The sequence below is a fragment of the Benincasa hispida genome, chromosome 11, assembly GCF_027475165.1.
Source record: "Benincasa hispida cultivar pf3 chromosome 11, pf3_genome.v1.1, whole genome shotgun sequence".
NCBI classification, from domain to species: domain Eukaryota; kingdom Viridiplantae; phylum Streptophyta; class Magnoliopsida; order Cucurbitales; family Cucurbitaceae; genus Benincasa; species Benincasa hispida.
This window is the reverse complement of record NC_143488.1, coordinates 19,001,344-19,073,432: the sequence shown is the minus strand read 5'-3', so window position 1 is coordinate 19,073,432 and position 72,089 is coordinate 19,001,344. Positions and strand designations below refer to the sequence as shown.

General features: G+C 32.8%; 3 protein-coding genes, 1 long non-coding RNA gene and 1 other non-coding gene across 5 annotated transcripts; 2 read left to right on the top strand and 3 right to left on the bottom strand.

Annotated features, from left to right (window-relative positions):
• Nucleotides 1-1,326: 1,326 nt before the first annotated feature.
• Nucleotides 1,327-7,118, bottom strand: LOC120092085 (Ypt/Rab-GAP domain of gyp1p superfamily protein). Its single transcript, XM_039050286.2, has 11 exons — nt 6,468-7,118; nt 5,491-5,586; nt 5,090-5,193; nt 4,247-4,521; nt 3,851-3,973; nt 3,568-3,656; nt 3,118-3,223; nt 2,723-2,820; nt 2,137-2,391; nt 1,767-1,850; nt 1,327-1,665 (listed from the first exon to the last, which is right to left on the bottom strand). The coding sequence occupies exons 1-11, from the start codon at nt 6,555-6,557 to the stop codon at nt 1,651-1,653; spliced, it is 1,335 nt and encodes a 444-aa protein (XP_038906214.1). The 5' UTR covers nt 6,558-7,118; the 3' UTR covers nt 1,327-1,650.
• A 17,790-nt stretch (nt 7,119-24,908) lies between these two features.
• LOC150032463 (uncharacterized) lies at nt 24,909-30,520 on the bottom strand. Its single transcript, XR_016524384.1, has 3 exons — nt 30,409-30,520; nt 25,894-29,837; nt 24,909-25,827 (listed from the first exon to the last, which is right to left on the bottom strand). It is a non-coding gene; the product is annotated as an uncharacterized LOC150032463 (long non-coding RNA).
• Nucleotides 30,521-30,811: 291 nt separating this feature from the next.
• On the top strand, nt 30,812-33,117 carry LOC120090042 (early nodulin-like protein 9). Its single transcript, XM_039047530.2, has 2 exons — nt 30,812-31,245; nt 32,426-33,117. The coding sequence occupies exons 1-2, from the start codon at nt 31,017-31,019 to the stop codon at nt 32,824-32,826; spliced, it is 630 nt and encodes a 209-aa protein (XP_038903458.1). The 5' UTR covers nt 30,812-31,016; the 3' UTR covers nt 32,827-33,117.
• Nucleotides 33,118-34,441: 1,324 nt separating this feature from the next.
• Nucleotides 34,442-36,423, bottom strand: LOC150032462 (uncharacterized). The gene is made up of 3 exons (XM_090306611.1): nt 36,106-36,423; nt 34,731-34,799; nt 34,442-34,619 (listed from the first exon to the last, which is right to left on the bottom strand). Exons 1-3 carry the CDS (start codon nt 36,421-36,423, stop codon nt 34,467-34,469), a joined length of 540 nt encoding a protein of 179 aa, XP_090162737.1. The 3' UTR covers nt 34,442-34,466.
• Nucleotides 36,424-48,677: 12,254 nt separating this feature from the next.
• Nucleotides 48,678-48,873, top strand: LOC150032461 (U2 spliceosomal RNA). The gene has a single exon (XR_016524948.1). It is a non-coding gene; the product is annotated as a U2 spliceosomal RNA (small nuclear RNA).
• The last annotated feature ends 23,216 nt before the right edge of the window (nt 48,874-72,089 follow it).

The window sequence follows — 72,089 nt, the reverse complement described above, 5'->3', positions numbered from 1 at the left end:
ATGAAAATTAGTGCAATCGGAATGAGATTTCATTGATGGATGAGTCGTAATATGGCTGAATCGCAAATATAATTAGATTACTTTTGATCGTGTTTACCTAGAATTATAAATCTGTCACATTTTTCAGTTATCGTTATCATTACCGTTTACCCTAACAATAATCATAACGGTAACGATAACAGTAACTGTAACAATACATGTGGCAAATTCATAATTTCCATCATGTTATAGTAACAATAACTATAACAATAACGAGGTAACGGTAAAGGTAAAGGTAGTGGGTCCTATTCTCAATCAGATTACACGATTTGATTACAAATTTCAAGGTAAACCCCACATCTCATTGCAATTAATTTTAACAACAAAAAAAGGCGTAAAAATCTTCATAAACTCAATTTCAATAAAATAAAGTTTTTCACAAATTATTTTTGACCATTGAACAATTGTAGAATAACATAGCCAAAGTTCATAAATTTTAGCAAAAACAAAAAAATAGCTCCAGTGACTCTTTTCCTCTAAAACTTTATCAATTTCATACTGCGCATATGTTTTGTAATTCAAATTCACTAAATGGATTAAAAAATGTTTTTTAAGCATATTTGGAAGGAAAACTTATTAGATTGTTGAAATTGCAAACTCTTTTAAAAGTTTAAGGTTAAAATTGTAACAATTAATTAAGGTTGAGGTGCAATTTGATGTAAATGAGTTTTTCTTATTAAAATGGATACAACTTAGGTTAAATTAATCCTTAAACTTCCGAGTTTATATTTGTTAGTTCCTAAACTTTCAAATTTATCTAGTAAATTTATAAACTTAAACATTTTTTAAAGTTCAAATACTTGATAGACACGAAATTAAAAGTTTAAGAGCTTCTTACACTTTAAACTTCATGGCCCATCTAACAAAAAAATTAAAAGAAGTTTAACCTATTTAACACTAAAGTTCGTAAACAAACTATAAAGTTTCGAAACTAAACTTATGCCAAATATTAAAAAGGAAGATCAACTTTGTGAAGCACGTGTTTTCGGAAAACATCATCGAAATTCATTCCGACTGGAGGTTCTTGGAGAGCATCAAAACCTCCCAAACTTGTCCATACAGACTTATGTAGACCCCTGAGAACCACTACACATGGCGATAACCGTTATTTTCTCTGGCCAACAACTTGACAAGTTTATTGGTTAAAATTAACTTTTTTTCCCCCTCAAAAATACAAAGTAATAGTTGATTTTAAATTAACTTCTCAAAGAGTTTGCATTATTGCAATTATGTTGGTGTTTCTTGGACATCTTCCATGAAAAGAAATTTTAAAAATAAACTCATGGATTGTGCAGTGGAACGTTTCCCGTATACAAATGATATTTACTTCTGTATGCATATAGATTGTTACAAAGAATCAGATGGTTATCACAAAATATATTCTTTCACTGTTTTTTTTTTTTTTCAGTATCAAAAAAGGGCAGGAAAAAAAGAAGAAAATGAATAAATTGTTTTTACATACAACAAATTTGATATGTGGGAATGTATAGCTGGTCAGAAAACTAGGATAGTTCCACAATTCTGGCCACGGTTTGTGCAGAAAATATACGATAATCTCTTGCCCGATCAACTCTGATCGGAAAAAATATAGTTTCAGGTTTTTCTCTATTGCTATGCCTTCTTGGCCTGCAGCAACAAAGTTCATAGAACAGTGAGTTGAGTTCATACCTCCTTTTATCTCTCACTAGAAGACCAACTTGTATTTCAAGAACAAAAAAATTTATTACCTTTTTTAGATATTTCTTGTGAAGCTTCATTGCTCCAGTGCATGCTTTTTTGGCATCCAGATTTCCAGTCATGTCATTTAATATCTATCAGAGAAGAATAAGAAACAAGAGACCAAAATGGTCAGTCGAAACCATGATTTTTATTAGATAGAAACGAGTCTACCTAATTTGCAACCTCAAAAGTTATCCAACAACCCGAACCAATAAGTGCAACCAACCTCCTGAGTTGCCTAGTATTCTTTGTCATTTCTCATGCTTGAGTTCAGTTTAATGTATTATCTTTCTAACCTTAACTTTAATGTATTATCTTTCTAACCTTAACTGGTTGAAGGTTTCCCAAGGGATCAAGAAATGAGATTGAGAAACGAACCTTCACAACATCGTCCAGACCCCGAGCTTCTGTAAGTAGCTTTGTGCTCTTATCCTTCAAGACACTAGCAACAAGGAAAACAGAGATTGGAAGAGGAGCTTGTGAGTTCTTTGCTTTCAAGTTCTCCCTCTCGTATTTCCCACATTGACGCATCGATTTTGCTTTTCCTTTCGATCCCTCGCCTTTCTCATTGCCCATATCAGGTTCTTCATACATCGCGAATAGATCAGGATCATATTCCAGGGCCCACATCATCTGTTGCAACAGCAAACATGTAAAAAAATTTATACAATTTCTGGTGTCATCTTCAGCCACTATAGCACAAATGCAGAAAAAGGATCGGCTTTTAAATGAATCCTACATGCTCGCTATACCCGATTAGTAACAACCTACTTACAAAATCTGTATGAGAGCATATGAACTTTCATATACTCGAGAAGAATCCTCGGATGTTACTTGATTTTTCATGTTTTAAACCTTTTAAAAGAAAGTTCTTTTACACATCGGGACTTCGAGCAACATATATTTAGGATATGTTTCCAAACACTCACTTATTAACCAGTAAAAAACAGAGATCGAAAAGTACCTCCCAGAGATACAAGGAATCACAAAAGGAAAACTCTCGACGGAACAAAACCATAAGCATCCTGAAAGCAAAAAGATAATCTCCACCGCCAAGTGTCTCTGTGTACATAAAAAGAACACCTTCTTTGTTACTTTCTTTCAGAAATAGAAGATAAAGATCAGAAATCATAATATGCAAATACCACAGAAGATAAAAGGTAGGTAATCCAACTCTAATCAATCATACAGAAATGTAAAGTTTAATGGAACAAAAGTATGGGAATTTTCTATAATCTGCAGATTAAAATACAGTTTAGAGACCAAACTAAAATCATCGGCTCAAATTGGAACATAAGTAAAACAGTTAAAATCATCAGCTGAATATCTTTATGTAAAATTTAAGTCTATGAGCAATACCTAAGTGCTGATGAAGTTTTGGATCAATGACTTGTGTGATAGCAGCCAAATTATTGAGTTGAGTCTCCACGCCGACAGAGCTATCAGTGCATCTGAAGTTCCCTCGCTTTAAAATTTGAAATAGAAATGCACCATGAGAATCTAAGAATGCTAATATAATTATGGAGAAGAAATAAAAATATTTAAGATCCTAAGACTAGCAGCACAGGCCTGAGTTTTTTACAGATGGTAGAAATGTATTTGGTTACGTAAAGAAACACAAAGAACTTGATTGGTTGATGAAGAGACAGAAAATCGTATAGTTAAACTCCACAGCATAATTTGTAGAATAACATCAGTGAAACCATGAGCCAGTTACTGGATATAATTGATATGCACGCGAAGGAGATAGATATCAAATACAAAGCAACATAAAAGTAAATTTACTCAAGTAGAAGAAAGGTTTAGTACCAATCTGCGCATCAGACGTTCAAAGCACCAAAATGCATCGCCTTCATCCTCAAGCAGCATTATCATGGGAGAACAAAGATCACTCATTCCTACTCAAAAAATATTCATACAGTCAGGTTCGGAACATTTAGGTTCTCCAATGTAATAGACAATTCCATGGCAGAATCCTCAAGGAGTAAAACTACGGGATAGTTTCAGTCATATATCAAAAGATAGCCACTATCAATACTCTAGAAAACTAATCTCGTTTTTCAGAAGAGAAGACTTTATCATAATTACCCACCTTGACAGTATCCAACATCTTTATCTATCCAGGCATAAACAGCAAGAATATCCCAAAGTTTTGACAAGTTTTCTTGCTTTTCATAGAATACCAATGTTCTGTCAGTCCGAACCACATCAAGACCTAGAATGAACATTTATATAATAGTGAGCTTCAAAATAAATTATAAAAAGTACAAACTGATTTATGGTACAACTGTCATATAAAAGTATATGAAATTAAATAATTAAATTACAAAAATGATAACATTGCTCTTATCCCACAGGTTAACTAAAATATCAAGATCGCTACTTCAAGTAGATGAAGCAAATAAGTAGTAGAAGTGAAGTAGTAAAGCAATCAAAATGTTGAAATTTAACTAATCTGTACATGTGCATGATTAAAGTCTCTACCAACCTATCTGATGTAAAGTAAGCATCCACTGAATTATTTTCGGATCCTTCACAGTTTCCAAATTATTAGAAGAAGTTGACCGTGAACCATCCAAATTGGCATCGGGGCCAGTATCTTGAGGTACAGCCGGACCTTTCTCCGGATTTGTTTCCAAGAGTACAAGTGGATCATGAATAGGCTGACCATCCTCTGTGATTACAGGAGCTGTGATGTATCTACCACTTCCAACAACAGGAAACATTTGGCGACAGTCTTCCTTCCAAGTGGCATACTCTATCCTGCAAGTTGAAAAGCTCACATCTCATTCATCTAATGTAGAGTAGTGCAACGATTTACAAAAAATACTTGGATCGATGTATCATATTTAAATGAAGTAACAGGAAAACAACTGGGGAAATCTTCTCATTTGCAAATAAATAATCTGTTTTCAGTTAGGATTATGGAGAGGCCCTGTTCCCTGCATTGTGCTCATGGTCCTTCCTCACTAATCCTAGAATAGGCTTTCCTCACCAAAAGGCTAACTCTTGGAGACAACGAGAGTTTTAAATTATTAAGTTTTCCACTTGGGGCTTCAGCCCAGAACCTTAGATGGGTATCTCCCAAATCATTACCATCGAGGTCATCTTTGGGAGTGCTGTTTCTTGGAAACTACAAAGAACAGTTCGAAGCTAAGTTGTTTGCCACCGATAATTGAGAAGAAAATGAAACTTAAATGAGTTTAGAATCCGTAGAAACAGTATATGGTGCATTAAGCAAATAATGTAGATTATCAAAGAGTAGCTTCTCACATTGTGCATCAAATTAGATGCAAAACAATTTAGTAATGTGAGAGAATTAAATAGTCACCTTCGACGCTGGCGAATCGCTTCTCTTTCCTCGAAGGTACTCATAGGATCATAACAACCAAGAAGAAATTCCCAAACTTCTCCTCTGATTGAAGGATGGATCCCCTGTATTATATGGAAAATTTGGAAAAAGAAAAACTTTATCATTAGATCTTTGAACATTAGTGTCCAGACATTTTATTGCTACCTCCATTGCATATTTGCTTGAATATTCCTAACTTCTCCAAAAAAACGAACTATTACATAATGGAATGATCACAGTGATCAAAAGCAAATCAGTTATTAATTAGCAGATAAAGTTGACCAACTGCTAAAGAGTGTGCTTATCCAATACTCACACAATTAAACAGTATAAGCGGAATCAAACTCCCAAAAATATTTTAACAGTGAAATTGAACTTACCCCACGATGGATGCGATTTAGAGTCTTTGATATGTCCAGTTGCCCTTCGGGATTAAAAGCTGCTTGCCATTTTCTAACACTTAAGGTTTTCCCAGCCTGCATGAAAATTGAATTATCAACTCTAAAAGTAACAAATGTGTTTCAAATTGGCAATCTTAGGTAAATAAAATATCTAAAAGCGAAATAGCAGTCTCATACAAAAATTTTATAGAAAGTGGTAATACACCACCATAGCTTCCCCTTTTTAAGCAACTAGAATGATATATGAGAAACAAATTAATCAGCAGGCAACACCATCCCCATCTTTCTGTCCTAAGGAGAACCAAAACCTTTATAACAAAAAAAAAAAAGAGCCCCAAAATCACAATATCTTCTAAATAATTTTCAAACAACTAGAATGATATATGAAAAAGAAAAACAAATTAATCAGCAGGCAACACCATTCTCATCTTTCTGTCCTAAGGAGGACCTAAACATTTATAACAAAGAGAATGAACCTCAAAATCATTATATCTTCTAAATCATTTGTCTGAAAACCTAAATACATGCAAGCATTGTTATTCAGCCAACCAGTTTTGCTACCCTAATACACACCAATGGTCAAATAGCCAACAGAAAACCCCAAGTCCTAAAAATGTGCTGTCGCCAGTTAAAGTTTAGAAAAAAAAAACATTAAAAATAAATAAATAAAAGCTCAGTATGCAAAAGTAAGAACCAAAAAGGTCACCAGGTTGACCATGGCTTGAAAGAACCACTAAGGATGAGACTTATCTAAATAAAACTATCCTGTTCTGGCCCATCAAAGCTTTCAACCATGGAAAAAGAAACCAAGATCAAGCAATTTTGAATGATGCAGCTAAGCTATGACCCATCAAAACTATGATCCTACAATTGGGACATCGTCAAATGAGGTGTAGATTCATTGAAGCTAAACAAAAGGGGTATTATGAAGAAAATAAAAGAAGAAGGAAACTGACCCTGATCTTGAAACGGGTTTTGGGAACATCGGTGCACTCAGGGCGAACCTCATAGAAAGAATCAGCAGGAGCTCCAGCGTCTCTCCACATTCCCAACAGACACCAAAAATCACTTCCGAGAGATGATCAAAGAAGAAACTAAAAATCGATAACCAAGTACAAATTAAACAAGCCCCAAATCAAGAAATCCGCTTACCCCCAAAAGATGATCAGACCCCAAGAAGAGTAAAAAAGAAAGAAAACCCAAAATCAAGAAAAGGAAGAAGAAGAAGAAGGAGAAGGAGAAACAAAAGGGGAAAAGTAATAAAATTATCAAACACCCAGAAGAGAAATTTTGAAAAGAGGGGTCCGGGGGTGTGAGGCTGGGTAAGAAGATCCAGCTCCAAATAACCAGCTAAAAAACCCAAAAATAAATATACACAAGAACAACAAAACAACAGCTAAATGGGGCGGAGAAAATTGAAAAATAATTTTTTTAAAAAAACAAAAAAAAAAGTAAAATACTAATAAATCTAGAAATTTGTTATTTTTATTGGATATTTAAAAAAAGGGGGAGTTTTTTAAGTTGTAAGAATGGTTGTGAATGGTAAGGAAGCACATGGCGCTGTTATTAGTCTGTCACAGTTTTTCTCTTACTATGTCAAAGTTCCTGTTTTTGGCCCTTTAACAATGACCGTTTAATACGTTAAATTAACCTCCTTAATCCATTACTTTACTCTTTTTTTTTTTACCCAAATTAACTGTTTTTTGGCTTTTCATATGGGGTCTTTCTTTTTTTTGCGTATTTTAGTTTTCTTTTTCTTTTCTTTTCTTTTTTTACATTTACGTATTTTTGGTAAATTATCCTCTTTTTTATCTTTCTTTTTGTAGTTATTTACTCTGCCTTTATTTGCGGGAAAAAGAACAGAAAAATAAATAAAGACAAGAGGGTAAGTAAAAATAATAATAATGTAAGGTTTGGTCACGCGCTTTTTTATGGGGTTTTAACACGCGCGTATATGTGTTTTGTGGATTTAAATATTGTAATTGAAAGACGAAGAGCGTGGTGTCCACGACATTGTTTGGCCCCCACATTCTACACGGTCGCTACTCGTTGTTGACTCTGACCAGAGTTGTTGACTTTGACTTAGGTTGGCCTAAGAACAAAACTCGTTTGATCCAAAACTACATAAGAAAAAAATTCATGTAATAATTTGATCTTTTTTGTAACGATGTACGGTCTATTCAGATTAATTAGAGAAAAAAATCTTTAATCTATTTATTTTAATAATTGACCATTTGATCTTTATATTTATAATCTATAATGATTTATAGTTGTTTTAGAATGATTAGAGAAAAAATATTTTTTTCAAAAAAGTAATGCTCTTTCGATAAAAGTTATTTAAGATACACTTCGAAAGTTTTTCAAAAACTATATTAGATGGTTGTCAAATATTTCAATTTTTTCTAAAATGACTTATTTTCAAAATTAAACACTTAAAAAGCTAAACTAAACATAGTTTTAGTCTCTATCGTTTATTCGTATATAATATTATTAAGATTTAATGAAATTTCTAACCCATGTAGGTTGATAAGTTTATTAGGCATTAAATTTGTTTATAAATTATAAAGACTAAATGTTCATGGAATAAACTAAAAAAAATCGTTATTTACACAAATTGGATAAGATATTCATGATATTCTAAATTATAATGAATTTTAAAAAATATAAAGACTAAATTACTATTTGCTAAAATTTAATAAGTTGTTTTAATTTAAAAAGTATGAGGTCTAAATTGTTACACATGGAAATTATTTGTTTTTTTTTTTCTTTTGAGAAAAACAAACTAAAATCTAAAGTGGTTAAATTGTTACTGCTAAATTGAAGGACACGAAATAGACCTAATGAAATCAATAATATTACATAGGGTATTTATGAAAATTTTCCCAACAAACTAGTCCATTTGAATCGTTTATGAGTTTTTTTAAATATATTTAAAGCAATTTATTTTCTATAAAAATATAACTTTTTATTGGGCAATAAAAAAGATATCAATGATGGATTCATAGAATTTAGGAGGTGTTTGGCTCACCAACTTGAGTTGAGTTGGTATAATATACCAACTCATTGTTTGGCCCACCAACTTTAAATGTTGGTGGAGTTGAGTTGGTATATTTTACCAACTCATCCCAAATCTCCCTTCCTCCAATGTTTTTAATGGTTTCACTCAACCATTGGCCACTATACACTTCGAGAACTAACTAAAGCTAAGCTTCGACAACCACCGTCGATGACAACTCTGGCAACCAACTCGGGGCCCCGACAACCACCTTCGATGAAAACTCCAACAACGAAATCCGGGCTCCAACAACCACCTCCGATGACAGTTCCAACGACCAACTCTGGCCTTCGACAACCTTCGCGCGACCAGCTCCGACAACCAATTCTGAGCTTCAACAACACCTCCGATGACTCAACTTCGACGACCACTTTTGCGCTACCAACTCCGATGACCAACTCCAACAACCACCTTCATAGGCTCCGACTACAACCGATGAAAAACACCTTCAATGACTACCTTTGAGCAAGCAACTTCGACGACCAACTCGGGACTTTGACAACCACCTCCGACAACAAACTTCGATAACCAACTCTAATACCATCTTCATGCGATTAACATTTGGACTCCGACAGCCACCTTCGACTACAATCTTCGACAAAAATCATCTTCGATGATCAACTTCGACGACCACTTTCGCTCGACCAACTCTGGGATTTGAAAACCACCTCCGATGAAAAACTTCGATAACCAACTCCAATACCACCTTCATGTGACCAACTTCAGGCTTCGACAATCACCTCCAACTACAAACTCCAGTGAAAGCATCTTCAATAATCAACTTCGACAATCACTTCCGATTATTATAAAACTGTTGAATGTTAAAGTATGTTGTATTGATTATATAAAAAATATATATTATTTTGTCTACATTAAGTTCAATATTTATACATAAAAATTGTAAAAAAAAAAAATATTTTTTTAAATTAAATTCACATATCAAATGAGTGTTAAGAATATTTAAATGAAAAGTAAGTACGTAATTTAGAAGTATGTAACATATAAAAAAGAAACATAAAATGAAAAAAAAAAAAAAATCTAGAATATTTTCTAGCAAGAATTAGTGAAAAATAGATACTTGTTCTCTAGTGATCCTCCAAATTTAGAAGAATTGAAAGTGAAATTATTGAAGAAATGTGATGACATTCCATTGGTTGTTAAGATGATGGGAGAGATTTAATTAAAAAAAAATCATTACATAGTAAAAATATAGAGCAATAACAGAAAGAAGAAAATGATAATGAAATTCATGGAGAAAAAATAGGAATAAAAAATTTTGAATTCTCTTTGGTTTCTCATTTTATTTAAACATATTTCTATAAGAAATGTAATGGGTTAATTGTTGTTCATTGCTTGGAGAGAAATAAATAAATAAATAAATAACAGTTTTAACAATTAAAAAAAAAATTACAATCCATATTTTATTCAAATAAAGATGGGTAGGATTATTGAATAAAAAAGTTACAAAACAAAATTAGTAAAAATATATTATTTAGAGTTCAAAAAACTACATCAGATATCCCAGACATATGAACTCAACTTTGCACCCCAAACACAGATATATGAATTCAGGTCAAATAATTCTGTACCCCAAACACAGACATATGAACTCTACAGATATATGAACTCCACAAACATATGAACTTCAGACATCATATCTCAACTCAGTACCCCAAACAACCCTTAGATTCTATCGAGGGTTGTCTCAAACAAGGCCTAAAGTTTATGAGTGGGTCTAAGGCTAAAGGATACTAGGTGGCAGCATGGGGGACCGTGCATCCTAAAAGGAAAAGTTAGACCATCATGTTCGAATAAACCTGTTGAATCAAAGGAATTATACTCATCAAAAGAACAACCAAGTCAAGCTCAATTCTAGCACTCCACAGCCTCGAGGGTCGGAACTCACTTACATTGTTAGCGTTACACGCAGCCATAGGCATGTGTCAGGAGAAGGCACTATAAATAGCCCACTCGACAACCCCAAATGGGAAAGTAAAGTAAACTCCAAAGAAAAACTCTAACCTTACTCTTTGTGCTTACCTAAACTATACACTCCCTATACTAACTTACGCATTGGAGTGTGATTGACGCACAGGTCAACTCAGAAGACGAGGTTAGGCCAGAAGAGCGGGTCGATGGACAACACATGGAGGCTCGCAACGCTTGCGAGTTTCCCACACCAACTAGGAGTGTACATGTGTTGGTTAGGTTGGCTACCCGAAAGACTCGAACAAAGTCTCCAACCCAAGTTTCCAACCACACCTAATCGTTAAAATTCAGGTTGTGTTGGATTGTCGTGTTATCGTTTTTTCTTATTAATTTAAAATACTTAAATTTATCTACAACTCATGACTAATAACTAAGATCTCATAAACCTTAAATGTTAAACACCACATATTCATGATATCGATTATAAAGTTTAAACAAAGATAAACATTATAACAATCCAAGAAAATTATAAATTTCACAAATTCATCCATTCGGAATCAATCAAACATTAAGCAAAGACAAATATCTATTTTTTTTATTAAAAAATATGTAATTCAGGTTGGGTTGGGTCAACTCAAAAAAATTATTCAACTCGAGATCCAATCCAACTTAACAAAATATAAAAAATTTAACACAACCTAACTTGAATGGACAAAACTAACTCAACTCAATCCTTAAGTAACTTGAATTATTCAAATTGTTAGGTCATTTGAACACGCTTTATGTCAACAAATTCTTTATCTAGTTGACATTAGAAGATTAAATATTTACTATGAATAGATTGTATATCATTGTAGAATCTATTGAATTTTTTATGAATTATTATCTATAGACTAGATAATATGCAAGGTGGGAGAATCCTTATAAGTATTATGTCAATTGATTTATATTCAATATATTTGAAACAAATTTATATATAATTGGATATAAACTGTGTTAAATTTCCCTTTGTTTGGGTGTCGCACTCCTCTTTAAATCTTTGATTGAAGTTGTTATTGTTTATTTGAAGGATTTTTACATCAATTATTAGTGAAATTTCTTTTAAAAAAGAAAAGGACAAGATTTAGGAATTAATTTACTACCAAATTTGATAATCGGAATATATCTGACGTGAAAAATAAAAATTATGCTTATGGATACTACTACTACCTTCAAATTTCTTCTTTTATTATTTACTTTTCATTAATGGTTTAAAAAATCAAGTCAAATTTTGAGAACTAAAAAAAGTAGCTTTCAAAAAATTGTTTTTATTTTCGAATTCTGACTAAGAATTCAACTATAAATGAAATAAAGAGAGAGAAGTCACGTCACCAATAAAAAATAATTAATATTAAACAAATTTATTAGTTTTCGTCAGTTAACTAACGGTCCCAAAGATCATTTAAAACTATTTATCAAATTTCAAAGACTAAAGTATCACTTTTGTAATTTTAAGGATTAAATAGACATCAAACTCAAACATGTAGGCCAAAATTATATTTTGTCCTTAAGAAACCAAATATCTAATAGAGAACTCACACTCCAACAAGGTTCTTTCCATTTTTTTTTAAAAAAAAAAAAGGAAAAAGAAGAATAAACCAAGATTTTCGTATAGATGACCTAAATTTTGGGAGAAAAATGAAGTTCGCTCTGCTTTTTAAAATTACCAAAATATACTCTTGCACGCGGAAAAGCCCATCTCTCTCTCTTTTTCTTTCCTCACTCATAGATCACTCTCCTCTCTCACTGGCTCTCTCTCTCTCTTCCTTTCCTCACTCAGATATCACTCTCCTCTCTCTTATAGTCAAAGTTGGTGTGTGGTTTTCGTCAAAGTTGGTCGCGTCGGAGAAAAAGAAGAAGGAAAGAGGAAAAAAAAGAGTTTCACTTAAGTTGGTCCACTAGAGAAGGAGAAGGAGAAGGAAAGAAGAAACAAAAAAGACAAAAAGAGTTTCGTTGAAGTTTGTCTACTAGAAAAGTTGTGGTTACATTAGAGAAGAAGAAGAAGAAAAGAGGAAAAGAGAGAAAGAAATTTGAAGGACAAATTAACTTCACTCATCCATAACATGAGTAGAAGTTCAATTACATTTGTTATTGTGAGCCTTTAAACTAGGTCATTTGTGCAATTTTTCTGAATAAACCCTCATAGACTTGGAGAATAGAGCTGGCCATATCCATTATTAATTTGATATGATCATAAGTTGCTAATTGATTTCTTAAACCAAAATTTGTAATTTTGTGTCAATTTTTTTTCTTGTATGATTTGAAGAATGAGGGAATAATCCATTTGTAAATTAAGGTGGGAGAAATTAGGTGTGTATATAGATTGGGGGGATTTTTTTGGATCAAATTTGGAGTTAGTCGGGTTGGCAACCCGAATGACCTGAATAAGGTCTCTAACCTAACCTTTAAAATTCGGGCTGGTTTGAACTGGGTTGGATTGGGTTGTCGGATTATTTATTTTTTTTCTTTTTTTTATTACAATTTTATATTAACTTAAAATACTTAAATTTGTATACAATACATACTAATGATTAAAAATTCATAAAACCCAAATGTTAAATATCAAAAACCAAGATATCTATTACAAACTTCATACAAACATCATAAAAATATATATGCGTTATAATATTTATAATTTATACATACATACATACATATATTAAAAATTCGGGTTGGGTTGAGTCAACCCGAATTTTTAAAAGTGCAACCCTGAACTGAACTCAACCCAAAAAAATATAAAAATTTAACATAATCCAACTCAACCCTTACAATTTTGGTTAGATAGTTTAGATTGTTCGGATTGTCGGGTCCTTTGAATATCCTTAAAAGAAATATTGACTTCCTATCTTTCTCAGCATCAAAGCAATTCTAAAGGGACATTAATCAATGTTATAAACAACTCATTACAAGCTTTGCAATGAATATCTCACCAAGGTAAGTCCCTCCTTTTGCCCAAATTATTTAGTTGTACTGAGGAAATTATTGGAAACATTTATTATTCTCATTACTTTTTGAACAAAATTTTTTAAAAATTATTTTTTAAAAAAATAGTTTATTACGTGACAACTTATGATTGAACACTTAGAAGTGATTACTCAGAGAAATATGCAACTCGAAATGTACCAAAATATTTTTCATTATTAAATGAATAACCACATTTCCTTTCTTTTAAGGAAAAAAAAAAAAGATATGCAATTATGTAACGTATTATCAAGAAATAAGTTGGCAAAAAATTCGTGTACGTGGAGTACAAGACGGAACTTTGATCAAGTTTATTATATTGAGGTATGATGAAGTTCATGATCATATCAGAGAAATATTGGACAGACAATGAAGCGAACTAGAATGTTGTAACCGATCTTGTTGTATAATAATCTCTCTCTTATATCTTTGATAATAAGGGTCTGACTTGATTTTGTGATATCTCAAATTCTAATTCAATTCTTGAGAGGAACGCTTTCGTATAATCTCTTTCTTCAATCGCCTTCAGCAATATGTTGATTACTGATACCTCTAGTTCGAACTTCCAAGTACTGTAAATATAATATAATCACTCAATTTTATTTAGAGAAATAAATCAAAAAAATGGATATGATCAAAATAAAACAAAATATAAAACGAAAGGTGGAGAATAATCGAGAATTGACTTCACCTATTAATTAAACCAATGATTCAATTAATTAAAAAGCCAAAATTGATTATCCCATATGCTTAATAACATTCAAGGGTTTTTAAGAACTCTTTTTTTAACAAACTCTAAAACTACTCTAATCTAGAAGACCCTTCAACCATGCAATTAGATTTTAGTCTAAATTCCCTTTTTTTAGGGTAAAAATTTAGACCAATTAAACAAATTAAACAAATAATCCGTGATCAAGATATTATAGGCTTTAAACACATGAAAACATATTAGTAAAAAAAAATAAGCATAAAATCATGAAAGAAATTAAAAAAAAGTCGGTGCAAAATTATTTAATTAAATCAAAAGATCAGTGGTTACATCAAATATCTCTAAGAGTTTAGCCATTCATGCTTTACATGCATGACAAAAAATTATAATAAAGAGGAAAATGAGAAAAATTAATGTCACATGTCAATCGTCTCTCCCAAAAAGTCTTTCAAACTCGCAAGATTGTGTAGAAATTGAAATAGAGATTTTTTTTTTCTTTCCAAGAAGTCTCCTTCAAATGGGATGGGAAATGATGTATAAATAGGCAAAAATTTTGCATCATCTCGACGTGGTGAAAATTCTAGATTTTCTAGCAATACTTTTTAGCTTTAAGCATGTATATGTGATATACAAGTAGATCATGCCTTAAATGATAACCTAAATAGGTCTGTAGTATAAGGATTAAGGTTAGATACCTGATCCTTGTGACACTACGGATACGGCCCACTTTGTAGAGGTTTGCAGGTGTTGTAAACTACTACAGATGATAGATCCTGACCATTCATGTGGAGACGTGTGAGCGGGGGTGTCCTATACGAAGAGTTTGTATAAGATCAGACCACGAGATGACTAGACTCTGTATATAACGTCGTTGATACTAGAGACTTACATCTCACCTAAACGACCATAAGTGACACGACCTCAATCCTAAGTGTTTTGGGAACTCCTACCTTTGAGGGCGGTCATTTGATTAGTATAGGTGAGATTGGCCAGATTGCCAGCTCAACATGCCTACCTTTGGGGACTTATCTGATCTGGGAGCTGAGAACTCAATCCACAAGATGAAATTCACTCATTTCCCGAAGCAGGGATAAGTAGAGAGATTGCTCCGTTAAGGGCTGATTTCAGAGCTTGAACATAGTGGCCATAGATTCTCTTTAGAAGAGAGGACTCAGTCGTAGTAGGACTATGACTTATGTTCATTAGAGAAATCAGTGGTACTTAAGAAGTTAGATGTAACTACAAGGGCATAACGGTTATTGGCCCAGCTGTACTTACGAATGATCTGTGAAGGGTTGTCGCATTGCTAATTAGTTAAGATGGACACATAATATATCTCTGATTGGTTAGGATGGACACATAAAGTTTGTCTCTGATAATTAAATCTTTTTCTCTAATAACCAATTGAGTGGGAGATTATTGGTGGATCATGGTAACCATGAGATAAAAGGAAAATTGTTTTCCTAATTTTAGTAAGTTTTAGCAAATGTTGAATTTGTGAATTTTCTCACAAAAAAGAAGTTGTCAAGTAAATACGAAGCGATAGCTTGACAAAGGTAAACGATTGTGTAGTGTTTGTAGGCGACAAACACGGATCTAAGCGATGAGCTAAACGATTGCTTAGCTTTTGCTAAACGATTGGGCATCGACCTATACGATAGGTTCAGTCTTCTCCCACTTGCTCAATCGTTTACACGATTATTGATTTCTCCATTCTTCTACCTCAAACCAAGTCCACACAGAGCCCATCCTTTGGATTCTCACACCGAGAATACCAAGGTAGCCTTCTTGGTGGTGTCATACTCAACTCGACACTGACGAGGTTCTGTGGAGGTCGTTCGTGTTGTTGGGGTGTTCGTGACCAAGGTGATCGTTGAGGACGAGTGTGCGGTGTTCGTGCTGTGGAGCGGTCGTGTTGTTCGAGCGTTCGAGATTGCTATGTTCGAGCGTTCGTGAGCAAAGAGCTTGGAGACGAGTCGACAAATGTTCGTAGCATTTCTCCTTGTTCATTTGTATTTTCATGTTGTAATTTATGTAATGAATACATAACCGTTTTTCTTTGTTTACAACTGTAATTTGTAATGTTCATACATGATTGTAATTTGGAATGATCTTTTCCGCTGCTCATGGAAATCCTCATGTTTGATTTTCTTCAATTGGTATCAGAGCCAGGTTGTTCTAATATTCCAAATTTTAAGTCTGTTTTGAACATCATTTTACAGTCGCGGTGGGTTTTTACATTTATATTTAATTGTTAAGTGCATTTGTGGTTGGAGTTGATGAATGTTTCAAGTTTAATTGCCTTTTGTTAAAGCTTTATGTAATTACAAAGTGTTAATTTGTAAGGGCCCCTGTGTCTTTGGGCAAAATTAACTTGCAATCGAGTTTGTAATTCAAAGAGTTTGAGTTAGTAGAGTCGTTCGTGATGAAGTTTCGACGCATGGAGATGCAGTTCTCAACGAAGAAGAAGACCAAGCGTTGATCGTATCATGTAGCCTAAGGTAAACGATCGTTGAGAATTAACTAAGCGATTGTTTAAATTTTTCTAGACAATCGTGTAGTATTTACTAAATGATCGTTTAGCTAATGCTAAGTGATGGGGTAAATCGTTTACTCGATCGCGTAGCGTTGGTTTCCTGATCGCGTAGACACTAGAGGTAGATGATCGTAGTGGGAGCATGTGATGTTCATCGTTTAGTAAAAGGTGCGCGCTAAACGATCGTGTAGTTAGCAAGCCTCATCACTTAGTTACTACCTACACGATCACGCGTATATAATACGGAGGCGCTAACTAAGCGATCGCTTAGGCAATGATGCTTTACGACATCGTAGTCGCTTAGACGATCGCGGAATGCAGGTATTGTGTGAAGCACGCTAAGCGATCGCGTACCTCAAGCTTCGTCGCTTAGTAAAAGGTACACGATCGTATAGTATTTACTGAATGATCGTTTAGCTCTGGGAGCGTTGGTAAGCGATAGATCAAAGCGTTTGTTTTATCGTGTAGACGATCGCGAGGAGTTTAGTACACTATGGTTGTAGACACGATGCTTTGTCCGAGCGGTTCAAGACCCGGTTCGCCTGTTTGAACCGGAGACTCCTTGTGTTCGTAATAGTTAGCTTTAATTTTGTGTTTTTAAGGCAATTTTACCCGGTTCATCAACATTTATTTTATTATACATGTGATGTATAAATCTTATATGCCAAAGTATTTGACATATATTTTAAAATCCACCTTAGGTTGTGCAATTATTCATGCATCATGTATTATAAATGTTATAATCGAGCATGAAGAAATTACTTGAAAGCATGCGCATGCATCATTCATGAAATATAAGAGTTATATTTTGCATGCAGTGAGCATTATCATGCATCATCCATTTATTATAAATGCTATAGTCTAAGGGTGATTGGAAGCACGTTTTGCTTGTTTCATTGTTGTGTTTGTATAAGTGTTATATAAAAGAAGTAGCAATGAATGGGCAATGCATTGAGCATGACATTTAGGTTGTTTATAAGCGTTATGAATGCCTTACATGTGTTAGCTTCGCATTGTGGTGTTGGTTTCAGTTTAAGTGTTATAAAGGAAAGTAAACCTAAAATCAATAAGAAAGAGTTGCATACGGACTTAGGGTGAACTCAAGTTTTTTAAAAGGGTTTTAAAATTGAATTGAGATAGACCTAAGTTCAAGTGATTCTAAAGAGTTTAGCAACCTAGTTTAATCTTTTAAAATCGGTTTAATAGGTTTAAATTGGTTGGCATAAAAGATTAAATTTGTTTTAAATCTATCTATAAGGGATCTTTTGTCTAAGGTGGGTTCTGGCTAGGCTAGGGTTTCTTAAGTTGACGGAAACGTAACACCCTTACCTAGCAACCTACCTGGAAAGGTGAATTAGATAGATTTTCAATAAGCAAGCGACGATTTGGTCAAAGGCTCCGTTAAAGAGTTTAATGGATGATGATCAAAAGTTGTTTAACTATCCAAGGTAAAAGTTACTCTTGGGCAAACCTAAAAGTTACTTAGTTAAAATCCTTAGCCGTGTTTTTTCTAAGTAAACTAAACCCTAGGTTATAAAATACTCAGTGGGAGAAAGAGATGTATCTGACATGTCTATGATTCCATTCACGTTTCTCCCTGTATGTTCACACCGTGAGATTCATGTTTGGCCTCGTGGTGTCCTGGGAGTATCCCCCTTTGGATGGTGTTTGCATGAGTCAATATCAAGGTGAACGAAAAGAGTATTTATAGTAAGTGGGTAAAAGGTGTGTGACAACATGTTCTATGGTCTTTGTCAATGGTTCACACCGTGAGATTATTCTATACTCCCTCGTGTCGCCTTTGAGCGTCCCCCTTCGAATGGGTTTGTGTAGTTGGTCAAGATCAAGGTGAACTTCAGAAATGGATAGGGTCGCTTTAGGTTTTGCTCCCTTCGGATTGGCTTTTTGGGGCGGACCTCTAGGGCCTAAAATGACAGGTCACACTTACGAGAGATTGTTAAGTAAGTTAATGATCTCTTGGCCAAATCAATGATGGCTAGTCATTATAGGAGCAAGAGTTGTTCTGGTATTAATGATTGGTTGAGAACTTCTGAATTCAGAGGAGGGATAACTGACCTCCCTTCGGGGGCTTTTGTCTTAAACCTTTGAAGTATCATTGCGAAACTAGATGTCACACAGGGTTCATATTAGTTTTTTTAAAACCTTATTGGATGTTGTTTTGTTTTACAACGGGTATTCTCTTAAAACCTAACGTAGGTCAATGTGTTTTTCTTTTCAGCAACTCGTTAGTATTTCCATTTAAAGCTTTTAATATGACCGACTACTTACAGTGGAAAGAATTGTGTGAAACAAATTTTGTGGCAAACGACCTCGATCCCACTACTCTCCAAAAGAGGAGACAAGACAGTAAATCTGATTTATTGGTCTTGGAGACGTGTCTGGTAGAGAATGATGATTCTGCTTGGATCCTTGATTCAGGTGCTACCAATCATGTCAGTTCCTCTTACTAAGGATTCAGTTCCTGGCAAACGTTGCCATAGGGAAAGATGACTCTTCGAGTCGGTATTGGTGAGGTTGTTTCAACTATTGTTGTAGGCAGGCTGAAGTTATTTGTTGACAAGAAACGTTATCTATTACTGGATAATGTTTTTGTAGTACCTCATATTAAGAGAAATTTAATCTCGATTTCTTGTCTCATTGAACAAAGCTATACCGTCTCATTTTTTAAGAATAAAATGTTTATTTTCAAGAATAGAATAGAGATTGGTTATGGTTCAATGGAAAGTAACTTATATGTACTAAGGTCGTTAGTCATAAAAGCCTTGTTTAACATTGAAATGTTCAGTACGGCAACAACAGCTAAAAGACCAAAAGTTTAACCTAAGGAAAACGCCCATCTTTGGCATCTTGGGTTGAGTCACATCAACCTCAATAAGATTGAGCAATTGGTGAAAAGTGGACTTCTAAAGATTTTAGAAGAAATCTCCTTGTCGGTATGTGAATCATGCCTTGAAGGCAAGATGACCAAACGACCTATTGCTGGAAAATATTACAGAGCCAAGGAAGCCTTGAAGCTTGTACATTCTGACCTCTGTGGTCCGATGAGTGTTAGGGCTCGAGGTGGGCAAGAATATTTCATCTCTTTCATACATGATTATTCAAGGTACGGGTATCTTTACCTAATGCAACGTAAGTCTGAAGCCCTTGACAAGTTTAAGGAGTATAAGGCTGAAGTTGAAAACTTGTTAGGTAAGAAGATAAAAACACTAAGACTTGGTCGTGGTGGAGAGTATATGGACCTCTAATTCCAGAACTATGATAGAATATGGAATTACATCCCAACTTTCGGCCCCAGGTACACTTCAGTAGAATGGTGTATCGAAAAGGAGAAACAGAGCCTTGTTGGACATGGTTCGGTCTATGATGAGTTATGTTCATCTTTCATACTCGTTTTGGGGTTTTGTAGTGAAAACTGCATGCTACATTTTGAATAACGTTCCCTCGAAAAGTGTTTCCGAAACACCTTTTGAGTTGTGGAGAGGCCGCAAAGGTAGTTTACACCACTCAGGATTTGAGGGAGTACGACCCATGTGCTTGTGACTAACCCGAAGAAGTTGGGACTGCGTTCGAAAGTTTTCCTCTTTGTAGGCTATCCCAGGGAAACGAGAGGTAGATACTTCTATGATTCGAGTGAGAACAAAATGTTTGTTTCTACAAATGCTATCTTTTTGGAAGAAGGCCAAATCTGGGATCATAAACCATGTAGTAAACTTGTTTTACGTGAGATTTCTAGTGATACTGAGACTGTTGAGGGTTCAACAAGAGTTGTTAAACAGGCCGACAGATCAACAAGAGTTGTTGAGGTTGGTACATCTAATCAACCAACTCAAGAGTTGAGACTGCCTCGACATAGTGAGAGGGTTATGAACCCACTGGATCACTACATGGGTTTGACTGAAGCCTAAAACATCATTACAAATGATGAGGTCGATGATTCGTTATCTTTTAAGAAAGCAATGGAGGATGTTGACAAAGATGAATGGGTTAAAGCCATGAACCAGGAAATGGAGACTATGTACTTCAATAACGTCTGGGAGCTTGTTGATCCACCTGATGGGGTAAGACCTATTGGGTGTAAGTGGATCTATAAGCGAAAGAGAGGTTTAGATGGAAAGGTGTAAACCTTTAAGGCTAGACTCGTGGCAAAGGGTTTTACCCAGGTCGAGGGAGTTGACTATGAGGAAACTTTCTCACTCGTTGTCATGCTCAAGTCTATCAGGATTCTCCTGTCTATAGCCACATTTTATGATTATGAAATATGGCAAATGGACGTCATGATTGCCTTTCTTAATGGTAATCTTAAGGAGACCATTTATATGACTCAACCAGAGGGGTTCATCATTCCAAATCTAGAGCAAAGAGTTTGCAAGCTTAATAGGTCCATTTATGGGCTGAAACAAGCATCTAGATCTTGGAACATCAGATTTGACATTGCTGTCAAGTCGTTTGGCTTTAATCAAAACGTTGATGAGCCTTGTATATACAAGAAGATCATCAACAGCTCAGTAGCTTTCCTGGTACTGTATATGGATGATATCCTACTTATTGGGAATGATATAGGGTAATTGACTAACATTAAGAAATTTCTAGCTGCCCAGTTTCAAATGAAAATTTTGGGTGAGGCATAATATGTTATAAGGATTCAGATCATTCAGGATCGTAAGAACAAATGATCAGGCCTGTCTCAGACATCGTACATTGATCAAATGTTGATTAGGTATAGGATGCAGGATTCTAAGAGGGGTTTGTTACCCTTCAGGCATGGAATCATTTTGTCTAAGGATCAATGTCCTAAGACACCTCAAGAGGTTGAGAAGATGAAACAGATTCTCTATGCTTCAGCTATAGGAAGCTTGATGTATGCAATGTTATGTACCAGACTCGATATTTACTATGCAGTAGGGATATTCAGTCGGTATCAGTCCAATCCAGGATTTGATCACTAGATGGCGGTCAAGACGATTCTCAAGTATCTTCGAAGAACGAAGGACTACATGCTCGTATATGGAGATAAGAATCTGATCCTTATAGGATACATAGACTTTGACTTTCAGATCGATCGAGATTCTCGCAAATCGACATCGGGGTCAGTTTTCACTTTGAATGGAGGGGTTGTAGTGTGGCAAAGCATCAATCAAGGATGCATCGTGGACTCCACTATGGAAACCGAATACATAGCCGCTTGTGAAGCAGCTAAGGAGGCTGTTTAGCTGAGGAAATTCTTTCAGATTTGGAAGTTGTTCCAAATATGGATTTGCCTATCACTCTTTATTGTGATAACAGTGGGGCTATGGTCGGGGCAAGTACATCGAATGATCAGGGAGATTGTGCATCACGGTGATGTGATAGTCACGAAGATCGCATTGCTGATCCCTTTACAAAGACCCTCATGGCTAAAATGTTCAAGGGTCACCTGGAGAGTCTGGGTCTACGAGACATGCGACATCTTGTCTAGGGCAAGTGGGAGATGATACTGGGGTATGCCTTAGTTTATTGTATATTGTACATTTTTATATTGTATTGTACATTAGTCCCCCGAGTCATTAGAACAAGTGGAAGATTGTTGGGATTGGTGTCCTAATTCTCCCGGAGTCTCGTTGTTTTTAAAGATACACATTGTTTGATGAATAAAATAAATGTTATTTCATTCTAAAATTTACTAATATCCAATAAACAAAGCTCCTTGGTTATCTTATGTGAACTTAAGCATGTATATGTGATATACAAGTGGATTATGCCTTAAGTGATAACCTAAATAGGTATGTAGTATAAGGATTAAGGTTGGATACCTGATCCTGGTGATACTACAAATACGACCCGTTTTGTAGAGGTTTACAAGTGTTGTAAACTATTACAGATAGTAGATCCTAACCATTCATGTAGAGACGTGCGAGCAGAGGTGTCTTATACAAAGAGTTTGTATAAGACCGAACCACGAGATGACTAGACTTTATATATAACGCCGTTGATGCTAAAGACTTACATCTCACGTAACGACCGTAGGTGACACGATCTCAATCCTAAGTGTTTTGGGAACTCTTGCCTTTGAGGGCGGTCCTTTGATTAATATTGGTGAGAGTGGCCAGATGCCAACTCAACATGCCTACCTTTTTGGGGACTTGTCTAATCTGAAAGCTGGGAACTCAATCCATAAAATGGAATTCACTCCTTTCCCGAAGTAGGGATAAGTAGAGAGATTGCTCCCTTAAGGGTTGAATCTAGGGCTTGAACATAGTAGCCACAGCTTCTCTTTGGAAGAGAGGACTCATTCATAGTAGGACTATGACTTATGTTCATTAGAGGAATCAATGGCACTTAAGGAGTTAAATGTAACTATAGGGGCATAACAGTTATTGTCCCAGCTGTACTTACGAGCAATCTGTGAAGGGTTGTCGCACTGCTGATTGGTTAAGATGGACACATAATATATCTGTGGTAAGGAGAGTTCAGCTGTCGATATTTAATGGAGCGCCTAGTAGTTAACAGATGGTGGATCCCCGTGACTAAAGAGTTTAGTCAGTTATTCATGTACTGTTGAGCTTCGAGCTACAAGTCCATAAGGTCCCCTTGGTAGCTCAATGGATTCAGTTGAGGATTAATTCTTGGTGTTAATTTGAAATGTTCAAATTGACAAGAGGTAATTCGATTATATATGATATAATCGGTATGGTGTATGAGATACATCTAGTGGATGATTGATGTAAATGATATTTACATTAAGTACCATACAATAGAAAAAGAACTATGGTTTATATGTTTTATGAGATGAAGTATTAAAACTATAGATCATAAATATAGTATGATAAGTTGGTTATCATTTATATTTATAATAATATTAATTATTGGATAATTAAATCTTTTTATCTAATAACCAATTGAGTGGGAGGTTATTGGTGGTTCATAGTAACCGTGAAATAAAAGGAAAATTATTTTCCTAATTTTAGTAAGTTTTAGCAAATGTTGAATTTGTGAATTTTCTCACGGAAAAGAAGTTGTCAAGTAAATACGATTTACTGAGCGACAGCTTGACAAAGGTAAACAATCGTGTAGTGTTTTTAGGCGACAGACACGGAACTAAGTGATGAGCTAAACGATCGTTTAGCTTTTGTTAGACGGTCGCTTAGCTTTTGCTAAACGATTGGGCATCGACCTATACGATAGATTCAGTCTTCTCCCACTTCCTCAATCGTTTACACGATTTTTGATTCCTCCATTCTTCTGCCTCAAACCAAGTCCACACAGAGTTCACCCTTTGGATTCTCACACCAAGAATATCAAGTTAGCCTTCTTGGTGGTTTCATACTTAACTCGACACCATCGAGTTTCTGTGGAGGCCGTTCGTGTTGCTAGGGTGTTCGTGACCGAGGCGATCGCTGAGAACGAGTGTGCGGTGTTCGTGCTGAGGAGCGGTCATGTTGTTCGAGCATTCGAGGTTGCTGTGTTCGAGCGTTCGTGAGCAAGGAGCGTGGAGACGAGTCAACAAATGTTCGTAGCATTTCTCCTTGTTCATTTGTATTTTCATACTGTAATTTCTTTAATGAATGCGTAATCGTTTGTCTCTGTTTACGACTGTAATTTGTAATGTTCATACATGATTGTAATTTGGAATGATCTTTTTCGTTGCTCATGGAAATCCTCGTGTTTGATTTCCTTTAGTCAGTTCTTATGAATTTGTTAGCTTTGAAGATGTAGTGGGAAAGCCTCTTGAATCTTCTTTGTCTTGCTTCTTGTAATTGCCCCCTCAGGTACATGCAATGGTCCAATGATTGAATTCACATCATTCCCCTCTTTCTTTAAAAGGATTTGTCCTCAAATAAAGGTTTGTACTCCCTACATCAAAAGAAGTTAAATCAGCCACATAAAATAACTCACCTCGAAGATCTAGTTTGTAGGTATTGTCATTGATTTGTTATATCACTTGAAATGGACCATCTCCTATTGGTTTACATTTAGATCTCCCGTGAATTGGAAACCTTTCCATTTGTAGATCAACCCAAACCCATCACCGGGTTCAAAAATCAATATCTTTCTCTTGTTATTCTTGTAAATGACTAACTTGTGAATTTTCTTTTCAATACTTTCTTTGACTTCTTTGTACAAAATGTTGATGTCTTCTTCCTTGGAAATAACTGTATCACTAGTAAAAATATTAGATGGAAAAACATCATTAGGACTTGGTTAAATCACTAAGCACATTCTTTTACACATAAGTACAAAGTTTGGTACTTCAAATGAAAACAGATTCTCTACTTCCCCTTTTCTCATAAATAAACTCACATTCTTTCTTTTTTTCATCAAAATCTTTCTTTTTTCTCTTTTGATTTTCACTTGCCTATTTATTTCACTTTTTATTTTTTATTTTTTATTTTCCTATCTTCCTGTCAAATTACTTTCTTCTCTCCTCTCTTGATCTTCAAATTATTTTCTTTTCTTTTCTAATTTCAATTGATCATAATGTACTTCATATGGAGATAATGGAAGCAAAGTAAACTTCTTTCCTTTCAAAGTAAATGGGTAATTGTTCAACAATCCATTGCATGTGACTTCTTTATCATATTGTCAATGACGACTTAACAACATATCGCCCGCATGCATCAATACTACATCACAAAGAACCTCATCCTTATATCTTCCCAAAAGAAATAAGAGCCTAGGAGTTTACCTTCAATTCTCAATTGTTTGTCAACCATTGAAGTGTAGAGGTTGATGTCCTAAATCTTGTGGTTTCATAGTTTGTAAATTATTTGTATAACGAGTTATTTATTTAATAAAATAAAGTGTTGTTTTATTTGACATTTAGTCTACATTAACCAAAAACCAATAAACTAAGATCCTAGATTATTTAGTATAGCTTAAACATGTATGTGGTGACATACATGTGGATCATGTTTAAGTAATAACCCGAATGGTCAGTAGTATATGGATAAGGCTGGGTACCCTTTGCACTTCCAACATTGAATAGAGCTAGATTTCTCTCTCGCCTCCTTTGAAACTTCATTCTTTTTAGCATTGGAGCTCTCAGCCTTTACCCTTTTAGTAGCCACAAACTTCCCTTTTGCTTCACTCCTATTTACAAAACCATTATTGTTTTAAACTTTAGAATTTGAGAAGGAATTAGCTTTAGATTTATACCTCTTGGAGTGCTCCTTTTCTTGCATTAATGATCTTCAATTTTGATTGTATAATGATACATATCTTCCCAGTAAAGTTGGAGATTTCTATCAACTGGATGAACAATTTCTCGATTCAAACCTCCAAGGAATATAGACATGGTGTCTTCCTCATCTTCTCGAATTTTTGCTCTTTCCATCAAATTCTCCATCTCTTGATAATATTCAGCCACATTTTTTGTTCCTTGCCTCAAAGCCTGCAATTTAGTTTTCAAATCTCTTTCGTAATGTTTTGGAATATACCTCTTTTTCATGGCTTCTTTAAATTCATCCCATGTTTCTATTGGATCTTCTTATTTTCTTCTTCTCTCAAATTTGAGATGTTAATACCAATTTTCAATATGGTTGGTGAATTTGGCAATGGCAAGCCTTATCTTCTTATTTTCACTATATGTCTTGCAATCAAACACATGTTCTATCTTCCTTTCTCATTCTAAGTATGCCTCTACGTCCACCGTTCCACCAAATGGTGGAATTTTAAGCTTAACTTTGTTATCTCTTTCTTCTTTAATTCTTTCTCCTCTTCTAGGTTGCATAAAATTATTTTTTCCTCTTCCTCTCACGTTTTCTCTTCCTCCAACTTGTCTTTCTTGTTCAACTAAACCAATCACTTTCTCATCTTCTTGTAAGATTCGTTCTTCTCTTTGTTGTGAGCCTTTCTTTCTTGCCCATCCTCCCTCATCATTTCCATCACGCCTTAAGTGGCTTGAAGAATAGCCATATTAGGATCTTGTACTTGTGGTACTCCTTCTCCTTGTGACATTTTCAAGTTAGTAATAAAAGGACCTCACCATACTTCTCATCAATTTCATTCAAGGATAGTCGTGTTAGCTCAAAGATGTAAGAGTTGACTTAAATATTGGCACAATCTCACTAAAAGTTTGATGAAGACCAATTCAAATGAACAACTCTCACAAATTAAGACTAGAGTAACTCAACCTTAGGATCAACGACTCAAAAAATATTTGTAATTTTTTTTTTTTAAAAAAAAACTATTGACAAGAACTTTCATGTGCTTTGGGTCTTTGACTTTATTATTATTATTGCTACTATCTTTTTCTTTATTATTTTTTTTTTGCTAATGTTTTTTTTCCAAGAGCAAGTTTGAAGTAGATCTCAAGACAAGTTGTAGTATGTCTTGTATTACAAGATGTAAGCAGATGCTTTGGAGGAAAAAATGAAATTGAAAACAAATTGAAATAAAGCAAAAATATTTCACCTATAGAGCCGACCAAGAACAATGACCAAATGCTCTAATACCAAATGACAAGTTCTCGCAATGTGCGTTGGATGTAAAGCTAGAGGTCCTTCTAGGATTCTTGTAAACACTCACAAAGAAAGCTAACTTAGATCAAACTTAGAATCTTTGCTGGTCACTCTTAGATCCTAAGACAACTCACTCTAGAATTGACTTGATCAAGACTAATCCAATAAATTGATTTAAACACCAAATCTAAAGCAATATTTGAAAGAAAAGACAACACCAAAGGGGTTGAATAAGCACAATTTTTTTTATATATTGATAATATGAGTTTTAGAGAGCATTACATGTCTTTTTAAAGGCCAAATCTTCGTGGATATGACCAAGAACAAACACAATTAATTACAAATAGTAGAAAATAAGACCTAAGAATTTAAAACTTAATTACATACTAATTAATAAGTCAAAATGCTAAACTTAAAAAATATAGAAAGACTTCAAATTATCTTAAATAACTCCTATAGGAGGCGACAATAATTATTTGCATCTTTGATAAGGCTTGACATCACGTTTTCCCATGCAGTACACACTTGACAGTATTTTCTTTACAAAATCTGCACACTACCTCCATACCATCTTCCAAATTATAAGACTTATCTCGTGTCATCTTCATGTCATTATCTACTTGACTCATTGAACTAACATTATATATAAATTTGGGCTCAAAATTACTTGTCGGTTCTTGTGAATTTGCTAGTTTTTGAAGATGTAGTGTGAAAGCCTTTTGAATCTTCTTTGTCTTACTTCTTATAATTGCTCACTCAAATACATGCAATGGTTCAGTGATTGAACTCATATCACAATCTTCACAATGCCAAGATGCTATGAACAAAATTTTGGTTGCATTTACTACTTCTCTTAGGCTTCAATAGTTAAATTCTTGCACAATTAGCTTGTGTTTTCTTCCCATACACCTTGGTTTGCTCTATTTGTTTCAAATCACAACTCAAACAAATAATCTCATGGATTTCACTATTTAGGCCCCGTTCGAATTGATTAGAAGGGATTTTTTTTTTTATATAAAAAAAGTCATTTTTATTTAAATAAACATTGTTTATAATCAATTTTGAAAATGTTTCAAAAGCTATTTTGAGTGGTTGCCAACTATTCTAAATTTTTTAAAATGACTTATTTTCAAAATTAAACATTTAAAAAATTAAACAAAACACATCCTTAATCTTCAAAATTAGTATAAAACAAGTTCTTGAAATAACACAGTATATATGCTATTAACATCTTGGTTGCAATGACTAGGTTTATGGATTTCTTCATATTTTTTAAGAAACATTTTTTTTTTTTTTTTTGGATCTTTTCACTTCTTGGAGAGAGAAGAAGATGAGATGTTCATAGAAACTAGTCTTACTGAATGTGTCAATTTGTTCAGACAAAATATTTAGAAAATAAAATTTAGTGTATGAAAATGAACTTAATTTTATTGATTTGTGTTTAAGTGTTCTATCTCTAATATATAATCCTTTATGAAATTTTTTCTCTCCCCTCTCTCACTTTGGCTATACGCTTATGCTATGGAAACTCAATTCGATTGTAGTGGTTCTCTAAAATGTTTACTTCAATTCCAGGATTTTGAATTTGAAATTTCAGAATATAAAATTATATTAAAAATAATAAAAATGTTAATAAATATAGTATTTCATGTTATAAATGTTAAATTAAAATATATATTATATAATGTATTAAAATTTATATGGTATTACAAATTAATAATCATACAAAATTTTCAACATAAAACATGCCCATAAATTAATAATTAATAATTCATATTCATCATAATATTTGGTGGGTAACTACACTAGCCTATGATTTATAAATTCGCATTCTAAAAAAAATAAATCTAATTTATAGGTATGGTGATTAACACAAGCATCATTTGAGAGATAACATGGACAATTTTATAATTGATCACAAATTTATAAGTATACATAGGTTAAATATTTATTTTAGTTCCTACGCTTTGAGTCTTGTTCAATTTTAGTCCATGTATTTTTAAATATTTAATTTTAGTCCATGTATTTTTAATAAATCTCATACCATCAGTTCATATACTTTGATTTTATTATTATTATTATTAAAGAAGCCTACAAGAAGGTTTGGAGTTTTTCAAAACTATTTTGAATGGATCTCCTTCCCTTATTATATAATTATAGAGTTTTTTTTTTTTTTTTTTAACTCAGTTAGTTCCGCTCTTTTGTTTTCGTAGTTCTACAACTTTAGTGGAGGTTTCATATCTCTAGCCATCTTGACATATGTTTTAACCAATTAAATTATGTTCAAGTTGATGATTATTATTAATATGAAAAGACAAACAACTTATTCGAGCTGGAGTTTGAATATTACGTGACATAATCAAACCTCGAACTCATTTATGTACTGTGGAAAGATAATGTAAAGTATATGTATATATTTTCTTATTCGTAAAGTATAGAAGCATATAATAGCTCAATTTTGACCCTTAAATCATCATGGTATAAAGATGAATAAACTAATCTAAAAGTGCACATCTCTCTCCCCTTTCTCAATTTTGTACAATTCGTGGTCTTTCTTTTTCTTCCCTAACGACCATCTTTTCATACTTTATGTCTCTCTAAATGTACAATACTCCTTTCCTTTTCTTTTAGTAATTGGATCTACATGAAGGTGAATAGTTATTGCATATAAAAAAAAAAAAATATGCTATTTTAAATATATACAAAGATCAAATATAGGAAAATATATCAAAACATTTATAAATATAGCAAAATATCAGTGTAAGTAAGTGATAGACTATGATAGACCACTATAGTCTATGATAGACCACTATAGTCTATCACTGATAAACTCTGATGGATGTCTATCAGTATCTATCGTTGATAGAATGTGACATTTTCCTATATTTAAAATAATTTTTCTCAAATTTTAGTATGTTTAACAAAAAAAAAATATACATTATGCCACTATAAAAATTGTCAAGGACTGTTCCTATGTCATATTTTGATAAACATGACTAGGTTTTGAATTTCATTTTTTTTTTATTCAAAATAGCAACTTCATGGAAATTTATGATGAGATATATATATTTAGAGGCTCTTTGGATCTTTGGAACAATTCAAGTTTTTTTTTTAGAAATGAAATTCTTTTAAGTGTTAAAATGAAATTTTAAGCACTTGAAAAGTAATTCCAAACAGATTTAAAATAGGTAAGAGACAAAATTTTTCATACAGTTGTGTCGACATGGTGATCGGAGTTCGGGTGACGATAGGAAACAAATTTCACCAAATTCTTTTGAGGACATTCTTGATCCCACACACCGTACCTTGCAGTCATTCCCTACAATCAATCTTTAACAACTTCCATCAAACTATATAAGTAACATTGGATTGATTTAGAAAGATGAATTAAGAAATCAACTTCCACAGCCTTAACCCAAAGGAGAAGACATGAATATTCTTAGAAATAGATTGTAGGGAAAGCATAATCCCACAATCCAAGTTTACATATTCCCCAAACTATCCCTTCATCAACAACATCAAAAAGGCAAAAATATATGCTTGATTTGTAGAGGAAGCCAAAGCCTTAAGCCAACTATCCTTCAAGAAAGTAAAAGAGAATAAAGAAAAAAGATGGCAAAAGCTTCTCTGCCACAACTTGGAAAAGAAAAGAAAAAAAAAACCCTCAAAACTTTGCCTACAAAAGCTGGTTTTTGGCTTCCCTTAGCTTTGCAAAAACAAGTTAAGTTTCATAGAGGCTGATCTCTTCTTCCTTTTTGTGCTTAGGAAAACTTGCCATTATTAGAAGCTTCTTCTTGTTCTTGATCTTGTTTGTATAATATGATGGGAAAGAAGAGCAATAATTTTGGAGTATTTTCCCAAAAGAAAGCATGTGCTATTAATTTTGTAGTGAAGTTGTTTGGAGTAATGATGTTGGTTCAAAAGGTTTGTGGAGTTGAGTTTCAAGTGGGAGGATCAAAGGGTGTATGGGGAGTTCCTTCAGATCCTAATGCTCAAACTCTTAATCAATGGGCAGAATCAAGAAGATTTCAAATTGGAGACTCCTTAGGTAATTAATTAATTCATGTTTTATTTATTTTTATTTTTTTTTACCATCCAACAATTTCTTTTCTTTTCTTTTAGCTGTATGAAGATTTCAAATTTTATTGTTTTTTCCCCTAAATTTTCTTAGTTTAAAGTAATTGATGACAAATTTCAGCATAGCTCCACTGTTTACGAAGTTAGAGGTTTGAGTTTCTCACCTTCACGTGTAGAACTAATAAAAATCAATCAAGTGAAAAAAAAACCACGTTGTTCGGATGAGTCACTATAATTTGACAAATGATTTTATATGGTCATGAAGTTTGAAATTGAATTATTTGGTCTATTTGATAATCATTTCACTTTTAAAAATTAAACGTATAAATACCACTTTGATTTATTTGTCTAGTTACGTAGTTTTAAAAAACAAAGTAAAATTTAAAATCTAATAAAAAAATAGTTTTTAAAAACTTGTTTTTTTTAAAAGAATTTGACTAAGACTTTAAATGTTTAGTAAAATAAAATGAAGATTGTGAGAAAGAAGTTATAAGAAAATAAGCACAATTTTCAAAAATTAAACGTTGGTCAAAAAAGCCTTTGATGCTTTCCAATAATGAACTTAATTTGTTTTGTGTTTTCAAAATTGACATTTTTCTAACAATTCCTTTATACTTTAATTTTTTGTACAAATTTTGACAAAAGAAACATTTTTTTTTAGTTGTTGAAGTTAAATTAAAATTTTAAGAAAATATTCATGAAAATAGATTATAAACAAAGGAAATTGTTTAAAAACCTGTAAAATAATTTTTAAAAATAATAAAATCAGAATCAAATGAACCCTCAATCTCCAAAAATTATGTCCTGTTCTTCAAATTAGCCAACAATTTACTTATAGGTGCCTTATTTTACTTCATTATTTTCTCCATATCCCTTCAACAGTTATAAAAAAAAATACTAGTAAATTTTATTATATAAAAAAACCATTTGTTTCCCTGAAAGAAAAAATAAAATTTTAAGAATTAATTAGGTTTAGTTGTAGGAAAAAAAATTAGTATTCCTGCACTCCCTACTCTACGTTTGCAGGTTTACATTAAATTTTTTTATCATAAATTAAAAAATTATTTAAAAGATGGGAACATGAAAATCAATTAATGAGAATAAAATATTCTCGATTTTGAAAAAGTGAAATTTTCTTATCTGTGGTGCAGTGTTCAACTACCAAGGTGGGCAAGACTCAGTACTATTAGTGAATGAAGATGACTATAAAAATTGCCACACAGAATCGCCCATAAAGCACTTCTCAGATGGCCACACTGTTATCAAGTTTGAAAAATCTGGCCCTCATTATTTCATAAGTGGGATCAAAGACAATTGCCTTAAGAATGAGAAATTGGTTGTGGTTGTCTTGGCTGATAGAACCAAGCAATACTCTGCTCCACCCCCGGCTCCGGCTACCGAATCCCAACCCCCCGAAGCTTCCGTCCAGATGAACCCGACCCCGTCCCCGATCGCCGAGGAGCCTCCCGCTAATGTTGCATCGTCTTTACCTATCGTCACCTTTTTGGGTTTAACTGGAGTGTTTGCTACTTCAACTGCTCTTCTTTTGTAATTGTGTACATTGTAATTTGATGGTTAGGGTTTTTATTTTATAATTGGTTTGTATTATTATTTTTTAACAAGGAGCTGTGATGTTGTTGGGGGTGGATTGTTTGGTGTTCTTTTGGGAGTGAATAATCTGTGTGTTGTGCCTATTGTTTGTTTAGTTGGCATAGATGACAAAAAAAAAGGTAATAATCTTGGGTGGTAGGGTTAAAAAAGGCCCTTGTTTGCATGTATTATGTATTCAAATAAATGGATTTTCATCAAAAAGAAAAAGGGAAAGGAAAATATGCTTTATATATACTTTGGTTGTTATTTTATTCCCCTATTTATAAAAGTTTCCTTGTCATCCTTTGTCTTTTGGTTGAAGCTTACTTAACATATATATGATATGTTGGCATTGAGTATAGCAATCTATCTTATTAACGTTGGAGTACGACCAAAGATCTACATTGATTAGATAAGGGGAAGATCTATGATACATAAGTAAGGACAACTATCTCCAACAGTATGAGATCTTTAAGGTGATTCCAAAAGCAAAGTGATAAGGACTTATACCTAAAGTGGATAACATCATACCATTGTGGAGATATTTGAATGGTTGTTGTCCTTAACAAGTAGTATCAGAGTCATGCCCCTAACATTTAGTCGTGCAGTAGTGTGCCTCGATGACATAGCCACATTGTGATCTGTAGTTGAGCTAATCATGATACGAAATGGGATCTGGTGAAGAGGAGTTGCTCGAGTTAAAAGTGTACTAAAAAATAAACACGAATGAGATGACTATTTGAGGGGAGGTTTATTGGTCCTTCGTTCAGTAGGGGATTGTTGGAGTACTCAAACATTTGAAACTATATATATATATAAAAAATTGATTCGAGGATGCTAGGCTTTTTAGTTCTATATCATTTATACTTTCACTTTAAGTTCAAATCTTCACCTTCATATTTTGTGTCAAATAGTGAAAATAAAATCCATCCAAGGGGAATTTTCAAAAATAGAAAAATAAGGGCAACTATTTACACAAAATAGCAAAATTTAATCATTTTAGGATTCTATCAGTGCCTATTAGTATTTTTTTTTTTTAATTTCTTGTAAATAGTTTTTCTATGTTGAAAATTTCCCTTCATCCATTTTCTTTTAACAAATCAGTTTAAACATTTAGGGGGCATTTGTGGTAAGAAGTTGGTTATTGTAGTTCTAGGTTCTTATAGTTAGGTTATTATAATTTGTATTTGAGGTGTTAATTATTTTAGTTTGGACTATAATAGTATGTGTTTGAGATGTAAACTATCTTAGTTTGAGAAGAAAATAATAAACACTCTAGTAAAGAATAAAATAATGATGAATGTTAAATAGTATAAACTGTAGCAAATAGTAAATACAGTAGCAAATCAAGATTTTGAAATAATGTTGACGATAGCTAATTGGGGATTACAAAATAGCATGTACGGTATCAAAGAGATAGTTATTATAGTCTTAGCATAGTTTTTGCCCTAACGCCCCTTAATTAAATATCATTAGAGAAGAGAGATATAAAAGAGATCAACGAATGTGAACTATATGTATATTAACAAAAAAAAAAAAAAAAAAAAAAAAATTGACATGGATATATATGTGAAACACATGTGTATTGAAGAAGGGAAAACCCTAAGCAAAATAATTGAGAGCCATGGATAGAGGAACTAAACAAAGGCCAATATTCTTAAGCCCTGTGCTACAATAGTTCTTATTATCCCTCTCCACAAAACCCACTTCAATTATTCTATTTTCAACTTCCCCATAGTCTTCACTTCCTTTTCCCTATAACAATAAAAACATAACCCCAAAAACATAGTTAGATTGTATATCTCAAAGAATTGCATTCTAATATAAAAAAAAAACCCACAATTTTTTCAGGTAGAAATTAGAAACCTTGTACTTTGTTTGATTGATCATTGCTCTCTGCTTCTTCTTTTGCTTAGAAGAACTAAGCTCACCCATCTGATTAAAAGAATGAGAAGTCGTTAGAGGAGGTCGATGTATGAGAGAAGCTGCGAAAGTAATTCAAATTTATATCTAGTAGTTTTAATTATTAATTAGAGAATATGTGGAGTATAAAATTTAATTAATTATATTCGTTTGGTGATGATTTAATTTTTTTTTATTATTTTTTAAAATTCAGTCTATAAACATTTTACTTCTATCTATTGGTTCTAGGTTTTGTTGTCCATAGTTTAGGTGTAGTTTTTAAACCCAAAACAAAATTTGAAAATTATTAAAAAGATTATTATTTAAAAACTTCTTTTTGTTTTTTAAATTTGGCTAAAAATTTAAATATTTACCTAGGAAATATGAAAATTATGGTTAAAACATGTGGCTAAGAATTTAAATTTTCACATAGGAAATAATGAAAATCATGGTTAAAAAATGATGAGAAAACAAACACAATTCTCAAAAATCAAAAGCCAAACATTTTTAAAATTAGACTATAAAAATTCATTTCACTTCTAATTTTTTTTGCTTTATTATCTCTTTTTACCCATATTTTAGAAAACCAAATCAAAATTTGAAAAATAATGCCCCATTTGGTAATCATTTAGTTTCTGTTTTTGGTTTCTTGAAAATTAAGTTAATAAACGGTCCTTCCACTTCTAAATTTATAGTTTTGTTATTTATTTTCTATTAATGTTTTCAAAAATCAAGGTAAGTTTTGAAAACTAAAAAAAAAACTTCTTTTTGTTTTGGAAGATTGGCTAAGATCTCAACTCTTTTACTAAAAAAAAGATGAAAATCATGTTAAGAAATTAAGGAGAAATAGGTCTAATTTTCAAAAACAAAAAACAAAAAACAAAATGGTTATTAAACGTGACTTAAAAATAGTTTTGAAAAACTTGTTTTGTTTTTAAAATTTGGTTAAGAACTCAAAATTTTCATTTCAGAAATATGCAAATCGTTATAAAAACAGTTGGAAGAAAATCTTGCTTAATTTTCAAAAAAATAAAAAATCAGAAGAAATTTCCAAATGAGAGCCTCGACTTGTTACCAAACGGAACAGACTTTTGTTTTTTAAAATTAAGGTTATTTACTCCTCATATCTATTAAGTTATTTTCGACAAGATTTGAATTCCTAATGAGATTCCAAAAACAGTGACTAATTAATTTCGGAAAACTACTTTATTTTAAAATTTAAATTTTCAAAAAACAAAAAAATATATATATATATCAAACGAAGCCTGAAAATTAATCAGCCATATATAATAGTAGCACATTGGACAAATTGTTTATTTTCCCCATAGCTAGAAAATACCTTGGAAGCAATGGAAGGATGAGGAGGAGAAGTTGCAGTATCTTCGAGATCATCATCGGCTGCCATCTTCCTCCGCTTCCGTCGGAATGAGGAATCAGAAGGCTGAGCTCCGCCATCCACGGCGGACGAACAACGGAGGCAGGTTTGAAAATACTCATGAGAAGAAGAATAATGAGTTGTACTACGATGAACATCGAACATGAGAAGATCATCCATGGAGGAAGAAGAACTCCAATTACTATCATCGTGAAACGACGTCACTTGCCACTGATCCTCTTGATCATAGCTGCAGATTCTGGAGGTGGCTGAGTTTTCCATTAATATGAACAAAGAAAGGACAAAAAACACAAAGATGAAAGAAATATGTTGGTGAGTACTTGGAGATTAGTGGAGGAATTTTGTTGGTGTATATATATATATATTACACATATGAATGGAAGATTATGATTATTTTTTAATGCATTTTTTTTCAATATATTGGATTTTTTAAAAAAATAAAATAAATTTTTGTGGGGGCATGGGACATGGTGGTGGTGGGGAAGTTGGCTAGGAAAGTTTATTTATTATACTTTCATTTGACATTTTCCAATTGATATAGAAAAAAAGGGGGTGGTTGGTTGTTATTTAACTATCTTAATTATTATATGTTGTTTAGAAATATCGAACACAATACCAATATAGGCATAACTCAATTGATATAGTACTCGTACTATCGATCTCGAAGTTAGAGGTTCGATTTTCTCACCTCATATTTTAATTACGATACCTTTGCAAAAGAAAAATTATATTTCGGGTGGCGTGATTCAAATCACGGACCTCATGAGTTATTAACATATTTCGGATATCAGTTGGACTATGGTCGCTTAAGCAGAACCGTTTGGATTAACTGCATAATTTCTTGTTTTTTTTATAGAGTCATAATTATTTAACCTCTTTTGATAAAAATTGTTTATAATACATTTTGAAAATGTTTCAAAAGCTATTTTGATCGATTGTTAAATATTTCAATTTTTTTCTAAAATGACTTATTTTCAAAATTAAACACTTGAGAAGTTAAATTAAACACACCCTAAAACATATAAAGTTATTCAAATTTAAATCTTAAAATATTGCACAAATGTTACGTATCTCTAAAATATAAGGATGGTTACCATCAAAATTTTGGTGTATGTAAGCATTTAAATTTAGGTTTCGTTTGATAAGTTTTTATTTTCAAATTTTTTTTTTGTCAAATTTATGTTTGTGACTCATAAATTCCATATTATGTTTTTTCACACATTTATTGGAAAAAAGACTCGAATTCTTAGTCGTGTTTTAGAAATTAAACAAAGCAAGTTTTTTTTATTTTTTATTTTTTTTTAGTTTTAAACATTTTACTTGGTTTTTTGAAACATTGGTGAAAAGTTGAGTAATAAATCAAAGAAATTTACGGATGGAAGTAATACTTCTAAGCTTACTTTAAAAAAACTAAATTATCATCAAACAGTGTCTGAAATATAGTGAAATATATATTTAAAAAAAATTAATTTTTAAAAAAACGCTAAACTATTAAAGAGTGATTTTTGCATTTTTTTTTCCTAATGTCTAAAATAGTTAATTTCATATTTAGAACTGTAGTTATTTATTTTGTTAATCTCTAACAACCAAAGACTTCATAGTTCATATGGTTTAGTAGTCCGATTAGAACTTGCAATGTTTAGATCAAAGGACATACTAAAATCAAGATTTGAGATTTAAATTCGATAACTAAAATAAAAGTAAAAACCAACCTATATAGTTTCTTTTCCACGTACATTATCCTCATTCACATATTTAATTGTTTGAAAAAATTCATAGGAGGTGACTTAACGTAGTTTGCTAGAAGTCGAGTATATGTCTTTTTTTAAAAAAAGATACGAGAACAAAGCTTCGTTGGTGCAAGAAAACATATAAAAGATAACTTGGAGAAAACTATTTTGAGTGGTTACCAAATACTTCAATTTTTTAAAAATAATTTCTCTTTTAAATTAAATATTTGAAAATACATTCCATATATACATTGAAACTGCAACAATTTGGTTAATATTGACGAAACATTGGTCACACACTTGGTATATGAAATTTAAACATGAACTTGTTAATTTCAAACTTAAAGTATAATTTTGGGGGAAAAAAATTAGTTAGTTTAGGTTTTTTTACTTTTCTAAATGAGATAGTTGCAAATATAGACATTAAACCCAAAGTATTAACAGATATAACATAATATAAAAAAAAATTGTAAATATGACTAAATTTAAATAGTCTATCAGTGATAGACCATATTATTGATAGGAGTCTATCAGTGATAGATCATATTATTGGTAGGAGTCTATCAATGATAGACCATATCACTGGTAAGAGTCTATCAACGATAGAAGTCTATCGCTGGTAAACTTGTCTATATTTGTAATTTTTTTTAAATGATGTTATACATTTTGTTATTATTCCTAAAAATGCTACCAATTGTCATTACTCTTTTTAAATTGTGGAACGGACGTGAAAGAAATACCAAAAAAATAGGTATTTTTTAATTATCTATTTCTTTAGGGACTACATTGTAATTTCTTGACTAAGGTGACATGGTTTCTTTTTTTATTAATCTCTTAATTCCTAATAGACAATAGTTTATATATATTATAAAAATATATATTGTTTCTCAAAACGCATTTACTTGTTTTTTTTTATATATATTTTTTCATTTTTGTATTTAATTCAAAGTCATAAATATAACGGAATTTTGCAACTTAACCTTGACCAACCCATTACCAGAATAGTATGTGATTTGGTTGATGCTTAGAAAAATGGTGAGTTGCAAAAAAGTGCTTTTATTATATATGGCATGCCCCATAATTAAAATTTCTTTAAGTTTTTATAATATCAAATACTAAATCAAAAAAATATTTCAATATTAAAGTATGATACTACATAACTTCTCCTTAGCGTTGAGGACTAATTTCGTGTTAAAAAATAATTTATTAAAATTTGTTTTACTTTCTTTAGAAGGCTGTTGTGTTGATTTTAGAGAACAATACCGAATATGAAACGGTTTAGTACCGAGATAATGTTGAAATTCCTTTGGAGTGATCTTTCCATAGTACAACAATCAATATGTTTGACACGTTTGATTCTTACATTTCCATCCCACATTAAGTTTCAAAAATATGGGAAAAAAAATGAAACAAAGAAAACAAAAACCTATTTCATATTTGATATAAAGTATTTTCTCTCCAAACTAACTTCAGCATAACTCAACTGAGATATATACTATTTGGTATTTAGTTTTGTTACTTTTTGAAAATTAACTTTATAATCGAACACTACTTACATCCATACTTGTTTTCAAATAATATATTTTTACTTTTAAAGTTAGACTAAGAATTCAAGTGTTTATTAAAAAGGGTGAAAATTATAGCGACAATAAGAAGGAAACAAACTTAAATTTCAAAAACCAAAAATTAAATATGAAAACGTTATCAAAAGAGCTTAAATAGTCCCAAATGATCTCACTAGATATAAACTAGCTATAAATCTTTTTTTTATAATAATATAATAAACTTAAACTAAGGTCGGTGGTTAATATCCCCTCTTTATTCACGTATATATATAGCTCAATTTGATTGGATTAAACTATTTCAACCATGACTAATAGTAAAATAAATTTTTTAAAGTGAGTTCAACTCGTTGATAATTGACATTGTTTTTTTTTTTAAGCTTAGATGTTCGATCTCTCATTTATGTAATTTTGAAGCTAAAAGTGAATTTTTCCCCTCTCATGAAGTTTTTTTTTTAGAAAAAAAAAACCATGAAGTCATGATCTTGGAGCTTAATGTTGTTTTTTTTTTATATATATAATATATAGAAAAAAGCTTAATGAAATTCTTAATGATAGATCATTCCTAGCACATTCATACGATAGGAAGTTGTGTCCAATACATGGCAGTCCTCAATTCATGGATGTATTGACTTTTATAGTAAATATATCTTCTTCTTCTTTTCTTTTTTTTTTTTTGGTTGAAGATTTTAGTTGGATTTTCTTTGAATTTAAAAAAATTTATTTATTTATTTATTTTAAAAAAATATTGGTCAAAATTGTGACCTAAATTAAAAGCATTCTGTAATGTATACCTTTTTCATTTTTAGTTTTCTTTTTCTGGCAAAATTTATCAGTCACAGATTATGCTCTAAATTTGTGTATCTTTTCTCTTTGAATTTTTTTTAGGGTTTTTCGTTTTTTTTTTTGTTAAATTATATTTAAAAAAAATCCTAAATTGTATACTTTGTTTTCGTTAAATTGTAAACTACTTTTTAAGATTTTCAGGTTACAAAGTCGTCTCCTTTTGTTAGATAGTTGATCTTTGTTAGGGGATTTTTGTTAGCTAATCTTAGTGTTGTACCAAGATATTTATAACCAACAATTGATCAATAGAAACACACAGAAAATCATCCATTCAAATCTTGTTTTTACAGTTTTGATATTATTCCCAAACTTTTAAATATGGCAAATACTCACATTAATACTCTTAAAGTTTTAGAAAAAGCTAAAAATGTTCTTGTTTTTATTATATTGATGAAAATCCTAATATATATTGTTGAACATTAAAAAATTACATTAATATTATTATTTTTAAAAAATTAAAATAAAAAAAGATACTCTTACCATTAATATGTGCACGAAAAAATTGGTTATCTACGCCTCATAATCTCTCTTTCGTTTCACTCTCTCATGATCTTACACCACCAATATACATAACGATGGAATCATTAAAGAAGCTCTAGGACTTAAAGGTTGAAAAATTGTCAGAAATAATCTAAAAAAATTTTCATCTTTCATAATTAAAACCATTTCTGGCAATTCGTTTTATATATTTTTGCTCGATCCTTGGTTGAGATCAACTTGAAGATTCAAATCAATATTAGACTATGAATTACCAATAAAAGCTTTCTTGGGTCATTCCTAACTATTTTCCTTATATTTTAATGACAAGGTTGTATGTTAGTTGCTTAGTGAGAACTAAATTTGGATTTTAATACACATAGGAAGAGACACTGAAATTTTGGATTATAATTTTGAAGACGCACAGTGGGACGAAAAGAAAAGCAAACACGAACTTTATCAAATTTGTAGATATTAAGATTTTGTTGATCCTCTTTGCTTCACAAATTAATATATTTGTGGTGACTAATTTAAAAGGTTCTCTTATTATGTAGGTTGATATTCGTTTGTCGACCATTATATTTTTTTAATAATTGGATGATCCATCGTTTTACTAAATTTTAAGAGGAGAAAGAAGATTAAGAGATATTAAAGAAGAGGGAAAAAGAACCGAAAAATGTTAGGCCCTAGATTGAAGCAAAGAAAAGAGGGAGGTGATGGAGTGTAATTAAACGATCTTTATCCAAATTCTAAAGGTAGTATATTTGTAGTCTTTATTTTTTAAATGTTAAAAGATATTAATACAACTTTTTTGAAGTTCAAAGATATTATTAAATTGAAACGAGATATAAAGTTATTGAGGTATAGTTAGATAACGTCTTCCATCTATATACTACTATAATTATTAAGGGTGTTTTTTTTTAATATTTTTTAATTTGAAAGGTATTATTGTAACATTTGAAAGTGGTATTTTTTTTATTGTTTAGATTATTATTATTATTATTATTTTGTTGACTTGAATAAAACAACAATAATAATAATTACCAGTTTAAACTTTGTTGTTTATTTAAATAAATATGTAACAAATTGGATTGTCTTCCATTAAATTCGTAATTTTTTTTTTGAGATAATTATATACCACACCAAAAGATAACGTATTAAATTTCATCAAAGTTATATCTCAAATATTATTATGAGTACTTCATTTTTTGGGTACTACTAGAACTTCACTTTCATTTTTAATTTTTTGACATTTCTTTTATATTTCAATCAATATTTTTACAACATATCTTATTTGATTGATCTCGTATATTAATTGGTGTCATGTATCCTTAATTTATGGCAATATATCAACAAGTTGATAAATATTTCATTTCTTTTAATTGAACATATGAAGGTGCAAATTGTCGATTTTCTAAACTTGTGACCTTTAACAAAATTGTTACTCGTGATATATTCAATGTGTACTCACATAGAGATCAATTTTGTTTACAAACTTAGACATTTACAAACTAGTAAATATGTAAATTATCACTCAGGTTGTAAATTGTGTGTGAAAAAAATAATAACGAACAGATATATTTGAATTGCAAATGAATACTTAAGTTATAATTGTTTTTTTTTTCAAACTCAAAGTTTATTTTAAATGGTCAAGACATAAATAATCTCTTTTAGAATAGCAAAGGTTAGAATTAACATCTCAAGTTTGATATCTCTATAAGAAAGTATCACTAAAATATATTTTTTAAAGTGCACTATTGAATTGTAATATTTGACTATATATATAATTAGTTAAAAGAAAAATAAAACTAAAATTGACTTTCTTTTTTCAATTAAAAAGTTGCAACATTCTCTTCAAAGATTCAAATGCATAAACAATTACTAAATTTCTAAGACATTCTCCCATAAGATTCAAATGCACACAAAACAAAACCCTAAATCTAAGTGAGTTTTGTCTTGTAAGAGGTTTTTCTTAAAATGAGACAAACTTTGGATAAATATAATAATATAAAAGAAAAGAAATAATACATAGAAAATAAGATAAATGATATTTAAAGAAGAGTAATGGGTTTCATTTTGAAGAAAAGAGAGTTGAGGGCATATCCTTAACAAAGCCAATTAGTTAGTGGCGACCAAGCTAACACGATTGCTTTGTTTTGGTTCCCTTTTAAAAGATTGCAATTTTTAAACAAAATGGGTTTTAGAGTTTAATTAAGACATTGAGAAGTTTCAAAGGTTATGATATGGAGCTAGGGTTTTAAATTAATTAAGTTTAATCTTTGGCGGTTTATGTTTAATAGATTCTTAAACTTTGAAGAGTGTTATATCAAGTTTTAAAAATTACGATTTTGTATCTGACAAATCCTTGAACATTAAAATTATTTTTAAAAACCAAAATTTTATCTAGTAAATTTGCAAAAGTCTAAAAATTTTTAAGGAAAATTATTTCAAATGGTAAAACTGTTGAAAATATTTACAAGATATAACAAAATTTTAGAGCTGTCAATAATAGATGCTGATAGACATTGATAGACTTCTATTAGTATCTATCAACTGATAGACACTGATAAAAGTCTATTAGTATCTATCAGCATCTATCATTGATAGTTCTAAAACTTTGCTATATTTTGTAAATATTTTGGTTCATTTTTTAATATCTAAAAACAGCCTAATTTGTAATTTAATATTGATAAATCTAGATGCCGAATTGAGAGTTTAGTAGGTCTCGCCATTTGGTAGTGATATCATTTTTAGTTTTCTGTTTTTGAAATTATGATTTTCTTCGTATTTTTCAATTATGATTTTCATATTTGTTAGAAAAAAACACTTGAATTTTCAATTATTTTTTTTAAAATTACTTTTTGAAACTAATTTTTTAATTTCCAAAATTTGATTTAGTTTTCTAGAACCTTAGTAAAAAATAGATAACAAAACCTAAAAATTTAGGTCTAAAAATAGTGTTTACAAACTTAATTTTAAAAAACAAAAAATAAAGAATAAAACAATTATCAAATAGAACTAAAGATGACACTTTAAATTTTGAGAATCAATTAAATTGAAAGCCCTATTATCTATTATATATATTTTTTGAAAAGTATAATTCAACTTGCATAGTATTTATATTATCAACCTCGAAGTTAAATGTTCGATTCTCCCACTTCTAATATATTACTTAAAAAAAATCCGAGCTTTTTGTTAATCCGTTGAGCTATTATAATTAAACTTAAATAAGATAATAAAAAATGGAAAATGATAATATATGGCACACGTTTGCTAGCTTGGCTAACACATTAGATGTGGAAGTTGCCCACACGAACGTCTTTCAACCGCCCAAACTTCTCTCTCTCACGCTCGTGCGCGCACACAACATTTCAAATGCGCCTATATTCCGCACCTGGTCGGTTCATTATATATAAATAGTTCCATGACTATTTTTTTTCTTTCTTATTATTTCAATTGGAACAAATTTTATAATTTTTTTATGGTGGCATTTTCAATAAATTTTTATAACGTGTTGTCTCTAGAAAATTAAACCCTCATCGTTCTTAAATGTATCAATTTACACTATTTATTACATTCTATTTGGATGAACATCATGGAAGACTCATAATTTTATCTATGAAGCTCCTAAGCTTTTAGAAGAAAAGTAATTTAGACTCTCAATTAAGATTTTATTTCAAATTGTCCATACATCAATCTAATCGCACATTTTATTAGTATGATATTTGAAGAAGTCTACTCATGTATGTAAGAATTGAATGATTAGATAGTTTTCAAATGTAATCTTAATAAAGGGTTTAAATTAGCTCAATTATAACGATTTAGCAATTTACTTGAAATTTAGGTCCCGTTTTGGTACTATTTAGTTTTTGTTTTTTGTTTTTGAAAATTAGGCCTATTTCATTCACATTTCTTATAATGATTTGCATTTTATTAAGTATAATGGTTGAATTCTTAGCCAAATTTCACAAATAAAAACAACTTTTTGAAAGCTACTTTTTTTAGTTCTCAAAATTTGATTTGGTTTTTTAAGCCATTGGTGAAAAGTAGATAAGAAAGAAATCTGAGGTGGAAGTAGTGTTCACATAAATTTAATTTTCAAAAATACTAACAAAAAAACAAAATGGTTACCAAACGGAGCCTTAATCTTTGTGTCCACTAGACTTCTGTTGTAAATCATTATTACTTTGTTTCAAAAATACCCATTGAACTTTCAAAAGTTTAAAAAATATTTAAACTTAAAAAAAATATTAAAAATACCTTTACTGTTAGCATATAAACAAAAATTGTTAATACCTTATTGCAAAAATTGCTCTTAACTTTTTTAAAAGTTTCATTAGTACCCTTATTTTTTTAAAAAAAAAAAAACTCTAAAAAATATCATTACTATTTATCTACACCTCATTACCTCGCTCTTCCACTTCATCTTCTCTCCTACTCCAAATTATGAACTAAAATTTCTGTCCTCTCTATTTTCTCTCCCATTCTTCAATATCCTCTCACTCCCCTCCTTTGACCCCCTCCCTCCCCATTTCATTCTCTTCTTATTACTAATTATATGGCTTCAAGTTGATTGTCGGACCTTTGTTAGAAAAAAAACCCACTCAATTAAGGTATATAGATTATGGCAACAAGAAAGAACATAATGTAACCACCTAAGAACTTTAGGACTTAAATATTTTAACAATATTGTACATTAGTAGTTGAGTGTTTGTTAATAAGTCATTTGAGTTTAATATACAAAGAGAGAAACATATTGAAAATTAGAGACACAATGGGCTTTGGATCATAATTTTGAGGACGATTGGGTAAAAGAGAAGACAGAAACATGTATATTACCAAACTCATCGTGATAAATACTTTGTCGATCTTTTTTGCGATTCAAATTACTTTATTTATTGTGATTAGTTAAAAAAATTCACCGTGATCGAAGATGATGTTCTTTTGTCAATCATTTCTTTATTTGTCTATTTATCGTTAAGGGAGATTTTTTATTTTGAAATTTTATGAGATTTATTTGTGAGATTTTATGTTTTTTAACTTGAAATTTGGTTTACATTTCATTCCTGAGAAAATTAATGTAAGAATTAAACAAATGAGAGAAAGATGAGAGCATTTATATGAAAAAGAATGAAAGTACCTACAAAAATTGTTCTAAATCGGTTCTTTTCCAACTTAATATACCTTCAAAAAAATTAAACATTATACTAATGGTAGAAATTTCTTTAACTTTGTTTAAAAAGTTAAAGAGCATTAATGCAATTTTTGAAAGATCGAGGGTATTTTTAAACAGGGTATTAATGTTTCTTTATACTAACAATAAGAGCATTAATGAAATTTTTGAAAGATCAAGGGCATTTTAAACATGTTTAAAGTTTAAAGATATCATTGAAACTTTTGAAAGTTCAAAGATACTTTTTAAACAAAATACTAACGGTTTTCATCTAAAACTAATGATAAGAGCATTTCTTAACCTTTTTTTTTTTTAGTTTAAGGATATTATCGAAACATTTGAAAGTTTAAAGATATTTTTGACATAAAGTATAAAGTTCAAGAATATTTTCTATGATTTAGCCTTTTATCAATTAAACCCCTAAACTTTCTTGAGCAAATCAATTTAGAGTTTCAATTAAGTTTTTTTTTTTCTTTTCAAAATTTGTTTATAAATTAATTTTAATCATCCATTTTATTAATCCAAGATTTGAAAAAGTTTTCAATGAATCGAATGCATAGACAATTTTCAAATGGAATCTTAATGAATGGTCTAAATTGATTCACTAATAATAAGTTGAAGAAGTCTACACACGTATAACATTTGTATTGTTGATATAGAAACTAGGAGGATGTTTGGTTCGTCAACCTGAGTTCGGTTGAGTTGGTAAAAATTACCAACTCAATGTATGGGACCCACAACTTGAAATGTGATGCGACCAACTTACATGGTTGACTTCAGTGATGACCACCTTCGATTCTTAATTTCGACTACAACTCCCTTTGACGGGCAACCCACAACCACTTCTGATGACCATTTTATAGTGTTTAATAGTCTTCTTTTATAGTGATTTGTCATTAATATAAATATTTTAAGTACAACAATCAAACAAAACTTTGTGTGTAAAATACTTTTGAGGCCAATTTGTGTAACATTTTCAAACATGAGGACCAAATGTAAACTAGACCCCAAAAAAAAAAAAAACTTATGAGTCAATAAGGTTTTTTTCCCCTTTTTTTCATACTATTTTTCTTTTCTTTTTTTTTTTTAGGTTAGTTCTTAAAAATGAAATCAATGAAATTAAATAAACCTCAAACTTATAGACTTGGGGCTCAAAACTTCTAAGAAATAAAAGATAAAAAAAATGTAGGAAATGATTAATTTCACATTTTTATTTACTTCTATGGAAGAAGAAAATAAATTTTGAAACAAACAATTTTTTAATTAAAAAAAACCTAGTTTAACAATTATGTAACTAATTAAAAGTTTAGAGACTAAAATTCTCTACATTTATAAGTCCTTTATAAGTTTTGGGCTAATTTTTATAATTGTATAAGTTTGAATGTCTTTATCTTTTGATAACAAAGATATGTTTTAACTAATTGAACTATCCAAATATGGTCACTTAATTTATGTAGTTAACAAAATACGATATTTGAGGTACTATTACTTGTATAATAAAAAATTAGAAAAAACCTAAATATAGACTAAAATAACGCACACCCAAATACAAACTAATTATAACTCGACAAAAATAGTCTGTCCCATACAAATACTATTATAACCTAGACTAAAATAGTCTACCTCAAATATGAATTAGGTTAAAAGTCACTTTTGGTCCCTGAACTTTCTTTAAAATAACAATTTAGTCACTGAACTATGGTTTGTAACGATTTAGTCTCTGTACTTTCAAATTTTAATGATTTGGTCTCTGAACTTTAGTATGTAACAATTTAATCTTTGTACTTTCAAAATTTTAACAATGCAATCCCTCAAGTAAAAAATTTAGTCACAATTCGATGTCAATTTTGAATATTTTATGATGTAGACTTTATATGTTGCAAAAATATTGAGTATTTGATCAATTTAACGGTTTAATTATGCATGAAATCTCATGAAATCTTATCATTAATTTCTACATTAGGTACTAAGTTGTTATAAATTTAAAGTATATGGACTAAATTGTTATAAACGAACGTTTAGGGACTAAAGTGATTTTTAACCTACAAATGTATAATCTACTAGGGGTGAAAACGGTTCGGATCGGTTCAGTTTGGTAGTTAAACCGTATCGAACCGAATTTTCTAATATGTTAAACCGGATCGAACCATATTTTATAGTTTCATTGAGTTTTTGGTTCGGTTCGGTTCGATTTTTGTGGTTTGAATGACGACCCCTATAATCTACACACTAGTATAACCACACTATAACAACCAACTAAACATCCAAATCGTTGTTAATTTTATTTTGTTCTTATATTAAAAAACAAAAGTAAAAGTCAATTATTTAACATATTTTTTTTACTAATGTAATTAAGAAACAAGAAATAAAAATAAGTTACAAAAACCTATATAGTTTTAGTTTTTAAGAAAAAAGTTTATTTTAATAATAAAAATACCAAAATAAAGTAGCTAACGATGGTGTAAAAAAAAAAAAAAACAATGGAGCCTGAACTTAAAAAGAAAATGTGCATGAGAAATTATGACGGGGAGTCGAGGTCACAATTCTGAATTAATGAACAAACTTAGAACAATAATATAGAAATAAATAAAAGAAGTAAAAAGAATATTGAGTTTTTAAAGTTCAAAATTGCGGGGAAGGATTCAGCTGTTCGTCCCACATCGCCTACGTTTGAAAGGCTTACAAACGCGATGATTATAAGAGCAGTGGAGTGATACGAAACAACTCATACCTTTCTCGGCCTTTTGGCTAAGATCAAGTGTAGTATCTGTTCTTATCAGTTTAATATCTGATACGTGGGCCATCGGTCCACATGATATTAAATTTATTTTTCTAGGGGGAAGGTCCACCAAAGTAGCTTGCTACTTGGGCCTTCGAGCGTCGCCTTTGCGTTGCACTATTGCATGGGCCTGGCGCACTCCTCCAAGTTCAGTTTCAATTTTTGTAGCCTCATTTAAGAGTAAAGCCGATTTCTGCCAATTCTTCATTTGTTATTTCTTTCAACGTATTTACTTTATAATTTCATTGAAAACCAGAGCAAAAATTTATAAGAATATTTCAACTGCTTAGACGACCTTAAATGATCAAATAAATGAAGGAAAGTTTGTTTTGGGTGAAGATGAAACGAGGGCTGAAAGGGAAGATGAAATGAAGGTTTTGGTGAAGGAGGATGAAACCGATCGGTAAAGGAAGATGAAAACGGTAGAATGAAGGAAAAAAGTGGGATTTTTTATGCTAAAACGGGGAAAACACCAAATTTGCCAATTTGGTTTCAATTCTCAACTATTTTCCTATTGGTTTTTTTCTTTTTTAATTTTTTTAAGAAAACAAAAATCCAAAACCTTTAATACATTACCTGATCATGTTTACTGGAATCCTAACCAGCCAAATATTATTGAAGCTACGTTTGAGATTTGTCTTAGCTGTGTCATTTGAAGAAAATCTGTAACTGTTTTTCACGTTTACAAAAACAGATTTAAATTAAATTGGTTAAAACCGTCGTTAAGAAAACATTAATTCTACGTCCATTTTAGAATCAGGTAGAATTTTTAATAAACGAAAACTAAACAATCGCGTAACAGTTAGGTAAACGGTCGCTTAGTATTATCTAAACGATCGCTTAACAAAACCCAAACGATCGCTTAGTATTATCTTTTATAGCCTCATTTAAAAGTAGAGCCTATTTCTGGTTAGTTCTTAATGATTTGTTCTTACCTTCGGTTTGATTTTCTATATGTTCATAATTTTAATAAAAATCGAAGCAAAAATTTATGAGTACTAATTCCAATCATTTTAAAAATAAAAGAATTTAATTTGTGATTATTATACGACACACGTGTATAAATATAATTTGTTTATAGAACTTATTAAATGCATACAAATTTCAATGGTATTTAAAAGAAGTCCTAATACTTTTTCCGAACTATGAAACAGGGTAATAAGTGGCAATGAAGTTAGCACAACTTTGTAACACAGCTTTGTAACTTTTGGCACCTTTTCATGAAAATAACAAAGTATAAATACTGGTGTATTTTGACATTTGAGAGGAGAATTGGATTTTTAATGAATATTTAGAGTTTGGATCTCGAGGGAAAATTTGTACGGATGACCCAAAAATTGGGCCCAAAATGTCAAATGACTCATTTTTAAGAAATAATGTCAATTGACCCTCTGCTGACATCATCGCCATACCAAATTACGTAAATTGCCCTTACACTGGCCTCACGAGGTAAATCTCGCTCTTATCTGATTAAACGCTCTCGCTCTCGCTCTTGCTCTCGCTTGAAGTTCCCTGGTTTGATGTGATTGCTCGTCAGTGTACTGTTGATTTGACAAAATGTCACGACGAAAGCCTCAAATCAAATCAATAATACCTAAACACAATACACTGGTGATTTCTTTAAACTCTAAACTCCATTTCAAAAGTGATTACTTCTCTAGTTTTCGACGGTGTTTTGTTGAACGGAGATTTTTCAAATGAGGATTTTCAAGACGAGGTTTTCTTAGAAAGGAACAGCTTTTTCAGAAAGGTGAATTATTTTGAGTCTATTTAATTATTTTTGATGTGTTATTTCTGGAAGGATAGCATTACGAAATTTTGTATTGGGAGAGAGTAAGAAAGAGGAAGAATAAAAGAGAGAGCGAGATTTTGAGAGAGAGCGAGATTTTGAGCGAAAGCTAGAGTACACTTCAATTGCTTGTACAACTTAATGACAAATGTTCTCTTGCTTTGTAGGATGACAGAAAAATATCTATTTATTCAATTTGGAGGTGCTTGGGATGAGAATGAAAGTTAGTATATTGGGGGATAGTTGAAAGGAATCATTGTGCCCCTTATAGTGAATTATGAAGAACTCAAATCTCGCATTTACAGGACTACAAAAGTCAGTTCTTCAGATTTTGATCTTATCCTGAAAGTTAAATATAATCATGAATTTGAAGCCCCTCCACAATGCATAACGGATGATGATGATCTTCACTTCTTTCTTTTGCAAGAAGAGGTTAGTAGACTTCAGATAGCTGTAACGTTGAAGTCTAAACAGGACGAATGGGTTGGAATGGGGTTTGGAAATTTGAGTTATGATGATACGGCTGTGGACAGACAATACGAGGAATCATATGAGTTTCGTAGGGAAGAGGATGATATTCCATTGTCTACCAACACTGATATTCCATTGTCTACCAACACTATACCATCAACATTCGATTATATGGATTGTGGTCTTTCAGTGGATGTGGATGTGAATGAGCAACCAACAGGATTGATTGAAATGGATTGTGATCATAGAGATGTGCGTTGTTCTACAGCAGCTTCAGTGGTTTCACCATCTGTGTCTTCAAGTTATAGGACAGAGTTAATTATGCCTGACACCTCTTCATCTGGGACAGAGGACGTTGAAGTTGGTCAACTATTTTTGAGAAAAAAGGACTTGAAAATGAGATTGTCTGTAACGACCCGACCCCCTAGGACTTAGGTAAGGCCGTTACTAAAATAAATGCATGCATAAAATTTAAAACGATGCTCAGTTATTTGAAATAAATGCTAATTAAACAAAAGAAGTTCAAAAGACATTTATTAAATGCAATTGTTAAAATAAATAATGAGGTACCCAAAATTCTTAAAGACCAACAAAAGTATATAAAAGAAATAATTCTTAGTAATAAATTTTGAACAGTAAAACTAAATATTAAGAGGAAAATAAGGACTTAAATTTCAAGGTGTGGAGCGAAAAAGTCTAGTCCCAGTGACACGATCACGAATTCCGCTGCGCCATCGCCGGTGCATCTTTACCTTTTCCAGAAACATCAACATAATAAAGGATGAGTATGAAATACTCAGTAAGTAACCCCACCACTGGGGTCAGGCTAGGCATCTATGTCCTCTAGATACCCACCTATGGCACATAAACACATGAAACAAACAAGAGACTGAGTCCTATCCTATTGTAGTTAAGTATGCCCACAAAACTGATGAATCCTGAAGAAAACACGAAACTGGTGAATCCCGGAGGAAACACGAAACTGGTGAATCTTGAAGGAAACAAGAAACTGGTGAATCCGGAAGGAAACAGGAAACCGGTGAATCCCGAAGGAAACACGAAACTGGTGAATCCCGAAGGAAACACAAACTGGTGAATCCCGAAGGAAACACAAAACTGGTGAGCATCTAACTAATCAATGAGGATATTCACACAGTCTCAACGTTCAAAGAATCAACATCGTACAATTCTAAAACATACATGAAATCCTTAGTACCATGGCTCCATCACATACACATAATCCTCAACAACATATTATACAACATTCATGTAAACCTTACATCATAATTTTACAACATACACGTATGCCTCAATACCAGCAGATCAGACGTCGACGTATGAAAACACATACCATCACATGCTAACAATTTACCATAACGATCAAGTGCTTAGGTGTGTATTTAAACAATTTAGAACTCGTGCAAAAACGTACTTTGATTCAGGTCATACTATCAATCAACATGCTAACAATTTACCATAACATACACTCACCATGCTAGCATACAACTAAAGCCTGGCCCGTGGGCAGTTCCAGTGGTAAGATTACTTACCTCGAAGTCAAAATTATGTCTAAGCGACAAGCAAATTAATCTTCCTCCTAGCTTAGATGGATCTTGAATTAGGCCTAAACATAATCCAAATTGCAATTAATAAAAGAGCTTAGTTCCAATAAAATAATTAACCAAATAATTCCCAATAATCTTACCTAAAAGCTTGTCGACACCACAACCAAATCCTCTTGACAGCACACTTTTAACTTCAAAGCTTCTCCAAAACTTGATTTTCAAAGCCCAAACAAATATGTGTCAATAGATTGAAGCAGAACACCATTAGTCAATAAATCCAATTAAAAAAAATGGCACAATCTTACCCCAAATCCACAAGTTCCGACGACCCTTACTGTTGGCAGCACAAATGACAAGAAAGGACGGATTCAAAGTACCCTTGCGTGACTGACGGCGAGCGACCTGGCCGTCGGGGTTCAACGATCAGAGAGACGGCTGATCTCGTGAATCGAGTGGCGGTGACTGCTTCACGGCCCAGACGACTGAAGGGAGTTGAGTCGACTTAGGAGTCACGCCGCTGAACAGATGCTCGTGGTCGGAAGAGGGGAGGCGCGGCGTTCATGGGTTTAGACGGAGGCGGCGTGCGGTTGGGAGGAAAGAAGAAAGAAAAATTGGGGATGGTGGTGTTGTCATGCGGTGCAAGGAAGAAGAAGGAGAAGGGTTGGTGAGGGTTTAAAAAAAAAATAATAAATGTAATAACTAAAAAGAAGGTATAATTATAATAAATTCTTTCCGTTTCGAAAGGAAAATTAATTTCTGCCATAACTTTCACATTGAAATTCAAAATTGAATAATTTTCCGCCAAACTTAAATTCCCGCATTTATACTTGAGATCCAAAATTCCAAAAATGCCCTCCGACTAAGCAATTATTGAATTACCAAATAATAACGTTACTGAAATTACATTATTATATAAAAAAATATGCGGGGTGTTACATTCTTCCCTCCTCAAAGAACTTTCGTCCTCGAAAGTTAAAACACTGGGGGGTGTTACGTTTTTCCCTCCTCAAGGAACTTTCGCCCTCGAAAGTTCATTCTTGAAAAAGCTCTGGGTACTGGGCTTTCATCTCATCCTCTCACTCCCAGGTGGCCTGGGTAAGTCCAAGGTCATGTCCAACTATTTTATCTTCCTTTAATGACATCAACTTAGCTAAATATTCCAAAATAATTCTTTATATCATCACATCTACTTTATCTACTCCATCAAGTCGTAGTATTATCCAAGTGATTATGACTTATGAATCTTTTCTAAATTTCTTCTCAAAATGCTGGGTTTTTAATATCTTAAAACCTTTAATAAATCCATTGTCTCTTCTTCTTGTCCTTCATATCCACTATACAATTTTTAACCTTAGTTTCGAGAATGTGCCATGTGAAGGAATTTGATCTCACTAGAGGTACTCCAGAATACTCATACTCTATACTACATGTCTATGGAGAAGCGCTAAAAATAGAGAATCTGGATACAGTCTTTGAGATCGAACTTGAAGATGATGCATATTTCAAGTATATGTTTATGATATTAGGGCCTTGTATTAGAGGTTTTGCAAGCTGTCTGCCTTGTATTATTGTTGATGGGTCGCACTTGAAAGGAAAATACAAAGGCACCATGTTGGTTGTGGTTTCTATGGACGGGAACAATCAATTATACCTACTAGCATATGCAATAGTGGACAATGAAACCAATCGATCATGAAAATGGTTTATGTCAAACTTGAAATGCAGTATCAGAGAACCCGATAATCTAGTGTTTGTGTCTGATCGGATGGTATCTATCGACAATACTATTCGTGCATTTTTTCCCACAACATTTCATGGATTGTGCACATGGCATATAGAACAAAATCTGGTTACAAACTTTAAGGATAGTACGGTTGTTGGGATATTTAGAGATGCAGCAAGGGCATTTCACATGACAGAGTTCCAGACAAAATGGGACGAACTCCGAGTTTTAGAGACGGTGTTGTCACGAAATATTTAAAGACATCGGTCTTCAAAGGTGGGCACAGGTTTACCAAATAGAACGAAGATATGATAATATGACATCCAACAATGCAGAGCGTTTCAATTCCTTAACTAAAGAGTATCGACTGATGCCATAGTATGCTTGATTGAACATGTTAGAGGAATGCTCTAATCGTGGTTCTACGAACGGAGGAATTACTGGGCATCTCGAACGACATTGCACTCTGACTACTGTGAAACCAAATTGGAAAGTGAAGCTGATAAGAGCGGACGATATCGGCTTGAGCCGATTGATTGTTATCGGGTACACGTGCGAGATAATCGATTGGACAGTATTGTCAATTTTCACGAAGGGATGCACGTGTAAGGAATTCGACTCACTTGGTATCCCGTGTTCCCATGCAATTGTTGTTGCCAAGGAAAGAAATATACCCATCCACAGTCTTTGCAGTCGATTTTATACAGTGGACTCTCTAATGACTGCGTATTCGAAGCCTATAAATCCACTTGACCACATATCTGAATGGAAAAGACCTTCTAGATACGTAGAAAAAATTATCCTTCCTCCGAAGTTTATGCCACAATCTGGGCGACAAAGAGTGAGAAGAATACCATTCAGAGGAGAATTTCGCAGACAAATGAAGTGTGGTCTGTGTGGGAATTATGGACATAACTGCCAAAATTGTACTGAACCATTTACAATCGTGCGACGTGCCGAAAATCCTAGAGATCGAGAATAAAAACCCCTCATCCAGTTTAGTTATAAATACCATTGATCATTTTTTCATACGTCATACTTGTAACATACTTCATACTTTTTCATACTTGTAACATACTTCATAAGTTTTCATACTTGTAACATACTTCATTGTTTTTCATACTTCATACTTGTAACACTTCATACTTCATACTTTCCTGTTGTAAACAAAAAACAATAACAAGCTGGAGTATTTATATAATAGCAATATTCATACTCTCTCAATCTTCATACTCTCTCCATCGTCATACTCTCTCAGTCTTCATACTTGTAACAAAAATGGATAACTTCATACTCTCTCAATCTTCATACTGAAAACAAAAAACAATAACTTCATACTCTATCAATCTTCATACTTGTAACAAAAGTGGATAACAAATACTCTCTCAATCTTCATACGTGTAACAAAAACAATGACTTCATACTCTCTCAATCTCCATACTTGTAACAAAATAGATAACAAATCTCTCTCTCATTCTCGCTCTCTCTGAACATCTCGCTCTCTCAATCTTTGAACTTTGAACCTTGAACCATATAATGTTCTAATCTCAATTATGCATGTTTTGATAAAATTTTGATATTGAACTTTAAACTTTGAACTTACATAAAAAATAGATGTTCAATTATACAATGAAAAGAGCAGTAGCTTCATTATACATAAAAAATGCATGTTCTGATAAAATTCTGATGTTGAACTTTGAACTTTGAATTTTGAACTTTCAAAAAAAATATATGTTCAATTATACAATGAATATTTTTACATACATAAAAAATAAATGAATGTTTTTACATACAATAAAAAATACAATGTTCTATACATATAAAAAAAATATGGAGTGTTTGCCCATAGCTGACACGCTAATTGCATCCTATATTCACTTATCTTCTCCTGAGTGATTACGGATGGATCAACACCAGTCACCAGGTGTACCAGTAGTTTTATTGCGAAGATGCCACAATCAAGTGACCCGTGTTGTATGTCGACGTTCTTAGGTCGCGAGATTTTCCAACGGGCTATGGATAGGTCCGGCTTTGATCGATCCACGTCACAGTAGTGAAGTAGGGATGGTACTGTGACCGTCAATGGCTCTAGCCAATTCACCAGCTTTGTCATTGGTGTGTATGACGGAAGTGAATCGAACACGAATATGTGGCCTCTTTTAATTTCCATTGCAAGGACCATCTAGTGGTCACTGATATTCATCGCCGTGTAAACGAAATCCACATCTGCCCATTTGACATCGAATTTACCGGTGACGTAGTCCTTATACGTGTCTTCATCTTCCCAATCTAGGGCAGCCTCCAGAAGTGACTTATTCTTTATTCGTTTAAATACCCTGCCACGAGCATTGAGGTGACTCTGTCAAATAAAATGAGAAGTTAAGTAAAGAAGTAAAGACCAAGAAAGTTAACGAAATGAGAAGTTAAGAAACGAAATATCAAAATTTACCGTTACACCAATTGGCAAGATGGTGAACTTATGCATGCACATGTCGGACTGGGTATAAAATTTATCTTTCATAAAATAAAATAAAGTATTTATGGTCTACATGAAAAAATAATATGTCAGTAAAAGTACAAGATAGCCAACATGTAGAGACGTAAAAACTAAGACACTTACATCGCACTCGACCAACGAATTCGGGGTAATCAATTCCTTGAAGGTTTGAAGGAGTTCTCTCGAACCTCGTTGTCTGTATTGTCATCAGAGATCTAGCCCATCATTTCTGTCAAGATATTGTGTGGAACAACGTGTGCTACGTTATATGTGTCGATCGATCTGGATATTGACGTAGCTACACCTAGGAGAGGATGTTTAGCCACACTTTTCTTCTTTACTTGGGCTGGGGGTGTATATTTATCAACCGGTCTTCTCTTACGACTAATTCTTCGAGATTCCTACATAAACAGATAACAAAATATTACTCATCAAGAAATATAAAAATATAAACAAAGATTACTGATCGATAAATTACTCATCAGTGGAAGTCCTTCTGTGGTCGTAACAATCCCGGAAGTGTCTGGCTCTGAGATGCTAGGAATGCCAGCCTCTGTATGTGGCATGGTGAGTAAGGCAGACATGTCGGGCTCTGTTTGTGAGACGTCGGCCTGTATAGGTTCGACGTCAATCGGTGATGTCGTGGCAGTGGTGGTATCGGGCTGTACAAGGGGGGTGGGAATAGGTGAAGTGGTGGTATCGGGCTGTAGAGGGGATATGGGGATGGGAGTTTCAGAGGCAGTCGCAGTCGTATCGGGATCCCGAGATGGGATGGGTGACCTGTTCGTCTCCTCATTCACCGTGGAACCTTTCAATTAGTAAAGTAAAATGGTGAGTTCACAAACACGTAAAAGCTAAACACATAAAGACATAAAATGTTGCAAACCTTGCACATAGACTGCAACAATGACAGGATGGCCGACAATTTCCCTTTCATGTCAGTCATGTTTTCCTCCATACTGGAGACACGACTATCTAAACCCGATATACGACCATCAGACCTCGACAGTGGGTTGTCAATGAACCGCAAGTATGAATAAATAGACTCGTCTGCATTGGCTCCCTCCCTGCGGCGGGCAGCACACTCAGGATACTCCTCATCCACAGGTCGCTCTGTACTGGAGTCCGCAAGAAAGACATCAACTTGGTTTAACTCGTCCTCTTCGCGTACGTCTCCCATCATATCATGGAACATATCATCACTACGTGTGTATGTCCCTCCTTCCACCCTTCCATATTCAGCATCCTCGTGCTCAGAATGCTTGGGTTCATCCCCTCCCTCCACCCTGACAACCTCATCATTGTCATCTCCACGATGGTCATCACCATCACTTTCACTTTCGGGATTACCCCCCTCACTTATCGACCTATTGCCACTTTCAGAACTATCATCATCTGCACCTAGCTCAAATATAGGTCGTCGTTCCACTGGGGTATCCCGAAACTCCCTTTCAGCATTTGACATCACAGTGCCCTCTTCAACCTTTATCTGCATTAACAACCCAATAAACTGATTAGTGTAAATTTAACAACCAGATAAACATATTATGCATAGAGTAAATGTACATTGTTAGACTCGAATATCTGCATGACCATCGTAATATGCGAGGCAAAGCCACCTTGCTCCTTCGCTCCGCAATGTTCCCAGCTATCGATGAAGCTAGGATCTCGTACGTCCATACCTAAATAAAATTTAAAATATATTCAGAACAATAGTAATGTTAGATCAAACAATACGATTATTATGTTAATCAAATTTACCTGGAACGCTTGTGGAAATCCATGTAAGGAGTACTTCACAACGTAGTTTTTATTTGCTTTGACCCTCGTCTTGTATAGATTGCTCTTATCATTCAAGGCAATTTTTAGGGCATCCAATGTCCTCTCCCAAATAATGGTACCCCATTCAAGACTATTGTAGTACTCCAAGTTTTGAACGTCCTTGAAACGTTTGAGGTCGACTGCATTTTTTTTCTGTTTGTTTTTACCCATCATTGCGACCTCAGTATGGTAAACTAGGCTGATCTTCACAGCATCATCATCATTTTCAAACTCTAAGTCCTTGTATTTTTCTTCAAGTTCACAGAGGTGTAAAGTGTCCTTCGTCACTCGATTACCAAAATACTTGATAACAAGTTCATATGAGGACTGTTGGTTCCGATCAACTCATGATGGGGATTGCCACAAACCAGTCATCACCAAAAAGTAATCTTTCGAAAAGGTGACAACCTTCCCACAGACAGAGAATGACATTGAGTCTGATTTTGTCCTCTTCACTTCTCTAAGCAACATGTGATGAACAATTGGGTTGTTGAACACCGTATCAATGTCAAAAAATCGCCTAAAAACTATTCTCTTGAACATGGCTAACTACGTTGGCGTGAGCTTCTATTTGACAATCTTGTTTGCATTAGCAATGTGGGCCAAACTGGTTACTTGACCGAAAAATCGGTCGGCTTCGACTATTCTGAAACATGTAGCCATCTTAAATCGCTCCTGCATTTATTAAAAAATTCAATCAGTAAACTCCTTCAGAAAAAAAAATGTAAAACAACATTCTGTTTAAATCTTGCTAGATTCGCTCTCGTGGCATCGCTCTCTCCGGTATCGCTCTCTGTGGTGTCACTCTCTCTAGTGTCACTCTCTCCGATGTTCCGATGTCGCTCTCTCCGGTGTCACTCTCCTTTATCTCCCTCACATTCTCTCTTTTTACTCGTCTTTAACCACATAACACATCGAAAACCAGAAAAACAAACAAAAAAACCATAGGTTCACTTATCTCGCTCACATTCGTTCTCTCTGGTGTCGCTCTACCGATTTCACTCTCAGTTATCTCGCTCACAAACTCTTTCTACTCATCTTCAACCACAGAACACATCGAAAACAAAAAAACAAACAAAAAAACCATATTGAAAGATTTACCGATAAGATTCGATTTGTTGGCGGCAGTAGAATCGTTTGCAAGTCGGAAATAGTTTTTTCGTTTATGAGTGATACGAAGCCGTTAGCCTTGGAAAATTTGAATGAAGAATAGTTTAGTTTTGGTGGGTTCTCAGTAAAAAGGTAAGAAGACGAAATAAGGGCAATTTACGTAATTTGGTATGGCGATGATGTCAGCAGAGAGTCAATTGACATTATTTTTTAAAAATTGGTCATTGACATTTTGGGCCAAATTTTTGGGTCATTCGTACAAATTTCCCATGCTATATGCTCTTTGTATTCTTATATTAAAATGCATGTTGTTTGAAATTTTGAAATTAGAAATAAGTTCTTTTTTCTTGATATCTTAACTTAAAATATAATTTGATAGCATAGATGACTGAACTTTACTATAAATTTTCCACTCTATTTTTGCTAAATATTTGCCTATTTGGTTTCAATTCTCAACTATTTTCCTAAATATTTTTCTTCCTTTTTTTTCTTTTTGTTTTTTTTTTAAGAAAACAAAATCGAAAACCTTTACATTACTCAATCATATTAGTGGAGTCCTAACCAACCATATATTATCAAAGCTACGTTTGAGATAAATTTGAACAGATTTTTACATGTGCTAAAATAGATTTAAATTAAATCGGATACAAGCACTTTTAAAAAAACATTAATTCTACATCTATTTTAAAAGGAGTATCCTACTAGTTTTAGAATTTTTAATTAATATTTAGGATCAATTTTATACTTTAAAAAAAGATTTATTTAAAATAAAATTTATATATTTATCTATTTCTAATATAATCAAAATCTATTTTCTATTTCTCATATGTTAAATGCATCAATTTTTTTTAGATAAAGCTTTTCCCCTTAATATTTAAAAATTAATTTACAAGAAATAAAATTTCCCATACTAAACAATTATTTAAAATTTTAAATTAAAAAAATTAAAAAAGAAGTTGATTATAAATCTATTTCAATTATTATATCGGAAATAAGATATTTTTTATTTACCAAACACTCTAACCTACTTTTTCAAGTTTAAGTTTTGCAGCTAAGTTTTCTAACAGCACAATTATTTTAAAAGCTACAACAATCCCAAACGAAACTTAGGTGGGATGGTTTGAATTTGTTCCAATCATTTGTTTTTCTTTTTTCATTCTTTTAGCAATCCAATAATTTGTCTTAAAGTTGCATATAAAAGGATTTACAGACAATATGGCAGGCATATAAAAATTGAGTTGTTGTTAAAGTCTCGTTTAATAACTATTTGGTTTTTAGTTTTTAGTTTTTGAAAATTAAGTCTATTTTCATCAACATTTCACACAATGATTTGTATCTTTCTTAACTTGAATTCTTAGCCAAATTTCAAAAACAAAAATAACTTTTTGAAAGCTATTTTTAGTCAAAATTTGGCTTTTTTTTTTCAACTATTGGTGAAAAGTAGATAACAAAGGAAGAAATTTGGAGGTGAAAGAGTACTCGTAGGCTTAATTTTCAAAAAGAAAAACAAAAAATAAAATAGTTACCAAATGGGACCTAAAGTTTTGGATGAATTTGAATTGTTCAAATTATTTGGAAATATAATTGTATATGATATAATTATTATAATATATATGGATATATTATATATCAAAGTTAATTTTGAATTAAAATCAAAGTTAAACTTTATTATATGAGAAAATTAAAATATTCTAATAAGATTCAAATATTAGATAATATAAATTATATTTATATTAAAAGTATAGGTTATAAGAGAAAAATATATTTAAATATAATATTAATTAAATATATGGTATTTAATGAATTAAATTTAATAATTTAGATTTATTAAATATTATTTAATTGATTTAAATTATATGTTGATTTAATATTAATATTAATAAATAAAAAATAACACCCCATGTGGGAAGTTACTGAGAGGTAGTGAGAGATTAACTCAATATGAAATGAAAAAAGAAATAAGAATTTTTTTTTTTTTTTTTAATAAGATGCTCGTCTAAGGGATCCACATTATCAGGGACCTTAAGAACAAAATATTGGTCTTGTTTCAGGTGTCGTATATTGACAAGATGCTTGTCAGATATTCGATGCAGAATTCCAAGAGGGGTTTATTACCTTTACGCATAGAATTATCTTGTCTAAGGTAAAGTATCCTAAGACACCTCAAGAAGTTGAGGAGATGAGACAAATTTCTTATGCATGGACAGTGGGTAGGCTAACGTGTGCTATGTTGTGTACTAGGCTAGACATTTACTGTGTAGTTGGAATTGTCAGTAGATATCAATCAAATTCTGGATTTGATCACTGGATTACGGTTATGATAATCCTCGAGTATCTTAGAAGAACAAGGGACTATATGCTTGTGTATGGTGTTGAGGATTTAATCCTCACATGATACATTGATATATGCGTGGGGAGTTCTTTCATTAGATGAAAATTGTCTTTCAAATATTTTTAATTTATAGTTTGTAATTTTTTAAAATTTGATCTGAATAACCTATAAAACATAATTAACGAAATAAAGATTCACATAATAAATAAAACAACGAAAACGAAGTCCATACTATAACAAATAAATAAAAAATTAAAATATCCTAAAATAAAACAAAGTCGATACTAGAACTTCATAAACATTCATATCACAAATACATAGAAGAAATAAAATGAAAACAACGTCTAGAACACATCTGGAACACAACATCTTAAAAAATGTCCAAGCTCATCTCGGAAGAGCATTCTACAATAAAACAAAAACATTCAAATGTCATACTCGGTAAACATCCACAACACGTTTAAACTTCATAAACAAAACATCCACAACACATTAGAACTTCGTAATCATTCATAAACATATAAGAACTCCAAGTTCAACGACAAGACGAGTGTAATGAAACTCTACCCACCCCCACGACAAACATGGAACCTCCCGAACATAAAAAGACACACAAATATCATAAACAAGGACCAACACACATAAAACTCAAACTTTGTCCCCAAAATGGTTTAAACCAATCTCAACCCACCCCCCACAACACATTAAAACTTTGTAAACATCATAAACACACAAAAACTCCAAGTTCAACGACAAGACGAGTGTAATGAAACTCTATCCACCCCCCACGACAAACATGGAACCTCCCAAACATCAAAAAACACACAAATATCATAAACAATGATCAACACACATAAAACTCAAACTTTGTCCCCAAAATGGTTTAAACCAATCTCAACCTACCCCCTCACAACACATTAGAACTTCATAAACATTCATAAACACACAAGAACTCCAAGTTCAATGACAAGACGAGTGTAACGAAACTCTACCCACCGCCCACGACAAACATGGAACCTCCAAAACATGAAAAAGCACATCAAAATCCAGTTGTTTGGCTACCATAACTATAGGATAGCCAACAAATCTTTATCATAAAACTACTTAAGACATAACTACTTTGCTACCATAACTGCAGGATAGCAACATATTAGAAAACTAAATAATGTAGTAATCATACCTAATTCGATGGGCCTCCTCTTTGTGATCGTATCATGTCTTCAATCATTTTTTTCATTTCTTCCATTTGTCTTGCATGATCCTCTTTCATTTGTTTCTGAACATCTTCAAGTTCCTTAATCCTCGACTGAGACGGTTCGAAATTGGCTCTCAATTCCTCCATTCCTCTCTCCGTTCCTTGAGTAGATGACGAACTTGATGAGATGCTACCCCTTTTTGACTTAGGCTTAGGGCCCCAACCTAGGCCTTTTGAATATCCGAGTCGTCAACCCAAAACCGTCTCAGTGATTTCATCCCCTGTTAGTGGTTGAGAACCTTCTAGAGTGAGGTTGGATTGTAATTCCAACATTTGATTCTAGACATATTAATTAAATGTGTAAGAACGAGCGACTAAAGTTAGAAATGAAAAACAACACGATAGTAAAGCAAAAAATGTTACATGTGCATTTTCAGCTACCTCGTTCACGAACTCGCAACCTTTAGGGTATGTTTCCCTAAATAGGTCGACACGTCCTATTTCTTGACCTTCCTTTGCTTGCAACTCTGCCTGAATTTGCAGGAATGACTTCGATCTGCCTACGTGGTCGAAAGTTCATTTTTCTCTATTCTTCTTGTTCGTCACAGACATTTTTAAGTCAGCTCGGCAAGTTGGCACGTACTTATTGAGGATCTCCACATTTCCTGTAATATCTGTGCAAATCTGCTCTAAATTCTTTGAAGGAGTTTTGCATTTGATGTTCTATAAAACGGTTAAGTCGTTGACTGGACAGATCAAGTTCGAAATGAGGCTCCAAATGAATGAAGGAAGAATTAGCATGGATGATGTTCATGACTCTTAATCTACAATTGACTCTAAAAGAATAAACTAATATTTACTTACCAACAATTGACTCTTAGCCAATTCTATAAACTCGTTTGGAACCTCAGCAGAAGTACGACATCGTACTAGAAATGCACATCTCACGACGACACCAATCGCATTACTAAATCGTATCGAATGTTGAGATATCGGTTTCGTCTCCCCCTCATTTATCACGATTGTAATTCTGCCATGTTTTTTGACGTATTTTTCCAACTCGATGTTCCGCGAATGCTCACGTTTCCTCCGAGTGGATGTTGAGCTACTATCTGAGGAATAAAAAATTTTAAACAGTTTATGATGTATTTCAGTTAACAGAATATATTTCAAAATATACTAACCTGAAGTATCACCCACAGAAGATCCCGTGTTGCCTAGATATATCTCCTGAAATTCTTCATCAGCCTCCTGTTGCCTATTAGGGGTTGACATCGTATCTATACAAACAAAAAATAGACAAAACAATATTAAATTAATATGAAATACGTGTAAATAGAGAAAAAAAGAATTGAGTAGATACATCATTACTCATCATCGTAATCTAATTCAAATTATTCATCAGCACTTGAACTATTATTGGGAGATAATTGTTCTTCATCATCATCGTTTATGAAGTCATGATCGCCATGTACAATAATTGGTTTCTACAACTGTAGAATCAACGTCAACTCTGCATAAAGTAACCTCCTCAATAGTTTCATCCATTCGGACTCCACCAACAATTTCTAGTAAATCTAGTTGTACGTTTTCAACATCATCCACTTCTGGTACATCCCATATTCGCTTATTTTGGATTACTTGAACAACTTTCCAATTGCTACCATATTTGATGTCATCAATGTAAAAGACTTGTTGTGCTTGGATAGCAAAGATGAAAGGCTCATCGACATACCAAAAGTGTGATGTATTGATCGATTTGTATCCTAAATCCACATGTGTCCTATTACTTTTGCTGATATCTGTGTCAAACCATTTACACTTCAACAAGAAAACACGTCTTCTGTTCATATATTGAAAATCTAATACTTCGTCTACTACACCATAGAAATTGTTATCCACACTTGCATTCTCACTGATCTTCTCGGCCACTAGGACTCCACTATTTTGTGTAGCTTGACGATTATCACGCTCTACAGTGTGAAACCATACCCCATTAACAATGCATCCATTGTAAGAGTGCACCTCAGACGAAGGTCCCATTGCAAGTGAAAAGAAATCATCGGAGATATCTTCTCTCTCGCGCCGTTGTAGGGCCTGATAATTAATTATACATTAAAAATGACTACGAAAAATGAATCATCTCTCAATTGTTGCCTACAAAATGACTATGTATACCTGAGATCTAAACCAATCGGGAAATTTGCGTTGATGTTTTATATATAAGTCAGAGGCGCTTTGAGCTTCACGACGAATTAACCTCAAATATTGCCTACAAAATTGATCATTTAAATGTTATATCAAAGGATTTACACTAGAACTTAGAAAAGAAAAAAGTTTGAAACGTACTTGCGATAGTCTGTTATTTCTTTACAATTGTTGAGAATGTACCAATGTGCAATACGCTTTTCCTCCGCTGATAGCGTCCGTAAAGTTGACGCCCCTAATGGTCGTACCCTCTGCCAAAATAATTCAAATTCACCAAATATCTCATGATCGGGAATGTTATCATCATTTCGTTCATCTTATTGAATCTCGTTTCAATCCCACTTAGATATCGCGAGCAGAAGTTCCATGATTCATTCATTGCATATGCTTTCGCTATAGACCCCTCGAGACGTGCTTTGTTCGGTGCAAATTATTTTAATGTTCGTAAAATTCTTTCAATATGATACATCCAACTGTAACTAACTGAACCCACCACTTTGGTTTCATATGGTAGATGAACTGCAAGGTGTACCATTACATCGAAGAAGGCAGACGGAAATATTTTCTCCAACTTACAAAGTATGACTATGATGTCTGCTTGTAGTTTGTTCAAATCACTTACACATATTGTCTTTGTACATAAGTCTCGAAAGAATGTACACAATTCAATAATAGCAGTGGATACGTTCTTCGATAGGTACGTTCGAATACCAATAGGGGGTAGTCTATGAAGCACACATGACAGTCGTGTGTTTTCAGCCCCAATATTTTTCCCTTTTTGTCATTCACACATCGTGATATGTTAGATACAATTTCGTCAGGAAATTTCACTGATTTCAGATACTTACAAAATGAAATCCGTTTACCATTAGTTAACGTGTATGTTGCGTGTGGTTTTACAAATCTACTATCGACCTGTATCAAGTGTAGGCCCCTTCTTATCTTCAAATCTTGTAAGTCTAACCGAGCGTTCGTTGTATCCTTTTTCTTTCCTTCATTATTTAACAATGTGCCCACCAAATTTTCGCATATATTTTTTTCAATATGCATTACATCCAATTTATGTCGTAACAATAGTCTGGACCAATATGGAAGTTGGAAAAAAAATACTTTTCTTAGTCCAATTTAGAATTTTCTTTTTTATCTTGCTTCGATGGTTGTTTGCTAAGCACAAAAAAGTTTAGTGTATTTATTTGTTGTAAGATCTCTTCTCCATTCATTACGACTGGAGGAGGTCTACGTTCAACTTTTCCATCATGTTGTGTACTTCAACGCCAACTATGATTCTCTGGAAGATAACGTCGAGTCCCATAAATGATATTTTTCCTCTTATCCTGAAGGACGAATTATCTTCTTTGCATATTAGACATGCTTGATAACCTTTTGTACTCCACCCAGATAGGTCACCGTACACAGAGAAGTCATTAATCGTCCATAATAAGGTAGCATATAGTTGAAAAAACTCACCAGTAACATAATCATAAGTTCGCACACCAATTGTCCATAACTTTTTCAACTCTTCAATTAACGGCTGCAAGTAAACATCAATTTCCTTTCCAGGAGATTTTGGACTATGTATGAGCAAAGACATGAAGAAGTTTGTTTCCTTCATGCATTTTCAAGGGGGCAAATTATAAGGAATTATCACCACAGGCCACATACTATAAGAAGTGCTCATATTTCCAAACGGATTGAACCCATCTGAAGCTAATCACAAACGAACATTTCGGGGATCTAAAGAGAAATGAGGAAATTCACGATCAAAATGTTTCCACCCTTATGCATCTGCTGGATGTCGCAATACATCCTCCGTTTCAACTCGCTTATATTTATGCCATCTCATGTCAGAAGCGCCTTCTTTTGATGTAAACAATCGTTTTAATCTCGGTCTCAATGGAAAATGACGCAATACCTTATGTGGTATTTTTTTTACCCTTGTCATCATAAACTTTGTACCAAGACTCACCACAAACGGGCATTGTTACAAATCTGCAAACTCTTTCCAATACAATACACTATCATATTTGCAGACGAAGGAGGAAACACCGATCACGTACATGACTGGGCAAGTGGAAAATGGCTGAGACCTATCGTATAGGTCGATGCCGAATCGTTTAGATAAAACTAAGCGATCGTCTAGCAAAAGCTATGCGATTGTTTAGCTCATCGTTTAGCTCGGTCTGTCGCCTACAGACTCTACACGATCGTTTACTTTGGGCAAGCGATCGTCTAGCAAAACTATGCGATCGTTTAGTAAATATTGCACGATCATTTAGCTCGCCCAGCCATCGTTTAGTAAATCCATATTTACTTGACGACTACATGAGTTTCTTTTGCGCGGAGAGAAAACTCAAAATTTTTTCAATTGTTTAAAAACTTCTTTCCAAAATAGGAAAACCATTTTCCTTTTAAACTCACGGTTACCATGATTCAATAACCACCCACTACTTTGATTATTTAAAAGAAAAAGAATTAATTATCCAATAATTAATATTATTATAAACATAATTATAACCAACTTATCACACTATATTTATAACCTATAGTTTTAATATTTCATCTCATGAAACATATAAACCATAGTTCTTTTCTATTCCATGGTACTTAATGTAAATCTCATTTACATCAATCCTCCACTAGATGTATCTCATACATCATACCGATTATATCATATATAATCAAAATACCTCTTGCCAATTTGAACTTTCAAATCAACACCAAGAACTGATCCTCATCTGAATCCATTGAGCTACTAAGGGGACCTCATAGACCTGTACCTCGAAGCTCCAATGGTACGTGAATAACTGACTAAACTCTTTAGTCACGGGATCCAGTATCCGTTAACTGCCAGACACTCCACTAAAGACCGACAGCTGAACTCTCCTTACCACAGATATATTATGTGTTGATCTTAACCAATGAGCAGTGCGACAACCCTTCACAGATCGCTCGTAAGTACAGCTGGGTCAATAACGGTTATGCCCTTGTAGTTACATCTGTCTCCTTAAGTACCACTGATCCCTCTAATGAACATAAGTCATAGTCCTACTATGACTGAGTCTTCTCTTCCAAAGAGAAGCTATGGCCACTATGTTCAAGCCCCAGAATCAGCCCTTATGGGAGCAATCTATACTTATCCCTGCTTCGGGAAAGGAGGAATTCTATCTTGTGGATTGAATTCCCAGCTCTCAGATAAGACAAGTCCCCAGAAAGGTAGGCATGTGGAGTTGGCAATCTTACCCATACTAATCAAAGGACCGCCCTCAAAGGCAGGAGTTCCAAAATACTCAGGATTGAGGTCGTGTCACCTATGGTCGTTTAGGTGAGATGTAAGTCTCTAGTATCAACGGTGTTATATACAGAGTCTAGTCATTTCGTGGTTCCGTCTTATACAAACTCTTTGTATAGGACACCCCCGCTCGCACGTCTCCACATGAATGGTCAGGATCTACCATCTATAGTTGTTTACAACATTTGCAAACTTCTACAAAGCGGACCGTATCCGTAGTGTCACCAGGATGAGGTATCCCACCTTAATCCTTATACTACAGACCTATTTAGGTTATCACTTAAGGCATGATCTACTTGTATATCACATATACATGCTTAAGTTTACATAAGATAACCAAGGAGCTTTGTTTATTGGATATGATTAAATGCTAGAATTAAATAACAATTATTTTATTCATTAAACAATGTGTATATTTACAAAACAACGAGACTCCGGGAGAATTAGGACACAAATCCCAACATGACCATCATAAACATTCAACTGTCGAGCAGTTTCCTCAAATTTCTTTTTTCTTTTTTCTTTTTTTCTTTTTTTTGTGCATGCACCTAAAAAGACATGCTATTACGTAATCTTTCAATCCCATCTCCTATCACTGGCAACTCATCTTTCATAATCAAGTTCAGAATATGAGCACAACACTGCATATGAAATAAACTCCCATCCAATATTAAGTTTCCATACAAACTATCAACAAGCATATTAACCATGGAGTCATTTGTACTACAATTATCTACAGTTACTGATGACAATTTTCGATCAATATTCCAATCTAACAGACATTCCATTATTTCTTCATGAAGCATCTCATAAGTGTGTGGAGAAGGGACATATATAAACCTTATTATGTTGTTTTGCAAAACCCAAGTATCATCAATAATCAAACATATACAAACATTATTTGTAGAAGGTGATGAAAACATTGTTTTCAACCTACCAAAGATTTAATTAAAAAACCCCTCTTTAGACTTGGACTTCATTTTCAAAGCATTTAACCCCAAAATTAGAAGCATTCAATTTTCAAAAAGACCCCAAATGCATTCTAGCATACTTTTCAAACATATTCAAACCTAAAATTCAAAGCATTCAAAAATCAAACATACACAAACATACTTTTCAAACATATTATTTACTAATTTCAAACATACTTTTCAAAAATATCAAACGGGCAAACAGGTGAACGAAAGGAAATTTTTACCGGCTTGAACGGCAACAAATCTCAGACGGCAGTGACTTGAAGTCTTGAAAGTTGAACAGATAGATCTTGCCTCTCGAAACAACACAAAGTCTCTTTTTTTCAAATGAAAAACAACACAGAACAGTCAAAATATATAAAACAAGACTCATGTATTACCTTTCAAACAAAATAGTCAAAGGCAAAACCCTGTATTACCTTTCAAACTAAAGACACAAAGTCTTCACGGTGGGTGGGCGGATGGCAGACGAGGACGACACTCTTCACCACAGTAGATGGCACTTTTCACGGTAAGCTTCTCAATGATTCTCACGGGTGAGGTCGCGTTGAGGGAGGTACTTTTTAGTCTTCACAGTTCACGACACTATTCAGTCTTCACGGGTGAGCTCGCGTTGAGGGAGGTGGCGTTGCGTTGGCACTCTTCACGCGTTCACAGGTGACTCGGTGAGGACCTGAGGTGGCGTTGCGTTGACCATTGAGGGATTTAGGGCAGTCGGCACCCTTCCTTCACGGTAGGTAAGGGTAAACTTCTCAAAGACTCAAATCTCAATGATTCTCATTTCTTGGTAGAAGGAAAAGGGAAGGAAGGAGAGGAGAAGATTTAGGGCTTTCTTTTGGGCTTTTATTTAGACTTCTTGGCTCCAAACTTCAAAATTCAACATTACATATTAATCAATGAGGATATTCACACGGTCTCAACGTTCAAAGAATCAACATCATACAATTCTAAAACATACATGAAATCCTTAGTATCATGGCTCTATCACATACACATAATCCTCAACAACATATTATACAACATTCATGTTAACCTTACATCATAATTTTACAACATACAAGTATGCCTCAATACCAGCAGATCAGACGTCTAAAGATGAAAACGGTAGAATGAAGGAAAAAAGTGGGATTTTTTATGCTAAAACGGGGGAAAACGCCAAATTTGCCAATTTGGTTTCAATTCTCAACTATTTTCCTATTGGTTTTTTTCTTTTTTAATTTTTTTTAAGAAAACAAAAATCCAAAACCTTTAATACATTACCTTTACTGGAATCCTAACCAGCCATATATTATTGAAGCTACGTTTGAGATTTGTCTTAGCTGTGTCATTTGAAGAAAATCTGTAACTGTTTTTCACGTTTACAAAAACAGATTTAAATTAAATTGGATAAAACCGTCTTTAAGAAAACGTTAATTCTACGTCCATTTTAGAATCAGGTAGAATTTTTAATAAACGAAAACTAAACGATCGCGTAACAGTTAGGTAAACGGTCGCTTAGTATTATCTAAACGATCGCATAACAAAACCTAAGCGATCGCTTAGTATTAACAAAACCCAAACGATCGCTTAGTATTATCTTTTATAGCCTCATTTAAAAGTAGAGCCTATTTCTGGTTAGTTCTTAATGATTTGTTCTTACCTTCGGTTTGATTTTCTATATGTTCATAATTTTAATAAAAATCGAAGCAAAAATTTATGAGTACTAATTCCAATCATTTTAAAAATAAAAGAATTTAATTTGTGATTATTATACGACACACGTGTATAAATGTAATTTGTTTATAGAACTTATTAAATGCATACAAATTTCAATGGTATTTAAAAGAAAAGTCCTAATACTTTTTCCGAACTATGAAACAAGGTAATAAGTGGCAATGAAGTTAGCACAACTTTGTAACACAGCTTTGTAACTTTTGGCACCTTTTCATGAAAATAACAAAGTATAAATACTGGTGTATTTTGACATTTGAGAGGAGAATTGGATTTTTAATGAATATTTAGAGTTTGGATCTCGAGGGAAAATTTGTACGGATGACCCAAAAATTGGGCCTAAAATGTCAAATGACCAATTTTTAAGAAATAATGTCAATTGACCCTCTGCTGACACCATCGCCATAACAAATTACATAAATTGCCCTTACACTGGCCTCACGAGGTAAATCTCGCTCTTGTCTGATTAAACGCTTTCGCTTGAAATTCCCTGGTTTAATGGTGTTGCTCTCAGTGTACTGTTGATTTGACAAAATGTCACAACGAAAGCCTCAAATCAAATCAATAATACCTAAACACAATACAATGGTGATTTCTTTAAACTCTAAACTCCATTTCAAAAGTGATTACTTCTCTGGTTTTCGACGGTGTTTTGTTGAACGGAGATTTTTCGAAT

Excerpts from the sequence above, each read along its gene's own strand:
- LOC120092085 (XM_039050286.2), bottom strand. The coding sequence starts at position 6,557 with ATGTGGAGAGACGCTGGAGCTCCTGCTGATTCTTTCTATGAGGTTCGC. Across the intron at positions 3,974-4,246 it reads GCTTACTTTACATCAGATAG|GTCTTGATGTGGTTCGGACT; the intron begins GTTGGTAGAGAC and ends TGTTCATTCTAG. Across the intron at positions 2,821-3,117 it reads AAAACTTCATCAGCACTTAG|AGACACTTGGCGGTGGAGAT; the intron begins GTATTGCTCATA and ends TTATGTACACAG.
- LOC150032462 (XM_090306611.1), bottom strand. The coding sequence starts at position 36,423 with ATGGAAAACTCAGCCACCTCCAGAATCTGCAGCTATGATCAAGAGGAT. Across the intron at positions 34,800-36,105 it reads ATCCTTCCATTGCTTCCAAG|ATGGGTGAGCTTAGTTCTTC; the intron begins GTATTTTCTAGC and ends TCTTTTAATCAG. Across the intron at positions 34,620-34,730 it reads TCAATCAAACAAAGTACAAG|GGAAAAGGAAGTGAAGACTA; the intron begins GTTTCTAATTTC and ends TTATTGTTATAG.
- LOC120090042 (XM_039047530.2), top strand. The coding sequence starts at position 31,017 with ATGATGGGAAAGAAGAGCAATAATTTTGGAGTATTTTCCCAAAAGAAA. Across the intron at positions 31,246-32,425 it reads TCAAATTGGAGACTCCTTAG|TGTTCAACTACCAAGGTGGG; the intron begins GTAATTAATTAA and ends TCTGTGGTGCAG.